Source organism: Arachis hypogaea, chromosome 3, assembly GCF_003086295.3.
Source record: "Arachis hypogaea cultivar Tifrunner chromosome 3, arahy.Tifrunner.gnm2.J5K5, whole genome shotgun sequence".
Lineage (NCBI taxonomy): Eukaryota > Viridiplantae > Streptophyta > Magnoliopsida > Fabales > Fabaceae > Arachis > Arachis hypogaea.
Genome location: NC_092038.1, coordinates 135,434,138 through 135,506,226, shown reverse-complemented (window position 1 = coordinate 135,506,226; position 72,089 = coordinate 135,434,138). Strand labels below are relative to the sequence as shown.

Sequence of the window (72,089 nt, the reverse complement as noted above, 5' to 3'; positions counted from 1 at the left end):
TTGGAAGGCATAAAAGGAAAGCATCATAAAAGTGCAAGAATAATAAATCTACAACTACCAATTGCAAGAAATTAACAATAACAATTAAGAAAAACACATTAGACATGAAATACCTCAAATTGCATTAAAGAAAATCCAAATCCAACAAGAATTCATCAACATAAAAGAGGCATGAAAAGGGAAATTAACAAGAGAACTAAGAAAAACAAAGATGTAAGAACAAGAAATTGTAAAAAAAACTAGATGAAAACAAGAATTAAACCCAAGATCTAAGAGAAATTAACCTAATTCTAACCTAATTCTAGAGAGAAGAGGGAGCTTCTCTCTCTAGAAACTACCTAAAGCATGATCATAAACTAATCTAATTGCCCCCTTGTCCAATCTTGAATTCTGCATCAAATAGTCTCAAAAATAAGTTGGATTTGGGCCTGGGAAGCTCAGAAATCGCCCCCAGCGTATTCACTTTAATGAGGTCACGTGATCAGCGTCACGTCTGTGCGTGGTCGACGCATGCGCGTCACCTTGCAAATGCCTCTTCATGCGTGCGCGTGGCTGGCTGATTTCCTCCTCATGCATACGCGTGGATGACGCGTGGCCTTCAATTCAGCAAATCCTCATTTCCTCATAAATTCTCCACTTGCATGCTTTTCTCTTCACTTATTCCATCCAACACTTGCCTTATGAACCGGAAATCACTCAACAAACACATCAAGGCATCGAATGGAATTGAAGTGAATTAAATTTGGCTATTTAAAGGCCTAAAAAGTATGTTTTCACTCTTAAGCACAAATTAGGAGAAATTCACAAAACCATGCTATTTCATTGAATAAATGTGAGATAAGTTGATAAAAATCCCTAAATTAAGCACAAGATAAACCACAAAATTGGGGTTTATCAAGAAGACTTTATACTATTCAAATGAGTGAGTCCACGTCGGCAACGAATCACATCAACAATCTAAATATGCTATTTTTCCAACTCTCATCATTGGAATATATCATAGTAGAAAACAAACGTACAAAGCTCTTACTTTAAAGTCTACCAAATTCATATGATCAGCTTATTATTAACTTAAGTAATAATATTTTGACTGATTATCGTTCTTTTGATGACATGGCTGCTGCGGTTTTTGAAGAAGAATCTAGGCGCAAGAATAAGGAAGATAGATTAAAGAACTCAAAACAAACAAAGGCTTTGTTGATGACAAGAGGAAGATCAATGGAGCCTAGTTCCAGTGAGAGTCAAAGTAGACCAAAATCACAAAGTAAGAAGCAGGTTAAATGCTACAATTGTGGTAAGAGAGGGCACTTCAAGAAAGATTGTTGGAATAAGAAGAGTATAGAGAAGGTTCCAGAAGGATCAAGTTCTCAAGGATGTGTTGCGAGCACCTCTGATAATGGAGAAATCCTGTATGGCGAAGGAACAATTGGTTCTAAAGGCAACAAACAACTCACTGATGTTTGGATTGTTGATTCAGGAGCAACATGGCACATGACTCCTCATCGTGATTGGTTTTGTACATATGAACCTGTCTTGGAAGGATCGGTGTTTATGGGAAACGATCATGCCTTAGAAATTGTTGGAATGGGTACTGTCACAATAAAAATGTTTGATGGTTCTATTCGTTCACTTCAAGGGGTAAGACACGTGAAAGGCTTGAAGAAGAATTTGTTGTCGATTGGGCAATTGGATGAACTTGGTTGCAAGACCCATATTGAAGGTGGGATCTTGAAAGTTGTTAAAGGAACTCTTATGATAATAAAAGTAGAAAAGATTGTAGCAAATCTATACATGCTTGTGGGAGATACTTTGCAAGAGGCAGAGGCATCAGTTGCTTCAGCAAGCCAAGAAGAAATGACGATGATATGACATCACAAACTGGGCCACATATCAGAATGAGGCTTGAAGATTCTTGTGGAACGTAATCTCATCCCCGGGCTCAAATTGGTCAACTTACCGTTTTGTAAGCACTGTGTTACAAGCAAGCAACATAGATTGACGTTTGGTAGATCAATTACTCGAGGCAAGCACATATTGGAGTTGATTCACTCTGATGTATGGGAGTCACCAGAGATGTCCCTAGGAGGAGCTAAATGTAACATCTCGTTACCCTAAACCTTACCTTTAGCCGTAAAGCAAAGAATAATAAAGTGTCACGACAGTTATAAAGCTTATAATATATAATATATGTCCAAAAATAGATATAACTAGAAGCCCGATGAAGGAATAAAGCTCAAAGTCGCGTAAAGCGGAATTGCAAAACGTGAAGTGTTCACACAACAGAGTTCAGGCCGGCTAGTCAAACTGAACACAACAGAGTTTTGAAGTTTTAAAATAGTTTATACAACTTATCTCTCAAAATCAAGTCTCTAAGGCTATAAAATCTAAAACAGAAAGAGTGAGAGAAAGTAGTACAACCAAAATAATCAAAATACCAAAAGTAGAACATAAGATCCTTCGCTCCATCACCATCTCGAAACTCACCGAGGTGGGTTACGACCTACATCTGAAAAAGCAACAACAACATATGGTATGAGAACCGGAGGTTCTCAGTATGGTAACAATGCCCAATATATAAGATGTAAGGTTCTGTGACGCCAAAGGCAATCCTAAAACTTCACATCGATACCGATATTCAAGCTTAACAATAAAAATAAATAAAGAACTTAAACCATAAACAGGGTTATCTAAACTTAAGGGATTTCTAACTAATACTAATCACACCGCTGTATTCCACAGCCTTCGCCAACCTAATCTCCGTGCGATCCCATCACCACCGCTACCAAGCCTCCTCAATCCCAGCAGAAGACACAGATAATGCATACAAGTAAAGCACAAGTAATATACATATACAGCAAGTAATTGAATAGCAAGTAGACATGTGATTCATTTAGGCATACTGAAGTTAAGCAAAGCAAACAAGCATATAGAAGATGAATATGATGAATGCCTGTCCTATTGGCTCGTGATATCACTTGTCGGTCTATAATTGCCAATCCGACGACATATCCTCTCGGATGTAGCCTTTTCTGCCATGCCAGAGATATAGTGCCCTGCACACTCATGCAGCAGAGAATCTGCTACGCCAGGGATATAGGCCCCGCACACTCTCATATAATCCATTGATTTCATCATTCCTTTCCAAGTTCTCAACTCCTCAAAACCTTCACCGGTTTCTAATTTCTCAAATCCATCACAAGCATTCTCATTTCTCAGTAATCTCTTCAACCATAAATTTCACAACTCAACATTCACCAGATCAAACTAGAAATTACACAAACCTTCCAAACCTATGTCACCAGCTCTAAACTCATACAAAAAAAAAAAATCACCAATCAAATTAACTAACCCATCTCTATTAATGTTAGGGCCTAATTACTAGATAGTACTGTTAAACAACATTTGGAGGAAGTTTGGAAAGTTAGAGAATCCTTAAAGCGAAAAAAAATTATTTTTCAGCAAAACAGAATGTATGCGTACGCATGCATTATGTATGCGTACGCATACTTACAATTTGGCATTTCGCGTACACATACAAGCATTCGCGTATGAATACGCATGCACTCCCAGACTTAGAAAATTTTACAAAGTTGAAGAAATCAGTTTTAAACCCAAAACTTTAAAAGTTTACAACTTCCTCTACAAAAATCCATTTTTTTAAAATTTATATCAATGTAAAGATCTTTGAATAAACTTTAATTTAAAAAAAATCAATAAATTTCAAAAACTGAGGCTCAAGTTATGATCTGTCAAAATTCACCAAAAACTGGTTTTTACAAAAAATTCACAAGGTTCTCAAACTTCCAATTCTTACAACCAAACCTAATTAAAACCACATTAAACTCTTATCCACATAAAAACTTACCCTTTTGCATCTCATTCCCCCACTTTTATCAAATTTTTGCTCACATTACATAATCCTCAACCCCAATTATCAAATATATCATACTAAAACTATTTCTCAACTAACATAAACATCAATCATCATTCTATCACTACCAATCATAATAATCAACCTCATAATCATTATTCATAATTCTCACCAATCCATTCAATTCATCAAACCTCCTTACTCATTCACTTTTAACATGGACCACAATAACCAACAATAAAAAATCATCATCAACATCCATTTTCAAACCTCAACACCCACCAACATAGCTCATCAATAATAATCATCTAACAACATATATGTCATCACATTCAAACTCATTCAACCTCCATTCAAACCATCATCAAGCATAGCATTTATATACAATTAATCATACAATCACATCATTCAAACCTATCTTAAGGTCAACTAGCCTAAGTTTCTAGAAACATTATATATTACATAGAAAAAACTGAAACCATACTTTGGACGATCTCCAATATGCGTAAAACACCAAAAGCTTGATTCCAACAATATCAACAAGCCTAACACCAACACCACTTCCAAGAATCAACACTATGGCTAACCAAAATATCAAACCACAAGAGTTTGAAGAGATTTACCTTAGCTAAAGAGATTAGAGATAAAACCCAACAATACTCCAATGCTAGATCACCCATAAACAAACAAAATCACAAAATCTACTCAAAAACCAAACAAAAAATGCATAATTATTAGGGCTAGAAAATGGAGCTTGAGTTTCGATTTCTTACCAACAAATCTAGATAGAAACGAAGAGCTCGACGAGAGTTTCGCGTGACCATAAACGGCTCGTCAATCGGAGCTCTGTAGCTCAAGTTATGGCTCCCGAAAAGTGACAATGAATAGTGTCACTCCCTTTCTTCTTCCTTCTCTCTTAATCCGCGCCTCTCTCTCTCTTTGTGATGAAAATGAGCTCAAAGCTCATTAGTTAGGGCATTTATATATTGAACATAGGCCCACTTGGGCCTGTCAAACCCGCTAAGTGTTTTTAGCTCGTTTGGCCCACTTTGGGCCAAAACATTTAAGATTAGCGTTCGATTTTTTATTCTAAAATATTTTTTGTTCTTTCAAAACAATAAATCAATTTTTAAAATCTTAATTTTCAGAACACGCAGTACTGAACAGACTATAGCTGGTATTGCCGGCTTAAGCGCCAGTACGCATTTTTACAAAATTTTTTCGAAAAGATACATTTTTCAACTCAGAAAAATTTGTTGAAATCAAATTTCACCTTTAAATTTTCAAATTAAAGCTTCTAAAGTTTGAATCTACTCTGGTCACTTAAAAATTATTATTTTATTAAAACAGTTTTACGTAAAAAACTCCGGGTCTTACACAAAATATCTTGTATCGTTTATTGATGATTACTCTAGGAGGCTATGGGTGTACCCAATCAAGAAGAAGTCAGACGTGTTTGCGATGTTCAAAGAGTTCAAAGCAAAGTTAGAACTTGAATCTTCAAAGAAGATCAAGTGTTTAAGGACAGATAATGGAGGAGAATATGTCGATGGTGATTTTCTAACATTTTGCAAGCAAGCAAGTATTCAACGACAATTAACAGTTGCATATACGCCTCAGCAAAATGGTGTAGTAGAGCGAATGAATAGGACTCTCCTAGAAAGAGCACGAGCTATGTTGCAAACTGCAGGTTTAGCCAAGTCTTTCTGGGCAGAAGCTGTTAAAACCGCATGTTATGTGATAAATTGGTCACCATCAACTGCAATTTGGTTGAAGACACCAATAGAGATATGGCAAAGTAAGCCACCTAATTATTCTTCTTTACATATATTTGGTTGTCCTATGTACGTGATGTACAATTCCCAGGAAAGAGCAAAGTTGGACCCAAAGTCTAGAAAATGTATATTCTTGGGTTATGCTGACGGAGTTAAGGGGTATTGCCTGTGGGATCCCACTGCCCGCAAGGTAGTTGTCAGCAGAGATGTGATATTTGCAGACGATGAATTGCAAAAAGAACAAGAAAATGACAGCACTGTTAAAGAGATAATCACTATTCAAATAGATGAAAAATGCAGAGAAAGTGATCTTTCTGAAGCAGAACCACAGCACAAAGAGCAAGAAGCAAAAGCCAATGACATAGAAGTTCGTCGATCTACTCGACAAAGAAGAACACCATCATGGCACTCAAATTATGTTTTGACAAGTCATGATGCATATTGTCTTTTGATAGAAGATGGAGAGCCAACAATTTTATAGAGGCTATGCGCAATCCAGACACTTCTATGTGGATGACAACAATGCAAGAAGAAATTGAGGCATTACATAGGAACCATATCTGGAAACTTGTTGAACTTCCAGCAGGTCGGAAAGCCATTGGTAACAAATAGGTTTACAAGATCAAACAGTAATGATCAGATGGAACGATATCGTGCAAGATTGGTTGTCAAGGGATATGCTCAGAAAGAAGGTGTTGACTTCAATAAAATATTTTTTCCAGTGGTGAGACTAACTACTATTAGAGTAGTTTTAGTTATGTGTGCTGTATTTGATTTACATCTAGAGCAATTAGATGTAAATGCTGCTTTTCTTCATGGAAAACTTGAAGAAGAGATATATATGCTCCAACTAGAAGGTTTTGAAGAACAAGGAAAAAAAATTTGGTTTGCAGGTTAACTAAATCTCTGTACGGTCTAAAGCAGGCACCAAGGTGTTAGTACAAGAGATTTGATTCTTTCATTATTAGCCTTGGATACAACAGACTTAGTTCAGATCATTGTACCTATTACAAGAAGTCTGGTGATAATGATTTCATCATTCTGCTGTTGTATATGGATGACATGTTGGTGGTAGGTCCCAACAAAGATCAAATCCAAGAATTGAAGGCACAGTTGGCTAGGGAGTTTATGAAAGACTTGGGACCAGCAAACAATATTTTAGGGATGCAAATTCACCGAGACAAAAAAAGATAGGAAGATTTGGCTATTGCAAAAGAATTATTTGAAGAAGATCTTGCAACGCTTCAACATGCAAGAATGTAAGCCAATTTCAACCCCACTTCCTATGAATTTTAAATTATCCTCAAGTATGTGCCCTAGTAGTGAAGCAGAGAGGATGGAAATGTCTCGAGTACCGTATGCATCAGCAGTGGGAAGCCTTATGTATGCTATGATCTGTACAAGGCCAGATATTGCTTAAGCAGTTGCGGTGGTAAGTCGATTTATGGCTGATCCGAGTAAAGAACATTGGAATGTTGTTAAGAGGATCTTGAGATATATCAAAAGGACTTCGAATGTTGCATTATGTTTTGGAGGATCGGAATTCATTGTCAATGGATATGTCAACTCAGACTTTGCAGGTGTTCTTGATAAACGAAAATCTACTACAGGCTATGTGTTTACACTTACAAGAGAAGTTGTGAGCTGACTAAGTTTTAGACTGTTGTAGCTTTATCTACTATAAAAACTGAATATATGACAGCTACACAAGCATGCAAGAAAGCTATTTGAATTCAAAGATTGATAGAAGAATTCGGGTATAAATAATATAAGATTTTTGTGTATTGTGACCGTTAGAGTGTCTTGTACATTGCAAAAAATTCTGTCTTTCATTCAAAAATAAAACACATTGGAGTATAATATCATTTTGTTCAAAAAGTAGTAGAAGAATAAAATATTGATATGCAGAAGCAATTGATTAATAACAATTGTATTTTTATACGAATGTAATTATGTAAATAGCGTTTAGAATATGAATGACATTTTTCATTGGATTCCGGTAAAAAATATCGACTAGCAAAGATGATTAAAAAATTTCCAGGTCCAATGAGTAGTCCACGCTGATGCATTCCTACTCGTTCGAACAATGCACAATTGCACATTGCTATCTCCAAACCAACTTAATTTAAACATGAAATTTTAGAAATTAATTTGAGCATTTATTAGTTTAATATTTATAACACTTTTTTAAGGTATTTTAATTATTAAAAAATATGTTGATTTTGCTGAAATAGAGACTATGAAACTTTTTTTTTCTCAGGTAATGAAGTATTTTTTAAGAATTTATTATATAGTATTAGATAAAATAAAAAAAAAAAACTTTTTTTCAATCAAGTTTTAAAAAAATTGAAAACGGGGTCTCGGAGGAGTGGGGGACTCTTCCAAGTTCCAAGTGAGGTCCTAAAAACCTAATGCTTATTAAACCGGTAGAATTAAAAGTTAGAAGATTCAATTAAAATCAAATTAGATATAATAAAATAATATATTTTTATATAAATATATAAAAATATTTAAGACAAATTAATCATTGAAACTACACTAATTTTTGTCAAATAATTTTTATTTTAAAATAAATCGATCCAGGGACCGATTTACGGTTAACGAGATGAAACCAGGCAGCGATTCTCGTAACACTGCTTCTAAGGACTGAAAAAAAGAAGAGGGAAACACTGAAATAAACACAGTAGCAGCAATCAAAGATTCAAACTTTAGAAGTTTCAAAGACAAAACACAAAAACACAATTACAATTCGATCCTCATGGACCAATCCACTACCTCCTCTTTCTGCAACTTAGGGATTCTCGATTCCCTCTCCAACGATTCCATATGCGAAATCCTCCGCTCCTACAATGGTTTCTGTGCCGCCACCCAAACCCTCCTCGCCGCCGTGGACGACCTATCCGCCCGCCGCGACTTCGTTGCCCATGTTCACTCCCTCTGCAAACATGGCCTCGATTCCCTCGTCCGAGACCACTTTCTTCGCGTTTTGGAGGTACCTCACTACCACTTATCTATTTATTTTCCTAGTAATGCTGGAAAGTTCGCTTCTTTTTTTGTTTTTTCAAAATGTTTTTTATTTTATTTTGTTTCTGGTCGTAGGAAACGTTTGAGAGAAATGGGGCGTCGAGGTTTTGGCGCCATTTTGAGCCTTACAGTAATGTTACGGGTTTGAACAAGAATGATGATCTTGAGGTGAGTATTTCTAAAATGGCAATGTTTTTTTATTATTACTATTATCGGGATTGATTTGGGTATTGCTGTGTAATGCTTGTTATTTGTTTATATATGTATCATAAATATGTGACATTTTATTGAGTGTGGTAACTAGTAAGTAAGAAACAGATTTTGACAACTTACCTTAGGTACTAGTATCATTGTTTGTCCTTGGGAAAAAAGGGAAAAGAAAAACGGGTAATTGTTGAGTGGATTATACTTAGTTGCTAGTGTTGATGCTAGAAACAATTTTAAACAGATTGATGAGGACGAGATTCTGAGTGTGTTGCATAGTGCTTTGGAAGAAATCTATTTGGAGAAAGGGTATCAGGAGAAGTGCTTGTTAATGTTGGTCCATGCTTTCCAATCATACAAGAAGCAGGTGTCGGGGGACACTCATGATCTTGATGCAGAGAGGAATCACCTTACCACTAAATATCAATGGATTGTCTCCTCTGTACTTACGGCTACGCTTCCTAGGAATTTCCGTGGTGTGTAACCTGTTTATTATTATCTTGATATTAAATGATGACATGCCATTTCATACTATAGGTGAACAATAGATCTTGCCTTTTGTTATTATCAATCACTTCTTGATTTCTTTGTTTCTACTTTATGGAATATTTACAGATAGTCTCTTCATTTTCACCATCTGCTAATTTTTGCCATGAAAATGTAGTATCTTTATCTCCGCTATACAAGTACTATAGATTAGTTCCAAGTGCAATAATTTCAGGCTTTCAGCTCGTGGTATCTTTTACATTAATAAAACATTATAGTTGCATGTATGAAAGTATTACATATTAGACATAGCTTGTACCTTGACTTTGCTATTTTCCTAGATAAGCTTATTATCATTTCTTTTATTTGTCTTGGCCACACATTTTTACTTTTTGCTACGTTTAGTTATACTGCATTGGTATTTTAAAAGAACATTGGAGGAGTTAAGTACAAGGATGGATGAGGAGTTGCAAGATCATGAATCTCAAAGCAAGGATGGCATGGATTTAGACGAAAAAGGAAAAATAAGCAACAAGGTTGGCGAAATGGATGTTGATGAATGCTATAATGACAGCAGGTACTCAGAAAACAATAAACTTGTGAATAGCATTGGAAAAGTTGTTCTTCATCTGAGAAGTCTTGGATTTACTTCTATGGCAGAAGATGCTTATGCCTCTGCTATATTTTTACTTCTAAAGGTGAGAATGTTCTTGAAATCCTTAATTTTGCTTGCAGATTTGCTTTCACCATTTTGCTGAATTTGTTTCATTTGTTTGGACGGCAGGCAAAAGTATATGATTTAGCTGGTGATGATTTTAGGAGTTCTGTTCTACAGTCTATTCAAAGCTGGATACAGGTTTGTAGTGCTTATCTATCTGTTTGCAAAGAAGGATCAAGGTGACATGTATTACAAGATCCAGTATATCAGGAACATACCACATTAAGTATTCTTTAATGTCGGTCCATTACTTCACAAATTAACCATTTTGTTGCAAACTGACAGTAGGAACTTGTTCTTATGCTATTACTAATTATGTTCAAATTTCAACTTATTTTTAAAAAAACTATATTGAATGATGATTTTGACTCATATTGGAAGATGTGAATTTGGCTCAGATTCTGGTAATAACTTCGACTCATGTTGTGGTACTTCTTACCATTCAGTTTACATGGATTCAATTAAATAAGACTTTTTAAAAATTGTTTATTTGGCGAATTATATGTTTTCCAAGAAACCAAATGCCTGGACCTAAGTTTCCTGTTGTATCACATTATAGTGGTTGTACAAAGTAACTACTAAGTGTTGTGGCAAAAGTATCTGAGTCACTAGTTCCAATGTTGTTAATGAAAATACTTTTTCTGCCACTGTGGATTCTATCTAAAATATATTATTTGTGCATGCAGACCTGTGTAGAAAATCAAATGCTTTAACAATGCTAACACATGATGTTTTCTTGGAGACATTCAGGCTGTACCTCTCAAGTTTCTGCATGCCCTTCTTGTCTATCTTGGAGATTCTGTTAGTTATGAGAGTTCTTCTTCAGGTCTCAAATCACCTTTAGCATCACAACCATCCTCATTCTGTCCTGGAATCGATTCTCCTTCTGAAGGGCTTGTTAGATGGAAGCTGCGGCTGGAATATTTTGCTTATGAAACACTGCAAGATTTAAGAATTTCCAAATTATTTGAGATTATCGTTGATTATCCTGAGAGGTAGTTTGTTAATTATAATTCTCTGCTTTCCTTCTGGGTTTTGTTTTCTAAATTAGCTATCCTGTAATGTCATTAAATTGAATCACAAGGTCAACACCAGAGTTTTGTTGACTGAAAGAAGAGGTTGTCATTATCCTGAAATGTATGGTTGTGGCTGGCTGCATGAAATGAAAGTTGAAACTTGATTTTGAATTGTAAACTCTTGCTTCAGTTAGTTCCATGCTTTAATGCTGTTTTTGAATTAATTTTAAACTTCAATAATAAGCACTAGTGCGAAATGCATATTGTGACCTGTCATGACAATTTTTTATTAACTCATTGCTAGATCATAACTCTCATTGTTTGTATAAAGTCTTTTGAGCACTTATTTTCCCTTCTCTCTGCTGATATTTGAAGCTCTCCTGCAATTGAAGACTTAAAATTGTGTCTTGAATACACTGGACAACATTCAAAGCTGGTCGACTCATTTATTTCTTCACTTCGTTATCGCTTGCTCACTGCAGGCGCATCAACCAATGATATATTGCACCAATATGTTTCAACCATTAAAGCCCTGAGGACAATAGACCCTGCAGGTGTTTTCCTTGAGGCTGTTGGTGAACCAATAAGGGATTATTTAAGAGGAAGGAGAGATACCATAAAATGCATAGTGACCATGTTGACAGATGGGACTGGTGGGAATTCTAGTGCATCTGGAAATCCTGGAGATAGCCTTCTTGAAGAGCTGAACAGAGATGAAGAAATTCAAGAGGATGTTGGTATTGACGATGATTTTAACACTGATGATAGGCAAGCATGGATTAATGCTGCACGGTATGTTTATGTTATAGAAGGCGAAAAGCTCTTATTTTTATCATTCTTGCTGATGCATATATATAATAATAATAGTATATCTTTTCTGCTGCCATCTTAATAGATTTGATGTTTCTTTTTATTATCATTTTCAACAGCTGGCAGCCTGACCCTGTGGAAGCAGATCCACTAAAAGGAAGCAGAAACCAAAGGAAAGTTGACATACTTGGAATGATTGTTGGCATTATTGGTTCAAAAGATCAATTAGTTCATGAATATCGAACTATGCTTGCTGAGAAACTTCTAAATAAATCTGATTATGATATTGACTCAGAGATTCGGACTTTAGAACTCCTCAAGGTACTTATTTAAGCATAAAGTCAGGATGGCTATTTGACTGGCTGGGAAATTGATTTTTTATAATTGCTTTGTGTATATTCATTCTTGGTTTTAGTATTTCATTATAAACATGTATTTAATGCATTGCTTCTGCAGATACACTTTGGAGAGAGTAGCCTACAAAAATGTGAGATTATGCTCAATGATTTACTTGGCTCAAAGAGAACTAATACAAACATCAAAGCTACCATAAGTCAACCATCTCAGACAAGTAAATTCTCATATCCAATATTGTTTCTGACAATGTTAACTGTTATTTGTGTTAAAATCCTTTTGATGGAAGTTTGGTGATGTCCTCTCAGGTGGAGAAAATGCAATATCCATGGATACGATTTCTGCCACTATCATATCTTCTAATTTTTGGCCTCCAATACAGGTGCACAAACAATCTTTTATTCGACTATTAGATAAATATGAAAGAGTATTTTATTTATATTATATTCATGGAAAAAATGAGTAAATAGCCAAAATCGTCCTGAAAGATACCCCGATCTCCATTTTGGTCCTCGAAAGATAAAGTTAATCAAAATCGTCTCCGAAAGATACACGATTGGTCACGTTAGTCCTTCTGTCGGTTAGATGATGACGTGGAGGGCTAATGCCACGTGTCACAAGATGATTGGTTGACGTGTCAGATCAGTGACACCTGGCATGCCACGTGGCATTTGACATATAAAAAAGTTATTTATAATCAAAATAGTCTTTGAAAGTTCAGATGTAAGTCATTTTCATCACTAAAATTTTAAAAATTAATCAAATTAGTTCTTATATAATTATTTTTTATTTTTTCTTGATAATATTAAATTTAAAAAATTTTTTGATACTACTAATTTTAATAGAAATGTAATTGACAATAAAAAAATTAGTAATTGTATCTTTTCTTCTTAAAAATTTTTTCAATAAAATTATCTCTCTCCTTTAATTCTTATCAAAATCTCTCTTATTTTTTTCTATTCTAAAACCTTTTTCTTATATTATTACATTTTGCTGAAATATATATATATATACACACTCAAAATTGAAATGTATGTATTTGTTAACCTAAACAAAGTTATATGCTCAAAATTAAAATTTATGTATGTTAACCTAAACAAAGTTAATAAAAACTTATACATCTTTTTTTTTTCATTACGGTATTACTTTCATTTAGGTTAACATACATAAATTTTGATTTTGAGCATATAACTTTGTTTAGGTTAACAAATACCTACATTTCAATTTTGAGTATATATATATATATGTTCCAGCAAAATGTAATAATGTAAGAAAAATATTTTAGAATAAAAAAAAATAAGAGAGATTTTGACAAGAATTACAGGAGATATATTTTTATTGAAAAAATTTTTAAGAAGAAAATATACAATTACTAATTTTTTTTATTGTCAATTACATTTCTATTAAAATTAGTAGTATCAAAAAATATTTTAAATTTAATATTATCAAGAAAAAATAAAAAAAATTATATAAGGACTAATTTGATTAATTTTTAAAATTTTAGGGATGAAAATGACTTACGTCTAAACTTTTAAGGACTATTTTGATTATAAATAACTTTTTTACATGTCAAGTGCCACGTGTCACTGACCTGACACGTGGCATGCCAAGTGTCACTGATCTGACACGTCAACCAATCATCTTGTGACACGTGGCATTAGCCATCCACGTGGCACTTAACGTGACACGTCATTATCCAATTGACGGAAGGAGTAACGTAACCAATCGTGTATCTTTCGGGGACGATTTTGATTAACTTTATCTTTCAAGGACCAAAATGGAGATTGGGGTATCTTTCAGGGACGATTTTGGCTATTTACTCTGGAAAAAATTGTCAGTATATATTGTATGTCTGTTATTCTGTTAACCATCTAGCAGCATCCTATTTACTCACTTTCTAGTACTCGTTGTTTAATAAGAAATCAGAAAGGTGATGATCAGCCCCCTTGCTCTTTTTATTCTTATTCATCTTAAGTTAATATAACTTTAAATTTGAGCGAACTTTTCCTTTCCTATACCCATCTTTATACTGATATTTCTCATATATTTCGTTGTTGTCATGGTCATGCTTGTGCTGAGTATATTTCTAAAAGATACTATCCACCTTCACACATGCAAAATGTTGATGCGGCTGCCAAAATGTCAAGATTTCTTTCCAGAAGAATAATGAAAGTACATCAAGTCTGCTCATAGATTTGCATTGGGTCTTTTTGAGCAGATTAAATTAAATAATTTCAAAGTTTTTTCTTTTTGGGGAAAAAGGGGATCGAAGTTCATTGTTGTTCTGTTCCACTGTTATTTCATGTAAAATTGCGGAGAGTTTCTTCAAATTTCAAACTAGTACATGTATTAACATTTTTTTCTGATCAGTTTTATTGAGTAAATCTCAACTAGAAGCATACATAAAACCAAGCATAACATAATAATTTAGTAGCCCTTTAACACATCTTTAAAGAATTTCATTGTGGTCCAACAAAAAGCGTCAACTTTCTATTATTAACTTTGAAGAGAATTCCAGGATGAGCCGGTTAACCTGCCAGAATCTGTCGACCAGCTCCTTACTGAGTATGCAACGAGATTTCATGAAACAAAAACCCCTCGTAAGCTACAGTGGAAAAAAAGTCTTGGGACTGTCAAGGTCGGTTTCTCTGTATATTTTTGTTTTGCTTTTTCTTGCTTCAGATATTTAGTGCAGGTTTTTCGACCTTTTACTTGTATACTTTCTCCTGACTATGTATCCTATGGTTTAGTTGGAGTTGCAGTTTGATGATAGGATAATGCAGTTCACAGTGGCCCCTGTACATGCATCAATCATTATGCAATTTCAAGATCAAAAGAGGTATGCCAACAATTTATGCATGACTCTAGTGTTCTGTTTTGGATGTGCAATAATACTAAATTTTCTATTTTCAGTTGGACTTCTAAAAACCTTGCGGCTGCTATTGGAATCCCAGTGGATGCACTGAGTAGGAGAATACATTTTTGGATAAGCAAGGTAGGTCCAATACAGGCTACATATGCTGCTAATTTACCTTTTTTTTTTTGTCCTGGTGCTAGTAAACACTTATTTTGCATATGGATTAATTTAGGATTATCTTCCTCTTCATTTGTTGTTTAACTTCTGATCACTTTTCATGCTTTTGAAGCTGATGCTTATTTATGTATGATCCTTCCTTTCTTTATAGCATGACTTAACCCTAGAAGATGAATTAAAAATGATTTCATTTTAATCCATAAATTTTAGTTGTAGAAGTGAAGATGAAACTAACAGCTAATGGCTTTCTCGTTTTGTGCCAGGGGATCATTTCAGAGTCGGCTGGGGTAGATACCTCAGATCATGTATACACCATTATGGAAAGCATGGCTGAGACAAGTAAGAATGGAGCTGGTAGTAGTGGTATCCAGGAACTTCTAGGGGGCGATGAGGAAGAAGAAAGATCCGTCTCCTCTGTGGAGAATCAACTTCTTAAGGAGATGACTGTATATGAGGTATGTGAAGTAGAACTGATTCTTATTCTTTGAATGGTATAAATGATTAGTCAATACACAAATCATCAATCAATAATTGATGATAAGAAAAACAGAAATAGATTGGCAATGCATCCAAGTGGGAAATCTAACCAGTGTATTTTCATGGCAGAAATTTATCATGGGCATGCTCACAAACTTTGGTAGCATGGCACTAGATCGAATTCACAATACACTCAAGGTAAAAAAAAGTGCTTTAATGTCTATATCATTATTTGGACTTTGATAACTTTATTACTTAGATTAATTATATGATTTTTTTACTGCAGATGTTTTGTATTGCTGATCCCCCATATGACAAGTCACTCCAACAGTTACAAAGCTTTTTATCAGGTCTAGTCTCTGAGGAGAAATTAGAGCTTAGGGATGGAATGTACTTTCTAAAGAAGTAACATGCTTACACATTATGGGATTGCAATCATCCCTTGCTTCGTGAATTTTGACAAAAGTGAAATTGTAAACTGTTTCTCATCCTCACGTGTGTTACAAAATATTGTGTTTGATTTTTTTTTTTTTTGTCAATAGATTGGACAACCCTCAATTTTAGGTACACAACACACTTACACACTCTTCATACACTTACTAAATTTTTTTCCTCAATTGCAATCAATAGAATTTGAGCTTGAGACCATTAAGGTGGGGAGGGGGAGATATGTCATGTGAGCTAAGGCTTATTGGTCGTATTTGATTTTTCAAACACAAGGTAGGTAAGTTGCTTTTTTTTTTTCATATGGTTTTGGCAATTAGAAAATAGGATGAGTCCCCCCAAAATAAAAGAAAGCCCAAAACATAAAGTTGTGATTAGTTGTTAAGAAACACTAAGGTAGCGTTTGTCTTGAGCGTTTGTCTTGAGGTATTAAGATTGAGATTGGGGGATTGAGACTCAATATCATGTTTGTTGGGTGAAGAGATTCATGAAGCATAAAATTCCAGTTTCTTCAGTATTTTCAAAATATAAAACACAAGAAATTAAAATAATTTTTAGGAATTGGGACTAAAATTTAAATAATAATTTTTGCTTAAAATATCCTCATTCCAAATTATTAATTACAAGTTTACTCTTTTGTAAAATCAAATTAGGGCTCATTTTAGACCAAATACAAGCATGGAAGATACCCAGTTGGGAGCTGTTACTCCACCACCGCTAGGACCACCACCTTCTCGTCACCATGGTAGCCACTGTGAGTTAGGTGAGTCGCTGAGGAGATAGACGGGAAAGAGAGAGAGAGAGGAACGAGATATAGAGAGAAAACACAATGAACAGAGAGAGGAGGGGTTGTTTACGCGCTGACGAGCTTCCATCGTCGCCGCTGATGCTGACAAGGGTTGGCATTGTCGCTGGGTTTGCTCAGGGAGAGCTTGAGAGAGAGAGCTCGAGCTCGACAGGCATGACAGAGGAGGAGGGAAAAGCTGCTGTTGTCACCGAAAAAGGTTACAATGTTTGCGTCCCATGCTCAGCCACCATCTCCTCGTCCTTGTCCTTGAACTTACTTTGTCTGTGTTCTATTTGGTTGTCTCTACCTTTGCCACACTTTTGCATGCTGGAATCTCTGTTGGTATTGCTATGCTACCGCCTTGTTCTGCACATTTTTATACCAAATATAGTACTGAAATTTATTTCAGTTTTTGTTTCTCAGTTTCAGTCTCACTTCCAAATGCCAAGAAAGTAAGAAATATTTTATTGATTTTAAATTTCCTTCAATTCTGTTTTGGGTGAAAAAATTTTCCCTTTTCTTTTGATTGTTGTAATACTCTTTTTTTTAAATATATAAATAAATGGATCCAGTTCAAACCATTAAATTTGAGGTTTAACCCATTTTTACATGGATAAGTGTTCAGGGGCTTACCTAGAACCGGATGATTGGGCTTGTTTGTGAGGTCCAAGCGTTCAACGAAGGTGGTCACCAACTTGTCCTGCGTTAAGGAGCCGCCGTCCTTGTTGTATGTTTTGAGGAATGTGGGGTGGTACCTGCAAAGACACTCTGATGCCTAGGTTAGCAAGAGGGTAAGTAGGTTTAGAATATATCGAAACTTAGGTTTACCTGAGTGTGTTAGTGTATTTATAGGTGACGATCCAATAACCACCGTTGGTGTAGTTTCACTTCTAAAGGTGGATAACCATTCCTTTATCTTAGGATTGTTGAGATATCTCTTCTAGAAGTGGGTGAGAGATTTTTCGGGGGCAGTTGTTTATTTGAATAAGTGACATTTGCCAGCTCATGTCGAATCCGACCTCTTTAAGGAGGTCGGGAAAATCGGTAATAACCCTCTTTTGGATTGGGCATTTTTAGCTTACTTGGTCCTGGACCATAGTATTGGACCAGGGTGTGAACAGTGCCCCTACTCGAGTCTGATCTCTTAGTTATGAGTTGGATTCGAGTATTAGTTGAACTCGGGTACATTCAAGTCGGAAAATCGATGTGATTTTAGTTTTAAAACCGACGTGATTTTGAATTTCTCAACCGTCGCATCTCAAACGTCGCGTCTGTTCGGGTCTTGCATTTACATGTGGGGGAGCAATTACATTGGTAACGGCGCGTTTCTTTAATGATAGCGTCGTTTTACTGTTATACCCCTAGTATGTTATAAATACTTTTCCCTCTCCTTTCTTTGTTTTCTTTTGTCTTCTCTTCGAAGTTTTCCTTCTTCTGTTTCCTTGTTCCCTTATTCAGACTCTTGGATTTTCTTTGGCGTTCTGTGACACCGCATTTGGGAATTCTGCCTCACTTTCTCTTGAAGGTTAGTTCTTTGCGCCCTCTTTTTAGTCTCATGGTGTTTTTTCGTCTCTGTTTGATATACTGTACGTCGGAGAGAGAGCGCGATGCCTTTGATGCGTTTCCATTATTCGTAGGGACTTTGAGGTTTTCGTACTTTACAAAAGATTATTTCTTTTGGCTATTTTACTTATTTTAGAAAACTGTTTTATCTCCAAGGGTTCTATTTTTTGATGGTTTATTTTTTCTTTGTAGGTTTTGTCGCTTTTGTATACGCTTTCTTATTACTGAAAAATGTCTTCCCGTATTCCCGAAACCCTCTTGCGATGGGTGGATACCCCTGTGCTTTCTGAGAATCCCTTAGTGGATACTATCTTTATTACTGAACTCCGCAAGCACCATAGAATCTGTAGTCTTGACGCCGATGAACCAAAATACGCACTAGTGGCCCCAGACCCTGAGGACCGGGTTTGCTGTGGGAGGATTAATGATTTTAACCCCCACTTCTTTTTTATGTACGACTATCTTTTCACCCGCTTGGGATTTTCTTTTCCTTTTTCCAATTTTGAAATGGAAGTTTTGTCCCACTGCCGAGTCGCTCCTACCCAACTCCACCCCAATTCCTAGGATTTTATGAAGATTTACCAACTTGTTAGCCAAGAGCTTGATTTCCAGATTTTTTTCAAAATCTTTTTCTATCTCTTCCACTTGACCAAGCCTTTTAGTGCTTCAAATAAACAAAACAAATAGCAGTGGGTGTCTTTTCGTGCTATTCAAGGTCGAAAAGCCTTTTCCATATTTGATGAATCCTTCCATGACTTCAAAAACTTTTTCTTTAAGGTCCAGGCTGTAGAAGGCCATCATCCTTTTTTCTTAAATGAGAACAACGAACCCTGATTTCCTCTGTACTGGTTGGAGACCTCCCCCGTTGATAAATATAGCCTAGATGAGTTGGATGAGGTAGAGGAGGCCATTGTTGGTTTTTTTCGAGAGGCTTGGGGGCGGGCTCCAAACTTGGATACTAAGAAATTCCTTCTTGGCTCTCCGAGTTTCATGCAAACCGAGCTAGGTAGTATTTCTTTTGTTTGTAGCTATTGCTTGTAACTTCTAGTTTATGTGCCTATTTCCGACTTGCATAATAATGAACTTTCTATCTCTTTTTTAGAAATGGTGAAAAGCGGATCAAGAGCGGCCTACCAGAAGGTGCAGGAAGCAAAGAGGAATGTCCACGCCCGAGCTGCTGCACAGGAAGTCGGAGCTTCTTCTACTCCTCCTCTTCATAGGTCTAGTTCGGGGACTTCTTCAGCCAGACCGATTTTGGTAAATCATGTTCCTCCTCCTCCTCCTTCTCCTCCTACTTCTACCCCCTTAGTTCAACCTTCCCCCGAGCCTGAGAGGAAGAAACGTAAGACCTCGGAAACCTGTTCCTCCCAACTTGGGGATGCTAGTTTCGATGGTACCAAGTTTACTTGGAAGCACATTCTTCCATACACACATTGCTATGGATGATGCTGCTATCCGAAATCATCTCAATATCTTAATCTGGGGGGAAATTTGAACTGCTGGGGTTTGCACCTCCCTTCTTGATATTTTGGACAAAACTCTCTTGAGTTATTCTCAAAAATCCATAGAGGACCTTCAGGGGAGGATTGTCCTGTATCAGGAAGAGGAGAAGAAGCTGCAGGAAGAGAATATCTGGCTCAAAGATGAGCTTGCTCAATTCAAAGAGAGGGAGAAAAAATTAATGGCCCAATGTGCTTTGGCTGAGGGGATGAAGAGTAAGGCTGAGGAAAATTATGTGAGGGTTTTTTTGATAATATTGATTTGAAGAAGCAACTGGAGTTGAATCGGGAGGCCTATCAGGACCGGGAGGATTCCATTATTGAGAGCTCTAAAGAGACGTGGAGGGTGTTCAAGGAACAAGTCGGAGTCATCGGTCCTGACTTGGATCTCTCATCCTTCTATCCCGACAAAGTGGTCGTTAATGGGGAGATTGTCTCTCCTCCTCGCCCTGAGACCGATTCCGAGTTGAAGACGTGGACAGCGTATTATTGAATCTCCTTCACGCGAGGTTGAACAAATGGAATGGTTCCTGCCGAGCTCTTCTTCTCAACTTGGCGAAGCTCCAACCTCTGCCGCCGAAGGGACCCTTCCAACCCCTCCGACTCCTGTGGCCGAAGTTCAGACCTCCCTTCCTGGTGACGACTCTATTCCCGCTCCTGATCCTGAAAAAGCTATTTAAGGCCCGGCTTGTGAGTCCTTTTTGAACAATTTATTTTTATGTGTTTGTTTGGTGGTTCTTTGACTCCTGATCCTGTTTACTAGGATCATTAACAACTCTTCATTTTTTGGTGATCCTTTTAAATAGGGCCTTTTAACGAAGTAGTTTGTTTATTATCTACGTCATTGATGCTTTTGTCTGATAGAATTTCATAGCATGGTTAAGGCTTTTTGTGAAAAAACCCTTTACTGCTTTCCTGATAGAATTTCGTAGGATGGTTACTGGTTTTTGCATCCCTTTGTTTTTCCATTACTCTGTCCTTGTACATTCAAATTTTCTTTGTTTTATTGAATTGCTTTCGTAACTTAGGCTATTTTTGCGATTTATTTCATTTTACTCGGGCTTTCCGACTTATAAGTCATAAGCTATTTGGTTTCTGAGTTATCATGATCTTTTTGTAGCCTCTTTACTCCAATTTGTACCTCGTCGCTTTATCTCGCCAACCATGTAGGTTGGTCATCAGATTTTTGCATTTTTTTTAGCTTAAATCGGAGCGTATCATAGAATAATAATGGAATTTGTAATAAGAGATGAATACTTATTATTGAAGAGAAGAAAGTAACTTTACAAGGTTGCTTTAGTTACTAGAGGATTTGAGATTTCTAACCCCTAGCCTTCGCTTTGATGCCTCGTTAAAACCCCCTTCAGAAAAATCCTATTTGGGAAAAAACCATGAAGTTGGAAAAAAGAGTACATCAGGGAGAAAAGTTCACTTTTAGCTATAATATCTTCTCATATTACAAGCATGCCATGATCTGGGGAGCTCAACTCTATTTAGATCAGACACTTTGTAATATCCCTTTCCTAAGACTTCAATGACCTTGTAAGGCCTTTTCCAATTTGCAGCAAGCTTTCCCTGGCCTGACTTGTTTACTCCGATATCATGTCGAGTTAGGATCAAGTCATCCAAAGCGAAGTTTCTTCTAATGACTTTCTTGTTGTATCTGTTTGTCATTCTTTGCTTTAGTGCTGCTTCTCTTATCCGAGCTTGTTCTTGAACTTCTGGGAGTAGTTCTAGTTCCTCTTTGTGCGTTTGAACGTTACTGATTTCATCGTAGAATCTTACCCTTGTACTTTGCATGTTGACTTCAACTGGGATCATGGCTTCTACGCCATAAGCAAGTCGGAAGGGTGTTTCGCTAGTGGCAGACTAAGGTGTAGTCCGGTATGCCCATAAAACTTGAGGAAGCTCTTCAGCCCAAGCTCCCTTTGCCTCTTGAAGTCTCTACTTTAATCTTGCCAGTGTGACTTTCTTGGCTGCCTCTGCTTGCCCATTTGCCTATGGGTGCTCACCGAGGTGAACTGATGCTTGATCTTCATATTGGCTACCAGATTTCTGAACGTAGAGTCGGTAAATTGGGTACCATTGTCGGTGGTAATGGAGTGGGAAACTCCAAACCTTGCAATGATATTCTTGTAAGGGAACTTCCAACTCCTTTGCGCTGTAATAGTGGCCAAGGATTCTGCTTCGATCCACTTCGTGAAATAGTCCACTCTCACTATGAGATATTTTACCTGTCCAGGGGCCTGGGGAAAAGGTCCGAGTAGGTCCAATCCCCATTTTGTAAAAGGCCATGGAGAGGTGACACTAACAAGCTCTTCAGGGGGAGTGACATGGAAATTTGCGTGCATTTGGAAGCCGACACTTCTTGACGAAGTTGGTGGCGTCTTTCTGTAAGGTCGGCCAAAAGAACCCAGCTCGGATAACTTTTCTGGCTAAAGACCTTGCTCCCAGATGATTTCTGCAGATGCCATTATGTACTTCATCTAGGACTTCTTCCATCTTAGAAATCAGGACGCACTTCAGCAATGGTGTTGATATTCCCCTTTTATAGAGGATATTTTTCATCAAAGTATAATTTTGTACTTCTCTTCGGATTTTTTTTGCCTCTTTTTGCTCCTTAGATAGGATGTCGAATTTTAGGTATTCGACCAGGGGAGCCATCCATCCGAGGTATAGGCCGAAAACTTCTAAGATGTCTTGTCTGATTTCAATCTTCACAACTGAGGGCTCTTAGAGAGTTTCTTAAATCATACTTTTATTGTTCCCTCCCGGCTTAGTACTTGCTATCTTGGAAAGGGCGTCTGCTCTGCTATTAAGCTCCTGAGGTATATATCGGACCTCAATTTCTAGGAAGCGCTTGAGATGTTCCATGATTTTTCCTAAGTACCTTTTCATATTTGGATGTTTCGCCTGATACTTTCCATTGATTTGGGAGGTCACTACTTGAGAGTCACTAAAGACTGCAACTTTGGTTGCGCCGACTTCTTTAGCTAGCTTCAGCCCGACAATCAAGGGTTCGTATTCTGCCTGATTATTGGAGGCCGAAAACTCAAACTTCAGAGAGACCTCTATTTGGGTTTCTTCCTAATTGGCCAATATGATTCCCGCACCGCTTCCGACTTTATTGGATGAGCCGTCCACATACAACTCCCAATATGTAGATGTTTTCTCTTGGTCTCCTGTGTATTCTGCCGCGAAGTTGGTGAGGCATTGAGCTTTAATTGCTATCCGAGTTTCGTATCTCAGGTCGAACTCGAACAAATCTATAGCCCATTGAACCATTCTTCCTGCAATATCCGTTTTTTGAAGGATTTGCCTCATGGGTTGGTTCGTTCGTACCTTTATAGTATGAGCTTTGAAATAAGGCTGAAGTCTTCTGGACGCCACTATTAAGGCATACGCAAACTTCTCGAGCTTTTGATACCTTAACTCGGGGCGTTGTAAAACTTTGCTGGTAAAGTAAATAGGATGCTGCCCGTCCTCGTCTTCTCGTATGAGTGCTGATGCCGCAGCCTTCTCGGGGACAGCCAAGTACAAGACAAGTTCCTCTCTGATTTTGGGTCGGATAAGAACAGGGGGTTGGCCTAAAAACCTTTTGAACTCCTGAAAAGCTTCTTCGCATTCAGGAGTCCATTCAAACTGGCATCCTTTCCTTAGTAGAGGAAACAGTGGTAGGGATCTCAACGCTGATCCCGTTAGGAATATAGACAAAGCTGCAAGTCGGCCATTCAACTGCTGGACTTCCTTTAAACAAGTCGGGCTTTTCATTTCTAGGATCACTTTACACTTGTCGGGGTTAGCCTCTATTCCCCTTTGTGTTAACATGAATCCCATAAATTTTCCAACCTCTACTGCAAAGGTGCACTTTGCGGGATTCAATCTCATCCCATGCGCCCTTATGGTGTTGAAGACTGGTGAGAGGTCGGTCAGGAGGTTGGCCTCATCCTTGGTTTTTATTAACATGTTGTCCACATATACTTCCATTAAACTCCCCAGGCGAGGTGCAAACACCTTGTTCATCAACCTTTGGTATGTGACTCCTGCATTTTTTAACCCGAAGGGCATGACCACATAGCAGTAATTCGCCCTAGGTGTGATGAAAGATGTCTTCTCCTGGTCTGGTTTGTACATCGGGATTTGATTATATCCTGAGTATGCATCCATGAACGACAAGTATTGATACGACAAGCTGAAATCTACTAGGGTATCAATATTCGGAAGAGGATATGGGTCTTTTGGGCATGCTTTGTTGAGGTCGGTGTAATTGACACACATCCTCCACTTGCCGTTTTGTTTCTTGACTAGCACCACATTTGCTAGCCAGGCCAGGTACTTGACTTCTTTGATAAAACCTGCCTATATGAGGGCTTGCACTTGTTCTTCGACCACTTGAGCCTGTTCGGGACCAAGTTTTCGTCTTCTTTGTTGGACAGGTCGGGACCCCTGGCATGTCGGAAGCTTTCCAGGCGAAAAGGTCGGAATTTTCTTGTAGGAGCTTTGTCGGCTTCTGCTTCAAATCTTCTGCTAAATTGGCTCCTATGTTTTTTTCGTCTTCTTGCCCTATCTGAACTTCTTCAGTTTTCCCTCCGAGCTGTGTTCGCAATTCTTCTTTAGCTCGGACTCTTCCGAGTTCAATAGTGTTAACTTCTTTGCCTTTTCCTCTTAGGTTCAGGCTTTCGTTGTAATACTTTCTCGCCAGCTTCTGATCTCCTCTGATGGTGGCGATCTCCTCTGGCGTTGAAAACTTCATGCAAAGATAGGGGGTAGAAACCACTGCTCCAAGCCGATTTAGGGTTGTCCTGCCTATCAAGGCATTATAGGCAGAACCCACATCGACGACAATAAAGTCGATGCTTAGAGTCTTGGATCTCCCTCCCCTTCCAAAAGTTGTATGTAGGGGGATGAAACCTAATGGCTTAATTGGAGTATCCCCCAATCCGAAGAGAGTATCCGGGTAAGCCATTAACTCCTTCCCATCCAATCCCAGCTTGTCAAACGCTGGTTTGAACAGGATGTCTATCGAGCTCCCTTGGTCCACCAGAATTCTGTGTACATGAGCGTTGGCAAAAATTATTGTGATTACTACTGGGTCGTCATGCCCAGACGCAATACCTTCTCAGTCTTCCTTAGTGAATAAAATAGTGGGTTGGTCGGGACCTTGATTCCCGACTTGGTAAACTTCTTTCAAATGCCTTTTTCGAGATGACTTCGTCACTCTTCCTCCTGCGAAGCCTCCCGATATCATATGAATGTGACGTTTGGGGGTTTGCGGGAGCGGACTTCTTTGTCCGTGACTCTCGTTATCTCTTTTCCTTTTTCCACGATTGTCCGACCTTTTCATGAGATATCTGTCCAACCGACCTTCCATGGCTAGCTTTTCTATCATATTTTTTAGGTCGTAACAATCATTGGTGGAGTGCCCATACAGCTTATGGTACTCACAGTATTTGCTACGACTTTCCCCCTTTTATTCTTGATGGGTCGAGGGGGAGGTAGCTTTTCGGTGTGGTAAATTTCTCTGTATACGTCGACTAGGAAAACTCGCAGAGGAGTATATGAATGATATCTCTTGGGCCTTTCAGACCCGACTTCTTCTTTTTTTTCTTGGGCTCCCTCTCCTTTTCCTTTGATGGGTGAAAGTGCCCCGATCGCCAGCTTAGTTCCCACAATCTGGCATTTTTCTCCATGTTGATGTATTTTTCAGCTCTTTCTTGTACATCGCTCAAAAAGGTCGGATGTCTCTTAGAGATTGACTGAGAGAAAGGTCCTTCTCGAAGTCCATTGACAAGTCCCATTATTACTGCTTCAGTGGACAGGTTCTGAATTTCTAGGTACGCCTTGTTGAACCTTTCCATGTAGTCTCTCAGGGGTTCTCTGACTTCCTGTTTTACTCCCAGTACGCTAGCGCGTGCTTTACTTTGTCCTTCTGGATTGAAAACCTCATAAGGAACTTACACGAGAGGTCATCGAAGCTGGTGACCGACCTGGGAGGAAGGCTATCGAACCACTTCATCACTGCCTTTGTCAAAGTCGTTGGAAAGGCTTTGCAGCAGGTAACATCAGAGGCGTCGGCTAGATACATCCAACTTTTGAAGTTGCTGAGGTGGTACTTAGGGTTAGTAGTCCCGTCGTATAGATTCATGTCAGGGCTTTTAAAGTTTCTGGGTACTTTAGCCCTCATGATATCTTCGCTAAATGGATCCTCTCCCCCTAATGGGGTGTCCTCTCGGTCAGTATGATAGCCCCTATCTCGGAAGGTGGATTCCAGTCTTAAGAGATTTTTTTCGAGCTCTTTTCCTCGCTCGGCTTCCCTTCTGAGATGTCTCTCTACCTCGCGTTGTCGTTCCAACTCCTGCTCTAGTTGTTCCAGCCGTCTTTGGTGGCCATGTAGTAGTCCTATTAGGTCAGCAGAGTGTGGTGGCCCATCCTTTCCGAGCTGATGAACTTTAGAGGAAATCCTCTTTGATCCCTGGGTATTGGAGGGGCCTTCACCCTGCTGTCCCTCCGCTCCTTGTAGGGATATTATTGCTCTCTCGTTGTTGATCGCATCTTGATGCTCTTACTCAGACTCCGATGCGGTGTGTCCATCTTCTTGTTGGTCGTCTACCATCGCTGGTTGATCTTCTAGGTCCTCGACAACGGCGCCAATGCTCCCGGGCTTACCTAGAACCGGATGATTGGGCTTGTTTGTGAGGCCCAAGCATTCAAGGAAGGTGGTCACCGACTTGTCCTGCGTCAGAGAGCTACCGTCCTTGTTGTATGTTTTGAGAAATGGGGGGTGGTACCTGCAAAGACATTTCGATGCCTAAGTCAATGAGGGGGTAAGCAAGTTTAGAATATATCGGAACTTAGGTTTACATGAGTGTGTCAGTGTATTTATAGGTGATGATCTAATAACTACCGTTAGTGTAATTCCACTATTGAAGGTGGATAACCGTCCCTTTATCTTGGGGTTGTTGAGATATCTCTTCTAGAAGTCGGTGAAAGATTTTAGAGGGCAGTTGTTTATTTGAATAAGTGACCTCTGCCAGCTCATGTCGAATCCGACCTCTTTAAGAAGGTCGGAAAAATCAGTAATGACCCTTTTTTAGATTGGGCCTTTTTGACTTACTTAGTTCTGGACTATAGTATTGGACCAGAATATGAACAGGCTTAAGTTAAAAAAGGAAGACAAAATTTTAATTTTTTTCATAATAACCTTAAAATTTAAATTTTAATTGATGTTTAACCTCATTTAAAAATATAATTTATAGTAACCAAATACTAATTAATTAAGTAATAATAGAATTTACTAATTTTAAAATTAATCAAATCAAACTAAATTACTTAATGATAAAAAGTTTTCTACTAATTACAAAAGTTTAACTACTAAAAACATCAACAATATAATTGAGGTCAGGAATAAAAAACGATTTAAGAATAGAGGTACCAACAATTGTAAAAAGGTTGGGGGATGCAATCTCCAGACTATTTTTTTTTTATTAGGCACGGGGCTAAGGGCCCAAAACAAAAAAAAAATCCAGTTAACGAAGCAAATTGCTGAACCTTCCTAAAGTTGACAAAAGTTAACGAAAATATCCAGTTTTACTAACTATAATAAAAGAATTATTAATAAAGGAAAATATAGTTGTAATAATTATTTTGCTTCCTCTCAGCATGTTACAAATCTGTACAACATTGTCAAATAATGGCTATAAACATAATTCTTCTAAGCATTTTGAAGAATGCCTAGTTGCACTGTTATGCAAACTAAAAATTAAGCAATATATAAATAAAAATTTACTTATAATTATTTTTATGTAAAGTTAATAGTAAAAAATTATAAGATATTTTAATAAATTTGTCTAATTATCATAGATCAGTTATTGACTATTAATTTATATGAAAATTACAGGTGAATTGTAAAAAATTCAACCTATTTTTCTATTAGTCATGAACATATATACATATATATATATAATTTTTGATATAAAACTATATCAAATATTTTCTATCTTAAAAAGTATAATTTACAATTCTAACAAATTAGACTATCCTAATAAAAATATATATGAAAGTATTCTTGGAGTATCGTATTTATACTTAAATTATAAAAATATTGTTAATATAATATTTTTATATATATTTAAATTATCCATTCATACGAGTCTTCACCTATATTTTATTTAAATAAATAAAAAAAATTGATGAGAAGGAAAAAAAAAAAGGCCACAAGATATAATTTAAAATAAATAATGCGACCGTTACACAAACTTTTGAAATTGGAAAAAAGAAGCTCCATTTGAGAAGAGGTCAAAGACAACACAAAGGCAGAGCAAGAAATGGCGGAAGAGGAGTACATTCAGCAACTGAGGTCCAAAGCAGCAGAGCTTTTCCTCAGAGAAGAATGGAATGACTCCATTGACGTCTACTCCAACCTCATCTCTCACTGCACCCACCACCAACAACAACTCTCTCTTCATCATCCAAATCACCTCCAAAAGCTTCACAAATCACTCTGCATTGCCCTCTGCAACCGCGCCGAAGCCAGGTCTCGCCTTCGCGACTTCCATTGCGCCTTGCAAGACTGCGATCGCGCATTGCAGATCGATGCATCGCATTTCAAGACCCTGCTATGCAAAGGTAAGATCCTGCTCTGCCTCAATAGGTACTCGATGGCGCTTGAATGTTTTAAAGCAGCTTTGCTTGATTCCCAAGCTGCTGGGAACTCCGAAACCCTAATTGGGTATGTTGACAAGTGCAAAAAGTTTGAGTTTTTAGCCAGGACAGGGTCCTTGGACCTCTCCGATTGGGTTTCGAATGGGTTTCACGGGAAGCCTCCGGAGCTTGCAGAGTACATTGGTGCGGTGGAGATCAGGAAATCAGATATCAGCGGCCGCGGCCTTTTCGCAACCAAGAACATTGATGCAGGGTCGTTGATCTTGGTCACCAGGGCAATTGTAATGGAGAGGAGTATATTGGCAGGTAAGGATTTAAGCGAGGATGCGCAGTTAGCAATGTGGAAGAATTTCATTCAAAAAGTTTCTGAATTTGCAAGGAAATGTTACAAAACCCGGGATTTGATTGGTATGTTGTCAATTGGGGAAGATGAGGAAGAACTTGAGATTCCTGATATAGATTTGTTTAGGCCTGAGAATGTTGGGAACATGGATTCATGTGAAATGATTGATATGGAGAAGTTGCTGGCCATTTTGGATGTGAATTCACTCACAGAGGATGCTGTTTCGGCCAATGTGTTGAGGAAGAACAATGATTCCTATGGTGTTGGATTGTGGCTATTACCTTCCTTCATCAACCATTCATGCTGTCCAAATTCGCGGCGACTGCATGTTGGGGACTACTTAATAGTTCATGCTTCTAAGGATATGAAGGCCGGAGAAGAGATCACTTTTGCCTATTTAGATCCGCTTAGTCCTCTGAGCAAGCGAAGGGAGATGTCGATGACTTGGGGGATTCAATGCAAGTGTAAGAGGTGTAGATTTGAAAACGAGGTTTTCGCCAAACAAGAGATTAAAGAGATTGAGATTGGACTTGAAAGAGGGATGGATGTTGGTGGTGTGGTTTATAAATTGGAGGAACACATGAAGAGATTGAAGGTTAGGGGAAAAGAGAAGGCCTATTTGAGAGCTTCATTTTGGTCTGCTTATTGTGAGGCTTATAGGTCTGATAGGTCTATGAAGAGGTGGGGAAGGCGCATTCCAGCCATGGATGCCGTGGTGGATAGCGTGGTTGATGTGGTGGGAGGTGATCATAGGCTGCTTAAGATCATGGTGGAGGAGTTGAAGAAAAATGGTGGCGGTGGCAGCGGCCTTGTGGGGATGGAAAAAGCTTTAAAGCTAGCAAGAGATGTGTATGGGAAGGTAGTGAAAAAGCAAGCAATGAAGACACTTGTTGAGTTTTGCATTGGTGATTGAACTGGGATGAATACATTTTCTATGTCAGCTACCAGTTGCTATAGATTTTCTCTATTTGTTTTCTTTCTCATGGTTTTGGTGGTTGTTTATAATCATGAGCAACTTAAGTTGTCATGGCTAATACCAATGTTATGAAACTACGAATTTCAATTTTATTCAAAACTCTTGATCTTGTTTCTGCTCGTGTAATAGGTTTTGTATTCTCATTACTATGAAATTTGTCATTTGATTAGCATAATAGCATTATATGTTATTTTTTATTTTGTTCACTGGTTCTATACAATATACACTATACACAGAGGGATGATATTTTCAAGGTGTGGCCTGTCATATAAAAGTTATGTTTGATCAGGTGTTGACATTGGTTTATTTGTAACTTGCTTATCATGTAGATTGAAGGTTTGTTTTTGATACAATGTTAACCTTTCTTTCCCCTCACACCTATATTAGTGATCTGAAGAAAGAGAAGTGGTCAGAGATTGTGTGTTGTGGTGCATATGTATTGGTAGGGTGCATATTTATTTTCTATTCACATGTTTTAAATATAATATATAATTGATTAATATTTAAACTTTGTCTTTAAAAAATTATGCATTTTAATTTAATTTTTAAAAGATAATAACGTAAGTCAAAAAATTTTTTTATTAATTTTTCCTCATATTATGGTTAAAGTGTTACTTAATATGTTAAGAATATGATATAGGATACGTTTCAGGTATTTCAGTGTATTTTATTGGAGTACTGGTATGTCATGTATGAAATGTAGCTTAAAAAGATTTATCTACACTTGATTACAAAAATTAATTATAACTAATATTGTTTTAAATCTTATTGTTTAACTTAGTTAAACTTTGTTCCTAAAAAAATTTAGATGTGTAACATTACTCATAATAAAATATTATAATCTAAAAAATATAATTAAAAAAATATTTATTTTGTGCTCTTAAACACATATTAATTAAGATTATAAAATTAAAATTTTTATATTAAAAATATAAAAAATTTAAGTTTTTAATGTATTTATTTTATATTTATGAAATAAAAATATTTAAAATTTTTTACTAATAATAAATTTATTATGTGTCTTTATAACACGTATTAACTAAACCCATAAATAAAATATATTATTTTAGTACGTCTAATTTAGTAACTCCACTTCTTTTTTCATGTCATTCTCTATTTCTAATAATTTTATATTTTTTTATAATTTCTGAAATTAAAATTATTTGACATTATTTTTTCTTACAATTAATATATTTTTCAAAAAAAATATTATTACTACTCTTAACTTGTTTTACTTATAGTCTCTTAGATATTAAAATTAATATTTATTTTTCTCAATAAATACAATTTCTATTTTGAATTCATGTTAGTAGAATCACTAAATTTTATAATTATTAATATTCATTCTATTATATTTATTTTTCTAATTTCTTACAGAAATACACAAAAAATAAATATCTTTTTTTGTTCTTAATTACTGTATATTTAACTGCTTTTTTTTTAAATTTTGGTCTACTTCGACAAAAAGAGTATAAACCATAATTGTCAGAACCGAATCGATGATCGAATCGATCAGGCTATTGGGTCACTGGGTCACTGGTTCAACCGATGAGTCACTGGTTGAATCGGTTAACCCGGTCATATGTAAATAAAAAAATAGTAAAAAATTTAAAATTAAAATCTAAAATATATATTTTCACTAATATTTGAAGAATATCTAGCTATTTTAAAATAATATAAAACAGAAACGATAAATATTTTGTTAATTTTACTCTATCATAAATATTTTATTTTATTTTTATATTAAAATAACTATTATTTTTAAATTTTAATAATTCATTAATTAATTAATATCTATTATACTATTATGTACTACAAATATTTATTAAAAAATAATATTAATAGATATTATATAATTATAAAAAGAAAAATTAAGTGAGTTTAAAATATTTTACACTGTCAATACATTAAAATAAAATTTTATGTTAATATTTAAAATATTTTATATTTATTTTAATAATTGTATAAATTTTGAAAAAATTATAAATTAAAAAAAATTATAAAACTAAAGTTAAATTATATAAATATAAATATAAAATAATTAAAATAGTAACTAATTAAAGAACGGACAGCCTGGTTGCATATAATGCAACTCTCTTGTTAGATGGCATGAGTTTGAACCATCTTGCATGCATTTTTTCATATTATCCAATATTCACCTAAGGACCTACAGAATGGTGGGAGCACCGTAGGACCCGGCCGGTTCACCGATTTGTATTGAACTGACCGATTTTGGTTGGTTTGTGACGAACCGGCCGATTTTTAACGGTTTAATTGCGTATACGATCTAAACGTCTAATCAAATTGTCCAGATTATTAATTTTTCGGTCGAACCGACCGGTCCGGTCCGGTCCGGTTTTGACAACATTGGTATAAACTAACAACTTTAGTTGATCAATTAAACAACTCTTTTAAAAAAATATTCTCAAACTAATAATATATTTTATTGATCTCAACTTAATTCGCAAAATAATTTTATTCTTATATTATATTTGTAAATTTTTACTATGATATAATAATTAATAATATATACCTTATGCCCATTATAGACTATCTTAAGAATACTTTGAGTTCTTTTCTCTTTGTATGGGCCAGCAAAATGCATTCTCAATAGATAATGTTATTGGCTGGCTCATCCCTTTAAAGCCACACATGCACATTATGTCAATCTATCAGACAAAGGATCACAATGGAATGCTTACCTCTACCAAAACCTACTACATCACGGTGCCGTTACAACTCTTCCATGCAACTCCTTTTGTGTATATCAGTATATCCACATAATGCATATTCCCCTATATTTAAACTGATAACTTTTTTATATTAAATCTGAATGACTCTAAACCATAGCATTTCAAATTTCTAAAAAAGAACAGGGTATACTTAAAATACCCGAAATGCTTCCTATAATATATAGAATAATAGATTTTATTCCATCTATCAAATATATATATATATTAAAATTAAAAAATAAAATTTTATCAAAATTAATAAATTAATTATTTACATTGATATTTTTATGGGGACCAAATTAAATTATACGTAATTTTTTAGAAATTGTTTTTATCAATCCAATATACAATAGATGATATGACTGAGATATATGATTAGTTAGTTAAGAAATCATGTGCTTTATTGGATACATCTAAGCTTATTTTACAAAATTCAAGTTCAACTGGATTTTTCCAGTCCTTGTTATCCATACCCGTTACAATAATGAGAAGACAAATCTTAATGCATGATTGTTGAACGTTCATTATATGTACATCTTATCTACTACGAGAAGAAGAAGATAGATGACATATAATAAAAAGGTAATCCAATCCTTGATCATTAGAGGATGATAATAATCTAATCCTAGCTAGGTCTAAATCCCAATCATGTGATGATGAGGTCAAGGGGTTTGACGTCCGGTCTTTAATTTAAACATGCGCTGTGGGGCAACTTAATGACTTATGTATCGCTACCTGGTTTGTTGGTGTTCATGTCAATCCAAAACTGGAAAGAATATTCCATCCAAATTTTCAAAGCAAATTCAGACACGAGATAAAGAATATGTTTTTCGGGCAATGCTACTAGTTTGGATCATTGACTTTCAAAGTTATTGTGGGATACGCTTTATTTAATGCGTTTTTGGGGATTGAAAGAAGTCTGAAGAATATTTTATTTTTTAATATGTAATTGTTTAAATTTTATTTAAACATTTATTGTTAAGATTTTTTATTTAAATAAATAAATTAATTATAATAATTATCGAAATAAATAATTTAAAAAATATTTACCCAAATAAATATTTCTCTCTTATTTCGTTTACACCGTAAACGAGTTAATTTTGCATGTATTTAAAATAGATAGACGCAAAAAGTGTATATCTCATTTATACGATATATGTATTTTTTTTTAAATTAAAAATAATAAAAAATATTAATATTATCAATAATATAAACTTTTAGCATGCAATCAATACATAAAAAGATTGATAGAAGAAATTAAAATAGATATATTTGATCAATTAATACTTAAAAAGGTTGATAGAATAGTGAGAAAAGAATGAAAACAGTTATCTCTCACTTTATCTCCCACTATTAAGAGATAATCGTTTCAATTATCTCTCACTATCCCATCAATATCTCCTACTAATTGACTAACGATTATTTTTATTTTTTAAATTTAAATCAATCCAATTGAATCATAATTTAATTTTATTTTTTTTAAATGAATATAACGGAAGAAATTGATAACCCTTTTCATAATTTAATTTAAATTTTTATAACCGTTTAAAATAGATATATCATATAATGGAGAGAATGATAAATTTTCATAACAGAAAGAGAAGGGTGGCAGAGAGTAAACGGTTATGAAAATATAAACGGTTATCAATTTATCAATCTCTCCCATTATATCCATTTTAAATGGTTATGAAAATTTTAAATTAAATTATAAAAACGGTTATCAATCTCTCCCATCATATCCATTTTAAAAAAATTTAAATTAAATTATAATCCAATTGAATTGATTTAAATTTAAAAAATAAAAATAATTATTTGTTAATTGGGAGGAGACATTGGTAGAATAGCGAAGAAGAATTAAAACGGTTATCTCTCATGTGAATAGTGGGAGATAATGTGAGAGATAACCGTTTCTATTCTTTTCGCAATATCCTATCAACCTTTTTAAGTAGGTGGAAACTCAAGTGCATTCGACTTCACGTGAAGTTGATAACTGAAAGCCATTAAATGAAAATTTAGTCAAATCAGTCAAATCATCTAACAACTTTCAGCTATTAACTTCACGTGACTTGAGTTTCCACATTTTAAATATCAATCGATCAAACATATCTATTTTGACTTCTTCTATCAACCTTTTTATATATTAATTACATGCTAAAAATTTGGATTATTGATAATATTAATATTTTTTATTATTTTTAATTTTGTTTAAAAAGATACATGTTGTAAACGAGATATACATATTTCGCGTCAACCCGTTTTATCTCGTTTATACTATAAATGAGATACATGTAAAATTATCTCATTTACAGTGTAAACAGAAAGAGATATTTATTTCGGTATAAATTATTTATTTCGTTAATTATTATAATTTATTTATTTATTTAAATAAAAAATCCTTTATTGTTAACTGATGAGTTACTTTTTTTAATATGATATATTAATATGATACAACATTTCGCATAAACAAATATCAAATAACAATGAGAGAAATAATAACAACAATTATTACATTAATTATGATATATAAAAAATAAATTAATTTAAAATTTCATATTAATATATTAGTAATATAAAATAATTATATATATATTTAATTATATATCGTTATGTCATAAAAATAATTATTTTTTATAATTAATATATAATTTGTCATCTAAAATAATAAACATAATTAAATTACGTTATAAAATTATTTATATATATTATAGTGTATCGAGATTAAATTCATTAATTTGTTTATGCCTCTCAAAAACAAGTCACAGTGAGTGTAAATTGAACAGAATACATTTTTATAGTTAACTAATCAACCGAAAATAAAATATCTAAAGAATAAAAGAAAATGGATTGTAAAATAGATATGTATAGAGTCTGATCGGGATAGAGTTGATATAAGACAAATAAAAAATAGACATTTATTAATACGGAAAAAAGTATAGGTAAACAATAAAAATATTAAATAATATAAACAATAGATATATCGGATGTTCATTTTACTAATGTACGGATTGTTATTTTAATATTAAAATTTAAAAATTTAATTTAAAAGTGTAGTGTGTTTTTATTTCATTAGTGTTTGTTTATGTTGTTCAACAAAATTATTGCCCCTGTCATTTCCCATTAATACGTCATGCATTGGATTTATTCAAAACTTAAAACTAAAAAGATTGAATTTTACTATTATTTTGATTGAAAACATGGGGTTAATCTATCTTTATTTTAAATAGTTAGTGTTTCAATAATAAATAATCATCGTAGATGATTCACTTAATTAGTCACCAAAAAAAAAAAAAGATGATTCACTTAATTAGAAAAAACATTATTTTGGTTTGGACAAATAAAAACAAAAAACCAAATCCCTATCTGATTTAACAATTTAACATCGCTAATAATGTAGCACTTAACTGCTAGCTTATTAGCATGTTAATGTGTCACGTGAACAACTTTCATTAGTCTTTGATGGACAACATCATGAAAAGATTGGTACTGCATTGCCTCATCGCCACAACAGAAATCATGGAACAATTTATCTCTTTATTTTGATTAAAAAAAATTGCACTTTTTTTTTTTATAAAGGGACATGAATCAAATTAAACTTCTACTCCACAAATAAATAGGAACATGGTCACTTAAATTGTTAGAAACTCAAAATATATCTCCCCCTAATAAGGTCTCCATATAGAACCTTTTTCGTTGCAGACTTGCAGCAAATATTATATATATATAACAAAAATATATATTATTATTTCTATTTTAATAATAACATACAATAAAAAAATAAAAGTATCATTACTATTCCTGTATAATGCATTACTCCATATTGGGAATTATTTATTTTTGGTAGTGATGGTTATATTTTTCTTTGTTTAATAATTTTAGTGCTTATCCTTAGTACAAAAGTGCGTCGCTCATGTCTATCTACTTCCGCTTCATTCCCTCTCAATAACTATGTTTAACTAATTGGTGATATCCAAATAGAGTTTTGATTTACGTGATCGTTGCCTTTTTTAGTAAATATATCATTGATATTTTTATATATATAAAACTATAAGTCTATAACAATTAGTCAAAAGATGTTGGTCTTTGAACATCACTGATCAAGTTACATATAATATGAGATTTTTTTTTAATTAATCAACATCAGCCATAAACAGAGAAGAAGAGAAAGAAACAAAGAAAGAAAGAAAGAAAGAAATTAATTAACATGCATGAAGCTATTTGTCCGATGTCTTATTGATTTGAGTTGTGTATGCTCCTAAAATATCCAAAACGAAAAATAGACCTCCTGACGGTCCTGACGGTTAGAAATAAGAGACTGAGAAAGTAATTTAAAAAGTGTATTATTGAGTTGTGTTAGAAGGTATAATATACAAAAAGTATTTATAGGTGATAAATGAATTAGAGCAATAAAATCATAGAATTCTACAATTAATATACAGATATACTAGACGATATTAATTGATCTAAATTGATTTTAATGATTCTCAAATATCCCCCCTCAAACTCAAGTGGGAGCTAAGGATACCAACTTGAGTTTGGATAACAAAATCCGGAAACGAGTCGGGTGATGAGCTTTCGTGAAGATATCAGCAGTCTGATCTAGTGTTCCAACAGCAATGAGACGAACAGCATCAATAAGGATACGTTGCCGAACAAAGTGACAATCAATCTCAATGTGTTTGGTGTGTTCATGAAACACATCATTATGGGCGATCTGAATAGTACTGCGGTTATCACAAAAAATATCAGTAGGGGACGACTGAGGAGCACCCAAATCTTCGAGAAGCCAACGAATCGAGATAACTTAAGCAGTGGTGTCAGCGAGGGCACGGTACTCAACTTCTGTGCTTGAGCAAGCGGTGAACGTTTGCTTCTTAGCACGCCAATAAATGAGAGCGTCGCCAAGAAATAAACAGTAACCAGTAGTAAAACGACGATCAGTAGGATCACCAGCCCAATCAGCATTGGAGTAAGCCTGAAGAGACAAAGAGGAATGTGCAGAAAAATAAAGGCCATGAAATAGAGTGCCTTTGATGTAGCGAAGAATGCGAAAAACTGCCGCATAGTGAGTAGTACGAGGAGCTGGCAAGAACTGGCTAAGTACATGAACGGGATAGGCGATGTCTGGTCGGGTGACAGTCAAGTAGACGAGACCGCCAACTAATTGTCGATAGAGAGTCGAATTATCCAAAACAGTGCCATCCATAGGGGTAAATTAAACATTAGGCTCAAGAGAAGTAGACTCAGTGCGACTATCTGTAATCCTAGCGCGAGCAAGAAGATCTGAAGCATACTTAGCCTGAGAGAGATAGATGCCATCATCGGTGGAGATGACCTCGAGACCAAGAAAATAGCTGAGAGAATCAAGATCTTTCATCTCAAAGGTACGGTGAAGTGAGGCCTTGAGATCAGAGATACCATCAACATCATCCCAGTAATGATCATGTCATCAACATACAAGAGTAGAAGAACAACTCCACGTTCGCTCTTACGAATGAAGAGGGCATTCTCATGAGGGCTAGAAGTAAAACCAAGACTGCATACGGTAGTGCTGAACTTGTCAAACCATTCACGAGGAGTTTGCTTAAATCCATAAAGTGCCTTGCAAAGGAGATAAACCTTATTAGAAGGACAAGGATATCCCGGAGGTGGTTTCATATAGACTTTCTTTTTCAAATCCCCATTAAGAAATGCATTCTTCACATCCATCTGACTGAGAGACCATTTTTTAACTGCGGCAATGGCAAGAAGAGCTCTAACAGACGTAAGACGAGCGACGGGGGCAAAAGTCTCTTCATAATCAATACCATACTCTTGCGTACAACCTTGTGCAACCAAGCGGGCCTTATAACGATCAATAGAGTCATCAGAGCGAGTCTTGATCTTGTATACTCATCTACTGCCCACAACTTCCTGATCAGAAGGAGGATCAACCAAATCCCAAGTGTGTGCTTTTTCAAGTGTCTGTATTTCTTCTTGCATTGCTTGTTGCCAATTTGGGTTTGAGGAGGATTCTCTGAATGTCTTAGGTTCATGTTGATGAAGAATAGTAGAAAAGCAATGGTAATCAAGAAGATGAGGAGGTGGATTCCTTACCCTAGAAGAACGAGCGGGAGGAGGAGGCATGACGGTAGGAGCAGGATCATCGTCCGGTCTGGAATCATCAGGAGATGGAGAAGGCGGAAGAACAGGAGGCTATGGAGGGTCACTCGATATAGAATCTGTAGAATCATCACTAGAAAAAAGATCAACATTGGGGTTAGTAAACAAAGGCGACTGAGTAGTAGGAATGGACTCAAAAGATGAGAATCGAGAAAACATGTGGTGCTCTCAGAAGACAATATGACGAGATATACGAATACGTTTAGAGAGAGGATCCCAACAATGATAACCCTTGTGTTCAGTGCCATAACCAAGAAAACAACACATACGAGCCCGAGGTTCAAGTTTACTATGTTCATGAGGCTGAAGAAGAACAAAACATACACAACCGAAAACTCGAAGAGAACTATAATATGGGGAGGTATGATAAAGACGCTCAAAGGGAGTAACATTACCAAGAACAGAAGAAGGGAGTCTATTGATAACATGAACAGCAGTAAGAACAGCTTCACCCCAAGTACGCTCAGGACACGAAGAAGAAAGGAGCATTTCACGGACGGAGTCAAGAATGTGACGGTATTTGCGTTCAGCTCTACCATTTTGTTGAGATGTACCAGGACAAGAAAACTCAGACAAAGTACCCTGTTCTGCAAGAAAGGCTAAGAGTTTGGAATCACGGTATTCCATAGCATTATCACGTCGGAAAACCTTAACGACCTTGAAAAACTGAGTTTTAATCATAGTAGCAAAGTTGATATAGATCTGAGGTAACTCATGGCGATTAGTCATCAAATAAACCCAAGTAAAACGGGAATAATCATCAATGAAAACGATAAAGTATTGAGCTCCGCCCATAGAGGCAGTGGGAGCAGGGCCCCAAACATCAGAGTGAATGAGATCAAAAGGAGAGCAAGCAAGAGATGAATTATTGTGAAAAGATAAAGCAGGTTGTTTGGCAGTTAGCAAGAAATGCAATCAAAAGATTCATTTGGAACCTAACCTAAAACACCCTGAGACACAAGAGGACGCAGTTTTCCTAAGGAGGTGTGGGCAAGACGCTGATGCCATAAGTGAAGGGTAGAGGGAGAAGAAGCAGCACAGAGATTTGGTACATGAGGAATATGAAGATTCTCGAGTTCAAACAACCTTCCGACCCTAGGTCCATTCCCGATGATTTGTCCCGTCCGAGGATCCTGTACACGACAACCAAAAACAGAAAAAGTGACTTCAAAACCCAGATTAACAAGTTGACCAACAAAAATAAGATTGAAGTTTAATTTGGGAATATAATAAGTATCAGGAAGATTAAGAGTTGACTAGGATATAGAACCCTTGTGTGTTGCGTGCAAGAGGGATCCATTTGCAGTATTGACAGAAGGTCCATTTGTAGTGGTAGACATGGACGAGAAAATATTATGCAACGGAGACATGTGATTAAAGCAACACGAGTCAAAGTACCATTTAGAATTACTTGGAGGGGTGGAAAAAGCAGCAGGGGTATTACCAGAAACAGAGAGAAGACGCTGAAGAAGAGATGCAATATCAGAAAGAGAGACAGGAGATGAGTTGAGTGGACTAGGACGTGGTGGGCGAGTAGGACATGCAGTAATTAAATGTCCCGAGAGCTTGCAGTAACGGCAGAACAGCCGTGAACAATGGTAGCTAATATGACCTTTCTGGTGGCATGTGTGACATTCAACAGAAGGACAGTTGGGAAAAAAGTGCCCAGAACGGTTACAGTTTCGACAGAATTTACCCTTTCTTTCGGTGACAGCAAAAACACCTGGCTTTTCCATGATAGTAGTCACAAAGATCAAAGAGAGGATAGAAAACGACAATTTTGGAGCAGAAAATAAGAAATCAGAGTGCAGAATTGGAAAGAGCTCACCAAAAAATCTTAGGGAGGGTCCCACTTGTCTGCCACGTCAGCGCCACGTCAGCAAATGATGACACGTGGCGTCAACTGAGAGGAGCAAGAAGACAGCGTGGCGATGAGGTGGCACGTGGGTCGACGGCGGGGCGGGTCGGGTCGGCCGCGGGTCAGTGGATACCAATGATGCCTTGCGCGACGACACGTGGAAGTGCCAGGAGCGTCTGATCGCGTCCAAGATCCAACGGCTGCTGAAGCTTCTGGAAGGCAAAACAATAGAGGTGGCCAGCAAGGTTCCGGCGGCACGTGACGGCGCGTCTGGAGGCGTCTGGTGGCGATGCGGCGGCGTTGGAAAGCTGGTCGTGGCAGTGTCTTTTGGCGGCGCGTGGAGGCGCGTCTGGCGGCGGTTCTGGTTGCGTTGGAATCACGGCGACAAGACGGATAAGATGGTTACGGGGGTGACGAACCAAAGCGTCGAAAAGGGAGCGAAAAAAGAGGCCAAAGTACACTGCCGGAAAGGAAAAAATAATGGGGCTATGAACTAATATTCATTGAAAAAAAAAAGACCTAAGCTCTTGATACCATGTTAGAAACAAGAGACTGAGAGAGTAATCTGAAAAGTGTATTATTGAGTTGTGTTGGAAGGTACAATATACAAGGGGTATTTATAGGTAGTAAATGAATCAGAGCAATAAATGCATAGAATCCTATAATTAATATACAGATATACTAGACGATACTAATTGATCTAAATTGATTCTAATGATTCTCTAACACTGACATAATTTCATCACTACACAATTTTATATTCGCTTCAAACGAATTCAGTTTTTTCAATTTAAATCGATTTAAATATGTTCATTTAATTTAATTTAAATAAAAAACTAATTAAAAATGTATTAATTTATATTTGATTGGATTTTATTTTTAACAAATCATGTAGATTGGATCGAATTTCGAATCTACTTTTTAAAACTAATTTAATCTAATTCAAATTGTATTGCTATTATTAAAATATTATCAAAGTTATTAGTAGTTATTAAGAGTTAAGTTAGTAATAACTAGTAGTTAGTAAATAGAATATTAATAAAGTTAGTTGGTAATATTCTTATAAATAAAATGACTTTTGTATCATGTAACAACAACTTCAACACAACAACATCACATATAATATTATATTTTTATTCTGCTCTTCTCCCAAAAATTTAATAGGGTATCAGAGTTATAGTATCCTTCTCGAAGAAGATAGGATATCATTTTTTCGATAAATCATTGTGTTTTCTTTCACAAAATTCTTTCTCATCTATATTGTTCTTCTTTATTTTTCTTTTGGCACATGTTTTTGATGTTTTTTCACTTTAACAATAAGTTCATATTTTCAGTCAAAAATCACTCGCCCAACGCTCATCCACGCGCTCTCTGAAGATCATTGTTTGCTTTCTCTCCCTCAAGTGCAACATCTCCTTCTCTTTCTTCTTCCTCTGCTCATCGAAGGCAGCCCTAGCTCCGCTGTCACTATCCTCTTTTCCCTTTTCTTCCTTTGCGTTATCGGCGCCACATGCATTGTCTCTTCTGCGTCATCGCACGCCACTTACGTCTTCCCCTAACCAAAGCAGAAGTCATCATCCTCCTTTCCGTCATGACCAGAATTGTGGCACACGCTGCGCCTTTCTCTTCCTTTGTCTTCCTCTGCGTTTCGCGCCACACGCCTCTTCTTCTGCGTTACCGCGTCGCATGCCTCTTCCTCAACCATTTCATCGAAATTTATCCAAGTTGAGAATTATTGACATCTTCCATCCACTAACTTGTTGAGGCATATTAAAATATTATCAGAGTTGTTAGTAGTTGGGAGTTAAGTTAGTAGTGGCCAGTAGTTAGTAGATAGAATATTTACGACGTTAGTTGGTAATATCCCTATGAATATGGTGACTCTTGTATCATATAACAACAATTTCAATACAACAACTTCACATATAATATTATCTTCTTATTCTCTCTTCTTCCAGAAATTTAACATAATATTATTAGACTAATGCTACACATTCAAACCTTTTTGATAACCAAGTCCAACAAAAATCAGCTTCATTATTATCGCATGTGAACATGCTACCTTTTCAGTTTTCATATCCCGTACTCTTTCTTTGTGTTATTCTTTTTTTTTTTTTTTTTTTTGTGTGTTCCTTCTTCTTCTTTAAATATTTGTTTGTCATGATTTTTTTTATTACTTTGCTATTGCTGTATTTTTTTCTTTTTCTTTTTGGTAATTTTTGCAACATTATATATGTCGTCTTCAATTCTTCTTTGTTTGATTTTTTTTAATCTTCTTTTGCTTTTATTCTTGTTATAAGGGTAAAATAAAAAAAATTACGAGAAGTTAAAATAAAAAAATAAGAAAAAGAAGATGATGATAATGAAGAAGAATAAGGGGAGGAAAAGTTTTAAGTTATGTATAATTTATCAGAAAATAACACCAAAATTTTTTTATCGTAACAATAAATTTTTTGAGTTACACTTATTGGATTGAATTCTTATCATAAACAAAAATAGCATCGAAATTTCATAATTTTAACATTGAAATTTTATTACAAAAGGCATAAATTTCTTTTTTAATGTTGCATTTTTTTCTTTTTATTTTTCTTTCTTTCTTTCTTTTCTTTTGTTCTTACATATTCTTTTAGGAGTATTACTTTTCATATTAGACTTGAATGAACATGTGTTGCAATATTATTTACTTGAATGAATGTAGATTCGCATTTATTAGATTGAATTCTTACTAGAAACAAAAATAACACCGAAATTTGTTTAAAGTGACACCGAAACTAAGATATCTATATGTTATTAGTAAGAAATTTTAGTGTTATCTTTTTGATAATTTCTGTATAATTCAAAATTCTTCTTCTTTTTCCTCTTTATCTTCTGCTGCTTCTTTTTTTATTTTTTTATTTATCTTTTCTTTTATTTTATTTTTTGATAATTATTTTTGTTTCATTTTCTAATGATAACGATAATAATGATGATGATAATAATGATGGAGGAGGAAAAAGAAAGAGGAGAAGAAATTCAAATAAAAAGGAAGAAGAAGGAAAATGAGGAGAAGGTAGCGACGACAACGACAGTGGTAATGGTCATGACAATTATAACAACAAAAGAGAAAGATTAAAAAAAAAGAAAAAGAAGAAGAACTAACAGTGTACAGAAAAAGAGAACAAAAAATACAGGTAAATATAAAAAACGGTCATACAAGTTGGTTGGATTTGATTAGATAAATCATTTAATTATAAAATATTTTTAATATTATTATTCTATATATATATATATATATATATTTCTAAAAATAGGAAGACTCAAACCCACCATCTCTTAGACGAGTATGGAGAGATTATGCTATTTAATTTGAGTTATAACTAATTGGCTATTCTATTATTATATTTAAAATTTAATTCTTTAAAAAAAGATGAAAACTCAGGTGCAGTCGACTTCACGTGAAGTTGATAATTGAGCGTCGTTATATAATTTGACTGATTTGACAAAATCTTCATCTAATTGAGCGTCATTAGATAATTTGATTGATTTGACAAAATCTTCATCTAATAACTTTTAGCTATCAATTTACGTAAATACCTGAGTTTTCATCTTAAAAAAATCATTCCACCTAAATTATATCGCAAATAAAAATTTTTAATTCAAAACCAATTTAAATTACACGGCGAACACGCCTAGTTTTCTGCAAAGCGAGATAGAAGGAGAGTATATATATGTTCACACCAAACTATAGCTAATAAAGATATGTTTGAACCACGTTTAAAACTTGTAACTCCTTTAGAAGATGATGATCCAAAAGAATGCTACTGCATAGCGTAGGAATTTGAATCCTCTAAAATTTGAATTTTACTTTAAAAAATAAAGTGTGATATTCTTCCCTTAAATAATTTTTATTTCATATTTATTTTTAGTCTCCACCTATAAAATATATAACGAGAGATCACATTTTATACTTTAAAATAAAATTTAAATTTTAGAAGATCAAAATCCAATGGCCAGTGGGTAACTCAATTTTGTACATTATTATTTTGCTTTGGTTTTATGCGGTGGTCCCCACTCACACCACACGTAGAAATAAAAGGAAATACTTTCGTCATTGCTGAGTTCATACATTCATTTACACAACACAGCACCGCTTATTATTGTATATATTTAAAACTTTGTTCTTTTAAGATTATTTCGTGGACTACAATGATTTTGTTGTTATTGGTTCGGCCAAATCATTCTCAATACAACAACTTGAGAGATCCAAGGATTCAGAAAATGATCCGCTGACTGCTGCATGCACAATAATATTTACATATGCCAATAATATTCCAGAGTGGGTGGAACTGGAACTAGTTGAATTGAATGGAAATGAAACCCAATATGGATAAAGACGTGCTTTGTTTAGATTCAAAGAATCAGAGATAATCATATAATGTACAAGAATATCACGTGGCCAATAACCGTTGATTCCAATTATTCTTAAATTTTATGATTAAAATTAAACGTCAAAATTATTAAATAAAACACAAATTAAATATATCTTGTAATGGTCCCCTTCCCCAAATGGATAACGGCAAGGCATTGCCAGATGACTAGGTATAACAATAACAAAGTGTTGTCTATCAATCAATTAAATCCATGCAACTTCACAAAACGACAAAGAGACCCTCACATAAAAGGAACACACATCTCATTGCAAACAGTTCAAACTCCTTAGCTTGTTCATCAAACCAACTTCAATTTCACATAACAATATAATGGAAGGAAGTAGTAAAAGTTGTGAACTACTACCACCAGGGTTTAGATTCCACCCAACAGATGAGGAGCTAATTGTGTATTACCTTTGTAACCAAGCAACATCAAAGCCCTGCCCTGCTTCCATCATCCCTGAAGTTGACATCTACAAATTTGATCCATGGGAATTGCCAGGGAAGGCTGAGTTTGGGGAGAAAGAATGGTACTTCTTTAGCCCAAGGGAAAGGAAGTATCCCAATGGGGTTCGGCCTAACCGCGCAACAGTTTCTGGGTATTGGAAGGCCACAGGGACAGACAAGGCTATTTACAGCAAGTGTAAGCATGTTGGTGTCAAGAAGGCCTTGGTTTTCTACAGGGGTAGACCTCCAAAGGGGATCAAGACTGATTGGATCATGCACGAATATCGTCTTCTTCAACAATCTAATCACAACAGCAGGATCACTGGTTCTATGAGAGTAAGACTTCCAATCTTTTAACTATATGTTTCAATTGTTATGTTCAATTTGTAACTGATATTTGTGTCATCAGCTGGATGACTGCGTCTTGTGTAGGATATATAAGAAAAAACATGCTGCTAAAGCATTGGATCAAGGACAGGAATACCCAACAACAGTTCAAATTAATCTAAATGCATCAACCAACAATGATGATGAGAAGGAGTTGATGATGATGAAGAATCTTCCAAGGACTTGTTCCCTTACTTATCTTTTGGACATGAATTACTTTGGTCCAATCTCACAGCTATTGTCTGATGGATCCTACAACAAGTCATCAACCTTTGAAATATTTCAACATAGCAATAGTGTTGACAACATTGGAATAGTGGATCCTCTTGTCAAAACTCAAATGGTTGAAATGGATGATAGCTATTATGCTCAAGATTCAGGCAAGTCCCAAGTGATGAAGCAAGGGAATGATTTAAGAGGATATTACTAATTAATTATTAACAAAAGAGAAAAGAAAAAATGTTATATTGTTTAGATTAGACATGATGAATTATGATAAGAGTCTTCTGTAAGATAATCATGAAGATTTTAAATATGTCAAATGTGTCCTATCACAGATATGAAATTTTCAAATAGAATTTAGTATTCTAGTTCACGTTGACATTGTTCACCTTAATTATCTGTACATAATAAGGACAAGACTATTACTGGTTCTTAATTGAATTTTCAGACTTATGAAAATAGTTTAAAAGATGCTCGGATCACGCTTTCTTAAGAATAATTTTTTTTTTTTTGTCATAATAAGAATTTTGAAGTTGTAGGCAATCATGATCACGTCTAGTATATATCTATGCAACATTTTAAAGTAAAAGTAATATAAAATGCAGAAATTGTGTAATGACACTGCCGAATTCTATGTCAAAATAAAATATTGTTATTGAAATCTCATAAATCATAACCACACATAGATTTTACACTTGTTAAGTTTCATACATGAGAGCATGCATGCCTAGCTAGGCAAACACATTGATATTCATATCAGAACTCTTAAAACAAACCAATTTCACAACTACTCTTAATATATAGATATAGAAATCAGTGCTTGCTTATAGATATTGATGACATGAGAATAAGAATCATGAACAGAACCACTGCGAAGAAAGAGCCGATCACTGAACCGGAAATTCGCTTGCAGAAGTAGTTGTATTGCTGGCAGATAGGGAACCAGTTGGCACTTGGATTGCCACGGTGGGCTAGGAATACTATAGCCGCCGCTGCCGCGGCTCCGGCTGTGAGAAGGCCATACATAATCTTCACAAGTTGGATAACAAAACTACTTCAGTCTTAATAAGCTTTTTAGGATAAATTCAGTGAAATTTTCTAAAATCACACACAAGAAATCAACATAGGAAGTTAGAACACTCAATTCAATGTGTTTTACCGTGTCAAGAAGCACCATGAGAATCCTATTTTTCACTGCAGTACTTCTCAGTATGTGGAAGAATGACAGGGCAAGTGAAAGAACCAAGTAGGCACATACAATAGAGTTGGACATCACAAAGAACCTGAAATCACAAATCCTCATTATATTATTCTCAAGTCTCAACACTTGTTTGATTTGTTTAAACAAAAGAATTGCATTTTAGAAAGAAATGACTACTTACGTAAAGGTGGGAAGGTCTTCAAATACTGCTCTGAACTTAACAAACTGAGTCCTAAATGGAAGTGTTTCCCTTGCTGTTCCCATACTCAATGCACTTCCAAGTGCGGAAATGGCTGCAACAATTCTCAGAATGAAATCTATTACTGACATCACTCTCTTCACCCTTTTGCTTGGGGAAACAACACTTTTTGGTACTTCACCAGCCTCAATTGAACTCACCTTCATTCTTTTTTGTTGTTCAACTTATTGAGAGTGATGCTTAATTCGACTATGTTATAGTATCAAGGAAGTTGCACACTTTATATACTTGAAGGAAGCACAAAACATTGAACACTGATGATGTTAGTGTAATGTTACATTAATTATATCATAAGGGAAATGCTATAGTGGATTAGTTAGCGAAGATTCTAGTGAATGATGCTGCTTACATGATCTTCTGGGGTGGAACATTTTCACCTTAAAACAATAATTATCTATTTGCTGTAGTATTCGAGATATATAATTGAAGCCAAGAATGACGTTTTCTTTCAACTCTAGAATACAGAGCCATACATCACTTTGATTAAACAATGGTCTAAGACTCTAAGCTGTTTAATTTGTGTCACATGCCACTGGAGAATAAGAAACAGGATATGCTAAATTAAAATATTTCTAAGCTTGTTTTCATGAGAAATGTTTGTACGAGTGAGAATCGTGTTTTGCACTCATACTTTGAACTTAGAGTCACTTGGTCATAAAATACTGAAGTTCAAAAGAGTTAAAAAAACAAAAATACGTACTTTCATGCCAAATAGGAATTTAATAACTAGAATAATAGTAGCACTAGAGACACAATTAATAATTTTAAGTAATTAATATTTACGATTATATATTTATTATATCTAAAATTATTCAATTATTCTAACGATAAAATAAAAATTTAATATAAAATAAGATAATTTTATACCGTTTTAGATTAATTTTTTTATTCTCTGTTAAATATATTTTTGTTAGAATAATATTTTTTGGAACCCTAAATTAACGAGTATTAGTTTATCTACTAACACTTAAATTTTGTGTTATTTAATATATGTTTGGCCCTCTTAAATTAGGGTAACATTTTTGCATTATCTATAGATTTCTTACCTTGTTTTCTATTATTGTGCACTGGAGAATATACTTCTATATATAATGCGATATGAAAGAGAGTTGATGATCTTAAAATATTTTATTATATATATATATAATTTATTTAAAAAAATATTTTGTAAGAAAAGCATGCTTGTGAAGGAAAAATAAATATATGTGTAGTACGAATGAGGTTAGCATTTAAGCAAATTAATCTCTAGTGGTTTTGGTAAAGGCTAAAGTATGATCATTATTGTGACAATAACCCGGGACTAGATTAGCATTCCCTGCTACATGACAAGTAACATGATCTCACACTTGAAGCTATATGGAATCAAATATGTCGGCATCGGATTAGGATTATAATAGAAAAATAGCACAATTTTGTGTGGTAATTTGCACGTTAAAACAATTTTAAATGACTACATAAGGCAAGCACATTGTTTGTGCTTTGTCATAATGATATTTCTTAAAGTTAAGAATAGTACTTTCATTCTGGCATCTGAGGTTAAGGGCTTGGTATAGTAGAAGAACTCTACCACTTCAGTTCATATAGACTAAGTGTGTTGCTATCTCGTAAACACATTATTTCTTTACATAAATTCATCACATAATGGGTTAACATATTTAATGTCATTGACATATTAAAACTTTTTTAAATAATTTTTTTTATTCTTAATGAAGGTCTTCTAATGGTTGAAATAGATGATAGCTATTATGCTTAAGATCAAGCAAGTCCCAATTGATGAAGCAAGGGGATGATCTAAGAAGATATTACTAATTAATTTTTATACAAAAAATGTTATATTGTTTAAAGTATATGGGATGGATTGATGATAAGTGTCATCTATAAGATAAGAAAGGGTTTTGTTAGGTAGACAATTATTTTTGTGAATAATATGAATAATGAGCTCTAAAATTGGTTCAATAAAGTAAAAAAATACTCCACTCTCAAATTATCTCCTAAACCCTAATATTAGGATAACCATCTGCACACCTAATGAATTGAACATTCACTCATTATTAACTGTGCATGAGTAAACCAAATCAAAAGAAATAACCATCCAATTAAAAATAATGAACATAATTATCTGCATACATATTAAATTGAACATCCGATATATCCATTATTCACATTATTTAGTATTCTTATTGTCTACCTATACTTTTCCCAAAAAAATTTCAGTAACCAATACCTCTTCCTGCCAATATTTAATAAATCAGCAAGTAAACTATTATTTCTACTCATGAAAGTTGAAAACGCTGACATATCTACCCATAGAAGATAAAAATTACTATTTGTACCCATAAAAGATTGACTTCACAAGTAAAATTACCCAACCCTAAATAATTACATAAAATTTCCAAACTACCCTTGGTGAGTCTCATTCTCTTCAATTCTTCATATATAGCCATGAACCACTATTGCCACAGTACCATCCCCCTTTCCCCTCTCTCTCTCTCTCTCTCTCTCTCTCTCTCTCTCTCTCTCTCTCTCTCTCTCTCTCTCTCTCATTCACTCACCAGCTGTGTTCCTTCTCCTCCATCTTATTCAATCGTCCTCTCGCTCTTTCTCTCCCCTCCATCTTTGCACTTTTCTCCTTCCTCTTCTCTTCCTATTGATGTTTCTCTCTTCTCTGTCGTTCTTCTCTCTTCTGTGCATCAATGGTGGCTCCTCCTTTTGCCGCTGTGAGCTCCATATTCTCCTCCTCTCTCTTTCTTCGGGAGGTTTCTGACTTCAGGAAGTAGCAATTTTGAGTCCTCCATTTTCTGCAATCACAGCTTCTTCAGCGATGAGTCCCTTCTTCTTCCAAACGTGGTATCTTCGTCTTCTCCTTCTCTCGGTGTCACTGCCCTCTTTTTCTCCTCCTGGCAATGCGTCTTTGTCATCTTCTCCTCCCAGTGCCGCCGGAATCAAATTAGGGTTTGGCCGAAGAAGGTTCTAAGAAATTAGAGTTTTATTTTGAATTTATGCATGTTCTATTCTTCAATTTTATTTATGTTTGTTCCTTTTTGTGATTTTGAAGAGGATAGTGGCTGGATTATATTGATGTTCAAGAGGTGAAAGAAGCAAAGTGAGTGAGTGAGAAAGAGAAAGAGAGAGAGTAGGAAGGAGAATGGTGTTGCGGCATTGGTAGTTCACGGCTCACAGAGGTGCTGCAGATAGTGAGTGAGTGAGTGAGTGAGTTAGATGGTGAGTGAAGAGAAGGGGGAAGGAGGAGTTGTGACAGAGGGAGAGAGCTCTAGACGAAGAATTGAAAAAGATGAGACTCATCAAGGGTAATTTGAGAATTTTATGTAATTATTTAGGGTTTGGGTAATTTTACTTGCAAAGCCAATCTTACATGGGTACAAATGGTAATTTCTATCTTCTATGGACAGATATATCAGCGTTTTCAACTTTATAGGTAGAAATGGTAGTTTACTCTAAATCAGCTAATTCTTCGCAAAGTCCTGATTTTACATTAACAAAACGCTAATTTAACACTGATTTACCATTAAAATATGCTTTGATTATGCTCCACTTTGCGTTCCTTTACTGATCATCAACTTAAAAACACCATGCACCTCCTTGTTGCAACCAATTCTGCAGCGTTTTGGTATCTTCTTTACTGCTGTTAATTATGTAAAATTGTGTGCAACTGATTGCCAATTCTGCAGCATCGTGCGCCTCCCTGATGCCGTTTACAACGTTTTGTGTGTCTCTCTTGCAGCCGTTAATTCTACAGCATTGGGCGCCTCCTTAGTGTCGTTTCTCCTTCTGATTGCAGTAGTCCTCGTGGTGGTAACCATAGTAGCCTTGCGTGTTAGATCTTTGGATATTTTTTGTGATGTTTTGGATATTTTTTTGTTAGATTTTGACGATTTTTTTTAATTTTGGATATTTCTTTTTATTAAGTTTTAGATGGCTTTCTTGTGATGTTTTGGATGTTTTTTACCTAAAAATATTTTGGATATTTTCTTTTTATATGTTTTAGATGTTCCTTTCTCTATATTATGGATGTTTCTTTCTGCATGTTTCAGAACAATGATAGTTAGAGCTAGGACCGACAACAAAAAGCAACCTGGAGGTGGAACGTGAAGACAGCGATGGAGGGACGGAGGTCGTGGCAGTGACGATGTTCTCCGGCGCGATGTCAACAGTACTGTAACTTCTCTGACACATAAAGGACAATTCTATAGTGCATTTTGTTTGGTGTCTAACTTTTGTCTAAATTACCTTTTATAGTAATTTTAAAATATTTAATTTTTATATTTTTAAATTTAAAATTAATTATTTAACCTATTTTAATAATTAGGTATTATCTTTTAGGCATCATAGCAAATACCTAACGTAAAAGTAACTTTTGGAATGAATTGAAATTTTTTATGTTTTTTTATTTTTTTTAGCCAATTAATTAGTTGTAATGCTATTTTGTCACGTGTCGAATTATGCCACGTGTCACAATGTTATTTGTCCACGTATTATCCACTACGTCATCATTACATATGCACCAAATTGGTCTCTTACTTTGCATCAAATGACTCATTTTAGTCCCTGAAATTGAACGTCGAGTACCAAATTAGTCCCTTCATCAGTTTGTTCTCTTTTTTTATAAATTCAAAATTTTTAATATCTTTGAATACACTAATGGTGCAATTTTTACAAATGGATCTTTAGTGACACGTATCACCTCATGGTTTCTCCAGGTCAGCGCGTCATTAATGAAAAATGGGTCAGGGACTAATATGGTGCAATTTTTCAATCTCAAAGACGTAATTAATGCAATTGAAATCTTAGAGATGATTTTAGTGTACGGTGTCAATCTCAAAGACCACTTAAAAAATTTAATCGTAAAAGTGACTTTGGAACAGAAATTATTTTCTATATGGAGAAAGCAATGGTGTTTTCTTCAAATATTGGGGTTTGGGGTGATTTTTCGAATTGTGGAGCCGTCATAAATGCTAGCCAACATGCAGATCCCGTGTTGTTCACCATGCAGCTTGTGTGCTGACGTGTCATCCATGCAAGAGGCAAGAGACAAGAGGCAAGAGGCAACCATACATACAAGAGGCAACCATACATACTCAACTCATGAAGCGAATGTGCCTTCATCCAAGCAGCACGCAGGCTGCGTGTTGGTGGCGCTCCGCCATGTGTCCACCATGTAGCAGCATGTGGGACGCGTGTTGCCCCGTGTCGGCATACAGGAGGCAGGCCCCCCTCCGGGAACAAGCGTCATTAATCGTGAGAGGGGAGGTTGGTAGCGCGCCCGGCTACATTAAGAGGGTGGCGGAGCTCATTTCTCATGTATTGTTGAGAGGTGGTGGGGTTGGAGGTTTATGGTTGCCTTCCATTGTTGAGGGAGATGAGGGTGGGGTTTTCACTCATTGAGACTTAGGATTTTGAATTAGTTTTAAGGTTGAGAGTGAGATTAGAATACTCAAAATGGTACGTAATTATACGTCTCCTGAAGATCATGTAGTCAATTATTTGGGACATCCTAATTATGTAAATTTGTTATTTTTGTTTAATTTATTAGTATTTACTTGGTTAGCATTAATTTAGTAGTTTATTATTATTTATTTAGGTATTACTATTCTAAGTGTAATGTTAAATATTAATATAAATTATAATTAATGTTAATTTTTTTCGAAATTAATATATATATTTTATTATTTATTAGAATATGGTATTTTATATTTTATAAACCTATATTTTGCTAGCCAATAATATATAATTATATGTTACAGTGAAACTAACAAAGAATATAGATGTGAGTAATAAGAAATTTGAATTTTTGTAATTGTTATTTATTTTATTTTCTGTTAAAAGAAGTTATCAATTTATTCGTATTGCTATTTATTAAACTAATTCCTTTTGTGGTTGAACTTTATCAGGTTAATAGGAATCTTTTGCTCCGTAAGCTTGACCAACCAGAGACATGGCATTCGAATGTTAAGCAAGCCTTACGGACCACCGGATTTTATCAGCTCTCGAGAGTTGGATGTTAGCGCAGCACGCAATAACATGGCGACATGGAAGTCGCTCCACCTGAAAATGCTCACAGTCACACCTCTGTCGCGCAAGATCAACAACTAACACTTTTCCACTAGACATTTCGCGCACCTCAAACACCTCATTTCTTCTATCAAACCGGTTCACAACGATGTTACCAGCGCACTGCATGTTTGCCTCTATTTTCTGAGTGGAAAACTTAGAGAAAGTAAATCCAGCACGCTTGCACTGTTAAGCCTCGGTACTCTTCCGCGTAAACAACTCGTTCAACCGATAACATGTTTCTCGGACTAGCGCCAATATAGGAAGATTTCAAGCACCCTTCAACACCGAATTAATGCACTTAACAAGGTTCTTCGTCATGTAACCCCATCGATGTCCCTCATCAAATGCCAACACCCACTGGGGAAGATCGATGTTGTCGCACCAACGAACATATGTCTCGCCTCGTTCTTGCAACTTCCTGTAGTTGGCGTTGTACTCCTCCACTGTCCTTGAATACCCAATCTTGACCACAAGCTTTTGCAAGTGCGGAACCTTGAATTCTCTCAAGAAGTTGCTTCCAATGTGCCGAATACAAAACATCCACTATACTCTTAGAGGTTTCCAATTACCTCCACTACGATTTACTGCGGTCCAGATTGACTCATGACGATCGGAGATTATCCCCACGCCGTCTTTTCTTACAACGTGTTCATAAATTACTGAGAAAAAAGTGTCACGCATTAGCAGTCTCACCCTCTACAATGGCAAAAGCAATTGATATAATGTTTTTATTCCCATATTGCGCAACTGCAACCAAAAGACAACCTTTATATTTTCCGTATAAGTGAGTCCCGTCAACCTGAACCAGCGGCTTGCAATATTTGAAAGCTCTTATGCATGGATTGAAACTCCAGAATACCCGATGAAGTATCCTAATATCGTCTACCTCTTGACTCCCGTTATACAGTAGTCGTGTTTCTATTTGGACTTGTGAACCAGGCATCTTTTGAACCATCGCCAAGAACCACAACGGTAAAGCTTGGTAAGATTCTTCCCATCCACCAAAAATCTTGGCTATCGACTTCTGCTTTGTCAGCCAAGCCTTCCGGTAACTAATAGTGTAGTTGAATCTTGCCTGGACCTCCACAATTATAGATTTGACCTTTATGGATGGGTCAGATTCAACCAATGGCTTCATATCCTCAACAATCGTGTCCGAGTCTAACTTGGAGTGATCCTGTGAGATCGTTCCCATGGAACACGTGTGCCTCCCGTTGTATCTCTGAATCTCCCAACAGGCTTTCTTTTGTATCAAGCTGGCTCGGATAAGCCAGTCGCACCTACGTCCATAAGTCTTGCACTTTGCATAGAACATCTGTGACTCAGATTCATAAACAACGTAATCGACTCCTCTGGAGATAGTATAACTCCGAATTGCTGCAATGATTGATTTTCTTAAACCGTATTCCATTCCGATCCTAAACTCCCCATCCTCAGGATCAGCAACACCTATAAGAAAACAAATTTGTCGTTCATTGATCCGCTAAAACAAAATCAAGTAAGCATATTACCCACTGCTCACGTACCTATGTTTGCATATTCGGGAAACTCCGGTGCATGCATGGCGTCAAGATCCAAGCTACGCATAAAGGGTGGAATGCCCATCGGTTGACTAACTGCGGATGGAACCACTAAAGTTTTCGCCACAACCTCACCTCCCCCATCGTCGTCCTCGTCCTCATCACCAGCTTCGTACGTAGCTTCGAACTCCTTATCGTTATCATCGTTCATTCCCAAGTACGCCTCAACTCTGTCATCTTGTACATTTGGGTCATGTTGAACCTCATCTGCAATAATATGCTCAAACTCAACGTACAACTCAATCCTCGGGTGTTGCACCTGAGTTTGCTGGTGAATACGAAACATCCGCTAAATACTTGTTTCTCGACTATTGGCATAACCTCAAACTGTATCAGGCCGCCAAAAACGACAACCGGACTTTTGTAGAGACTGTTGGTCACCCTCTTTACAATATCAGCCTCTATGCTTTGACAAAGCCTGTACTGTAATTCCACGAACGTTATAGTGCATGGAACGACAAACAAAAACATATTCTCACACGCAAAGCTCACACCCTCATACGTATTTCGTATGACCTCACTGTTGTGGTAAATCACTATATTTGCTGTGCCCTCCATCGTACCGACCTTTGAGGAAAACACTTATCTCAGAATGAAGCAAAATGGTTACGAGCATTGCTTTTTATAGGCAGAAGACTCACCTCGCAGGTTACGTGTTGCTAAATCATCCAACCAACGTCCGCCACGCGTGCAACATGCAACCTGCGAGTTGCCTGCCACGTAGGAATCACGCATCATGCGTGTTGATGGATGACCGCCATGTGTCAACACAGAGCTTGCGTGTTGCTTCAGATTTTGGACACATGTTCAGCACGTGAGCTGCGTGCTGAGTCAGCACGTTACCTGCGTGTTGGACCTGCACCTCTGCAACGTCCACCTACCTATATATACACCAAAAACATCCATTTTCAGAAAAAACACACATCTTTATTCCATATTTAAATTCTTTAGCCAATTTGGAATGAATTTAAATTTTTATTTTATTTTTTATAGTTTTTTTTTTTGGCAGCCAACTAATAATTAGTTGTAATTGAATCATACCCTAATTGGTTACCAAATATAATTGGATAAGATATTCCTGATTCTAAATGTGTCAAACCTATTATATTACAGATACGAAATTTACAAATAGAATTTAATGTTGTAGTTTCCATTGACATATTTAAAGCTAAAGAACTTAAATTACATGTTAAGTTTGTCAAATAATTTTTTTTATAAAAATATAAAATTTAATTTTTAATATATGTTTAGTTAAATTAAAATAATAAAATTTTCACTAATAATAACTTTAATATATGTTTAGCTAAATCCTTAAAAGTTTTTTTCCTTAACAAAAAATACTCTTAAATTTGTGAGCTAAATCCTTTTAAGCAAAACTGATACTAATACGTATAAAATAAAAATTATTACAAGAAATTTGAAAAGTGACAAACTTGTGTGAGGAAGAAATCTAGGCGACGAAGAATAATTATTAGATTGGGAAATGCCATTGTCACCTAAAATCAAGGTTTAAAGTATAAGCTTCAAAGTCAGATAAAGTTTAAGTGGGGTTCTGGTGGTGGAAACGGTGCGTTTTAAAGTTGATGAAGAAGTAGGAGAGAGAGGTGGGTGGGTTCCAGCTGTGAGACTTAGGGAGTAGTAGTTGGTACTTCCGCCACCGCCGTCTCCTTTCTCCGTCGAACCCCTTTCTCCCTTCCACCACTTAATTAGGGTTTCGTCTTTTCTTCGCTCTTTCACCTTACCAATCTGTTCCGCACACAATCGCTGCCACAAGGTACCATACCATGTCATATGCTTCTCTTGCTAACATTTCAGCTACTTTCTTTTCTTCCTCTTCTCGAAAGATTTTTTCTTAAGGAAAAAAGCTTCCTGCTTTTGTTTTTGTTTGCTCTGTTGGTAGTTGATTTTATTTGAATTTACTCTTTTACACGCGGTTTTTTTTTTTTTTTTTTTTGGTTTTGTTACTGATCATTTCTTTAGCAGTTCCTACATAGGGTTGTTTTCCATGATTTCAGGGTCTGTATGATTTATTGTTTATTTGTATATTTTATTGTTTGTAATTTTGATGTTATTAGCTATTAAGTTGTTGGCTTAAAATGACAATTTGTTTAGATGAAATAGCTCTACTTTTGTATGCTGTTTCTTGTAAATGCATTTCTCTAGTCAGTTATGTTGAATGCCATCGATTTCTATTTCTGTAATGCAGGTTTTTTATTTTGGCCTTCCTACACATGTTGAAGATGAAATCTTTTTTTTTTTTTTTTTTTTTTGTGTTAACTTATGATTGGTAAGCTGGCAGCTTGCACCATGACAAATTGCAGCATAGTTTCGAAATTTTATGTTCCTGGCATGTAATTAGCGAGTTGAATGCTAAGGATAGCTTTGGTGTTGGGAGCATTCAGCATTGGCTTATAGTGATATTCTGAAAAGATAGTTAAGACGGGGTCGCTTTGTTGTGTGGCTTCAAGGCCACATGGATCAAATGCAGCCAGTAGGGACTGGTCTGTGGGCCCACATGAGCCGTACTGGCGGACGAATACAAGCTATTCACCGCCTCCATCTAGGTGGGATTTCAGATTCCAGTCCGAAGGGCTTTCATACGGTTTGCATGATGGTATTCAGCTCTATGGCTCTTCTACGTCGTCAAATGGGAAAGACAGTAGGGCGTGGGTTAGCGGCAACCACCTATATGATCTTCATTATTCCGCTTCCGATGGTACCGGGGCTTTCCTTAGTAGTCCATCTGACCTCTCTCAGGGTCCTCAGTGGACACCTCCAGCAATACAGGAAATAAGCATTAATGATTATGAAACTCCAACTAGCAGAGGTAATGCTGAAATCTCCACATTAGTTTGTTGTTTAAGTGTGCTTCTGTAAAGTTTAATGGTGGACTTGTTCTGCCATACTACACAGCTAGCGTTTTTCCCTATACATTATGCATCTAGGTATATACTTTAAAATGTTTTGTATGTCTTGTTTCATTTGCAATTTTACTATATTGAATAAATTATGTTTGAAAAATATATCTATACTCTATGTGAACATATAGTTTTTATTTTGATTATGTCTCCACGTGTCATAACCTATCTATTTTATCCTGATTTTTCCATTAGGGATTCATTTAATCATCAGAGGCCTTTTCTTTTCTTGTAAATTATGTTGTATATGAGTTTGTCGTCCTTCAAAAAATGTCATGCTTGTCTCTTGGTTCACACTCAAAGTTTCTTGGTGAAAAAATTTGTCCTGCCAGATGAACTTATGCTGTTTCACTAGTTGCTGTGAAACTTTTGAAGAGTACAATTTTTGGAACTTGTAATATTTCTTTCTGGTTGCCTTGTGGATTGTGTCTTTTGGTGACTGAACTGCTTCCTTCTCATTGGCATTCAATAGGTCCTTCACTGACCCAGATATCTTTTACACAAAACGAGGTAATTTCTTTTAATTGACGAGTGTCTGCTTAACAGTTTGTTGTCTTCTGAGAAATAGGCTAATAGGCAAAGATATATACAGGGAACTTCTGAAGATCCAGATAGTGTTGGCTCAACCTCAGCCCAGTCAGAGAGTAGTGAGTCTGAATCAACTACCAAATCACGATTGTTACAGAGGAACTTCTCTAAACACTGTTCCTTCATCTCCAAACCCATCTATCCTTTCTCGTTTCCTGACATTACTCCTGCTAGGGAAGCTTTTGATCCTGCAGTTGCAAGTTCTTCTGAGTTTGATGCTTCTAATCCACTCAGAGATGTCCAGGGATGGAGTAGTGCTAGCAGTACTCTGGATCTTTCTGAGGTTTCTGAGTTATTTGAATCCGAAACATGTAGTCGCCGGCATATCCCTTCGGATAGATCAAGGTGCAGCTTGTGTGAAAGACTTCTATCACATAGATCACCTTGGAGTACCCGACGCATTGTGAGAAGTGGAGACATGCCTACAACCGGAGTTCTTCCTTGTTGTCACGTGTTTCATGCCGAGTGTTTGGAGCAAGCAACTCCAAAGACACAGAAAAGTGATCCTCCTTGCCCTCTCTGTGTCCGATTGCCGGGTAATGGTTTTCCAAGGCTTAGACCATTTGATGAGGATGGACCCTCAAGGCCTTGGGGCTGTGTCCAGGGGGTTAATAGTGTTGAAGGGCTTGGGCATGCACCCCCACGAAACACGATGTTCTTACTCAATCGAAATTTCAGTAAAAAGAATCTTTCTTTGAAGGGGAATGTAACCAAGTAGAAAGCATATTTATTTGAAGGGAAATTCATCTGAGGAAGTAAGTGGGCTATGTTCATCACATCTTTTTGGTGGAAATTCCAGCAGAATAGGCAGCACTTGGTTGCTCAAAGGCATTTCCATTTTACTAAACCAAGTCTAGACTTGGTGGAAGCATGAAATTTTATAGGGATAAAAATGGGGTGAACCTTTTTATTGATGAGTTTGTGTAAAATTATATAGAGCTCATCTATGAAAATTTTCACCTTATTAGTACCTCGAACCAAACATAATCTGAATGTGAAACCTTCCCTAAAATTCAGAAGCTGATTGTCCCACTTTAGTCAACCGGAAATTCATGACAGATTCTTAAGCTGAGGTTTTTTGTATAGATTGATATGTTGTATCCTTTCTCCCTTGAAATTCTGATGTTGTATCTTATGTGTATTGAAATTTCAAAGTCAACTTGATATGCATATATTGCATTGTTTTCGGGGATACATTGTTGTATCTTTGAGGGCTGAGAATGGATTGATAAATACTTTATTGGTTGTTATTTTCTGATAAATATTTGGAACTTCTAATTTAAATAACTATAAACCAAAATGTAGCAAGTTACCCGTTGTGCTTTGATGCCCATTAAAATAAATGGGAAGGGTAATCCTCTTGATTATGTTCTGCATTATTAGATTTAGAATGATTCATGTTCATGTTCTCTGTTTAGTATTCAACCTTCGTTTTTCTACCATTGAAGGTTAGAAATAAGAGAAATGTTAGGGTTTATATTTTTTATTGATATTCACTGACAGTTTGAGTTAATATTTTAATTTTATGCTATTATGATTTCGGATTTAGAATTTAGTATAAAAATATTTTTATTGGTTCAGGGTTGATCAAAATAATAAATTTTGTTGCGTATATAACATTGTTTTAGAAATAAATTAGGATATGATGATTTTTAACCATCGTGTGACTTCAAAATTAGGTTACAGATTTAAATGGTGGAATCAGTTATTAATCTAATTATCTTTATATTACATTCTTAGGGTGCTTTTTTTCCCTTCCCGGAATCCTGCATTACTGGGCTGCCTTTATGCCAAATAAAGCATCATGTCTTTTTATTTTGAATAGAAGAGTTATGAGGAAAACATTGGGTTTATCAAGCTGCAGTACTTGTTTTTTGGTCTTGAGCCGAAGTACATTATTTGTGAACCAATTTGTGTACCTTGCTCAATGGGCCTTTTATTGATTGAAACTTTGAGAGGGATGGTTCTAAATTTCTAATTATAATTTATATTTATATTTTTATTTTTTCCTCCGACAAATGCACGTAATATTTTGTGTGTGTTTTTTTTAAATAAATAAAATGAAGATAACAATTATGTATAGACAAGATCTAAGAAAATTACTTTTTTTTTTCTATATTATTTATCTCGTTGAGTACTAACAAAATAAGTAAGAAATTATTAAAAAGATATTTTGTTTGCACATGAGATAAGTAGAGTATTTTGAGCTAAACATATTTAGGAGGTTTAAAATTATGCTCCTGCTATGTTTAGTCATTATCTAAAACCACAAAGAAGAGACACCAATGTCAATAAAAAGCAGCATCCAAATTATTTAAAAGTAGAGTTTTTCACAGAAAAAAAAAAAGTAAAATAGTGTAAATGTTACACCAAATTGGCATGTTAGTAATCAATGGAGGTCAATAAGTAGAATGAAACTGACCTCAGAAAAAGTGGAACCTTACACATTTATATATGTTTTCAACTAATAAATTGCCCCTTTGTTAAAAGAATCTAATAAATAAATTTATTATTATTTTTGTCTGAAAAATACAAAAAATTATAGTACAATATTATTGTGTAATTAATAATAATTATTATTTTATTTTATTTTATTTTTAGACGGAGGACTATTATATCTAATAAAGAGAAACATTGGGAATTGATTTGTACATTAATTTTTTTTAGGACTAAAATGTATGTTTTTAAAATCTTTGGGGACTGATCTGAGTAATTATTCTGTCGAAAAATGAATTGGGGACTGATTTGTCTGTCAGAGTAAAACCTTGGGATTGATCTGTGTATTAATTTTTCTTGGAGACTAAAATGTTAACTTTTAAAATTTTTAGAGACTGATTTGGGTAATTACTCATCTTAATATTTTAATATAGTTTTTTTTAAATAACTACTATATTTATTTAAAATAACTTCTTTTAAGGATTAATATAACTAAAAAAATTATTTGAAGACTAATTTAAAAAATAAATGATCTTTTAGGAACGAATTTGACTATTAACTCCTAAATTAATCCACTTCTTTTCTATTTTTCTTTCTCCCACTATCTTTTTTCCACTTTATTTCAAACAAACAAAGCCAACATATGCTCTAGGGATGCAAAATCTTCTCTAAATTAGGTCAGTTAGTTGGAGAAAAAAAAAGGGAGAAAATAAAAAGAAAAGAGATAAAAGTATGTTATTTCAAATTCAAAATTGGTAAACTTTAACCGGCGGCAACCGTAAAAGTTTGAATTGAAAAAAGATATATGTATAATTTATATAAAAAGTGTGTGACACACAATTTTATTATTCTAATTTCAAGTTGTCTAATAATTTTGAGGGGCTAAAATTACTCTGAATTCAGAGTATCTAATGGCAACTTAGTTTTACTATTTTTCTAATTTAAAGTTATCCAACAATGTTGAGGAGTTAAAATTAATCTAAAGATACAGCTTCCTTTCCTTTTTTCAAAGTAAATCCTACTTTTCAATGCAAAGGCTTCATATGCATGCATATTTAACCAACATTATATTTTACTCCCTCTCACATGCTATCAAATGCTCTCCCACATTGTAGGAATAATTAAGGTATATTTGTTCACGCGCACTGAGCAACCCATTAGGCCAAGCTTTGAAAGTTGGTATGTGTTTTGGTCGTGCATGCCCAATGCCTTTATGTGAATTGTGTGGGACTCGTAAAGTAAAGCTGCTCTTCCATAAAGAAATCTGTTTTGCCATTCAATCTTATCTACCTACGAAGGATTTTCTTGCGGTTCCATTTTTTCTTTCTTTTAACTAGTGAGGAAAACCCATTTTTTTAAGAAACGTGCCACTCAATAGAATATTCACGATAGTTACTCTTTAAGTTTGAATGCTAGTAAAAGCTATGCTTTGGGAAAATTGAAATTGGAGGGAAATGCTTAATGATTTTGTTCCTTTTAGTGATCACAAGAGTCACCCCAAGATATGATTATGCGATAATCAGTTAATCACTTTAAACAACATCCCACATGGGCGTGGAAAAAACAGGGGCTGATACTTTCCTTCAGTTATTTAATTTATAATAAGTTTGTGAATTGTGATAACCCATTATATAATTATGCTAGTAATATATCAAAATTAGTTAGTATATACAATCATGCTATATATATATATATATATATATATATATTAAAATCGATCACTAAAATTAGTCGTAAGTATAAAATATATATTAGAATATAAATATACACTGAAAATAAATTAAATTACATATGTATTTATACATAAATATATTATGACTAATTTTAGTGACTAATTTTAATGTATAAATAATATTTTTACAATACCTAATACACTTTAAAATACAAAATACACATTAAAAATGAGTTAAACTACATATATAAATATAAATATATAATGACTAATTTTAATGTACAAATAACAATTTTATCTATTATATTATTGGTGTCAAATTCTTGCCTCTGACTGTATTCCTATAACTATCATCATTAATTAGTGCTTTTGATAAAATCATGCAGCTTAAACACTATACTGAATGGCCAATGAGTTATAACTCAAATGACATAGTCTCTCCATACTCACCTAAAATGTTGCAGGTTCGAGCCTCCCTATATTTGTTAAAAAAAAAAAAAACACTATACCAAATGGTTCAAATCTTAATCTCTTTGATTAATGATATATTAACCAGAAGGGTAATTCTTCTTCGTGGATAACTTGATTATATATGTACCACAAAGGTTGTGAGGGTGAAATGAAAACATACATATATAGTGTAGCTGATCAATGTTTGATAATCTCTTTGTATAATTCATTTTCAAAGAAAATTGTTGTTGCCAGCTAGCTATAATTAACGTCAATTTTGGTTACATTAGAGAGAGATATATTTAATTAAGAATAACACATGAAGATGAAGTTCATAAAATACACCTAACAATTAAATGAGAATTTGACATAGACAGAAAAAAAAAATGGGAATTCGATATAAAGATTAGATACACACCTAATCCTAAGCTGGAAAGCACAAGAAATTTGACTATTTGCTGTTTGCACAACTTGTCATTGCTGAGCTAGCTTTAAATTTTGAAGTGGATGGGTTCCATTGAAGTTGCGGCATAAGGGATTTTGTTACATGTGTAATCTTTTTTTTTTTAGGATTTTTTATTTTAATAAATAAAATAAATATAATAATTACTAAAATAAATAATTTTAAAATTTATTATCAAAATCTGTCACTTTCACTTATCTTGTTCACACTGTGAACGAGATAATTTTACACGTATTTCATTTAGACTGTAAACGAGATACGTGTAAAATTATCTCGTTCACCGTGGGATTTGGATCCTCTAAATTTTGAATTTCACTTTAGAGAATAAAGTCTGATCTCTAACTCTTGAATGATTTCTCTCTCATTTTTTTTGGTCCCACCTATGAAATAAATGGTGAGAAATCAAACTTTACTCTCTAAAGTGAAATTCAAAATTTAGAGGATCCAAATCCTTTACCGTGTAAACGAATTAATTACTAAATAAATTAATAAACAGTGGTTACCTCGCAGTCATAGGATACATATAGATAGCTCGCTCCGGTGGACATTACTGAGAAAATCTCTGGTATATACAGGACATCAACAGCAGAGTACAATCATCGATGTTCGTGACTACTCGGTGTGCCGCCAAGCACAGTGACTAGTACGTCCAGGCCAGCACGGCCGAGCTCCAAGACAACGCCCGACACCACCCAAAGTCCTCAAGAAGTGAGAGCCAACACAGGTGGACTAAGTTGTTCGACTTGTCCGTCATCATATATTCTCCGATCAGTAACATGATGTAGCATCTAGCGTACTGTTAGAGGGTCTCTGGGTCGTCCGTAAGGGGCATCTGCCAGACACGATCCCGCAGCCATACGAGTTTCAGCGTGAACGACTCCTTCCTTTGCACCGCTTGCTGTGGAGCCACCGGAGGCCTAGCACCCATCAGCCGCTCCATTAGCTGCCACATCTCTGTTTGGTACCACCTATCGAAGTCACAGAAGCACCCCCAATAGGGTCCCCGTGGGATAGACCTAGGTGGTACACTACGTCCTGCAGGGTGATAGTGACCTCACCCCACAGGAGATGAAATGTGTGTGTCTCCGGATGCCATCGCTCCACGAATGCCGTAATCAAGGCATTGTCGAATGTAAAATTCCTGAGAGGTACCGTGTCATCGAATCCAGCCTCCCTCAGATACGGGACGATGGCGTCGGGTGGAGGAAGGGTATGACTCACTCATCGGGACAATAGAAGGCGAGGCCTCTGAAAAAAAAAATGTTCACAATTATCAATAAGTAATTTTAAAACTTTTATTTGTTCTTTTAAGTTTAACTATCCTTATAATATCACTAAATTTTTAAATAGGTTTCTATATTTTTTCTATTAAATTTTTACACTGTTTTAAATTTTGTAATTAGATCTTTTCAGTATAAATTTTTTTTGTTAAATAAATGCTTTTTTAAAAATTATAGATTTTATAATTAAGAACATAATTAGATATTTAGTTACATATTTTTCAAAAAAAAATATCATTCTGTTAGTTTTAATATGTTTGACATAAAAAAATCTATTTATAAAATTAAAAGGAGTATAATAACTAAATTAAAAAATATAAAAAATTCAATTATAAATTTGATGAAATTAAAAGAAATAAAATAGAGTTCCAAATTAATAATTATGTAGTAACAACCTAACACAAGTGAAATAAAAGAGTTCCAAATTTTTATTAGTGACTTATTCCTAACTATACAAGCAATATTCTAATTCTTGATGACTACCCTAACCATGGCTATATACAGACATATATCTATATGGGATTGCATAAAATTTAACAAAACATAACTAACTGCAAAGTCGACTGCCCCGACATTGCGAAGTCTCGTTCAGCCTGTTGATGTCTCCGTCTTTATTAGCTGCGTGCGCCATCGTCGTATTTATTGATTATATGGTCAGAAAGGAGTAAAAGAGAGGAGAAAGTGGTTGAAAAGTTCAAACTGGTGCCCGGTCAAACGCTGTCAACGAGTTGTATATATAGCTGTCGCCCTCTCTTATCTCGTTTACACTGTAAACGAGATAAGAGAATGTCACAAATTTCAGTAATAAATTTTAAAATTATTTATTTTAACAATTATTACATTTATTTTATTTATTAAAATAAAAAATCCAATTTCTTTATATATATACCTTTGTTAATTCATACCTCAAGTTAACATGTTAAAAGAAAAAAGAGGCCAATATTATATATATATATATATATATATATATATATATATATATATATAAACAGTCATGTTACACATTCATATAATTTTTTATCCAAGTTCATTCAAGCTGGCCCAATATCAAAAAAATATAATATCATTAAATGAAATGTGACTCCACGCACCCAAACGCACGAAACGTTAACATATCCATTCGCGCCTTGAATATGAAACAACGTTCCTTCTTCAACATTGAAACCGCTACTTAAGAAATTCGAATCTGTCTTAAAATCTCTCAAACTTCACTCGTGTTCTCTGCGAAAATCGTTACTGGAGAAGAATCACGAGAAGATTTCGAAAGGAAGAAGAAAAAACGAACGAAAACAAGAACAGAGACTGCGAAAGGTATCATAAAAATTACTGTTCATTTAAAATCTTACAATCTCGCATTTCTCTTAGTTGTATTTTAGGTTTACTGAATTGAGTTACTTCGTTTAGTAGATTGACTTAGTCTGATTCTATTTTTTTGGCGTAACTAGGGCATAGGAATGGAAATATGTTCTTATTTTCTTTCTGTTTAGTGGAGTTGCTCATTTTCATTCATTTGATTGTTAGTGTGTTTAGTTGAGTCCTTTTGCATGCAGAAATAATTTACTTGATGATTGAATGTTTATCACGTTTTATTCTACACATGATTGGTATTCGGTTCATTGGTGTTTGTCATTTGATTCACCTGATTGTTAGTGCGTTCAGTTGAGTTCTTTTGCATGCAGAAATGATTTACTTGATGATTGAATGCTTATCACGTTATATTCAGCGCATGATTAGTATTCGGTTCATAAGTGTTTCTCATTTGATTCACCTGATTGTTAGTGCGTTCAGTTGAGTTCTTTTGCATGCAGAAATATTTTTCTTGCTGATTGAATGTTTATCAAGTTTTATTCAGAACATCAATGAAATTCAGTTCAGTAGAGTTGGTTATTTTAATTCATTTGATTATTAGTGTGTTTAATTGAGTCCTTTTGCATACAGAAATAATTTACTTGATGATTGAATGTTTATCACGTTTTATTCAGCACATGATTGGTGTTCAGTTCACTAGTGTTTGTCATTTGATTCACGTGATTGTTATGTGTTCAGTTAAGTTTTTTTGCATGCTGAAAAGTTTTTCTTGATGATTGAATGTTTATCACGTTTTATTCAGCACATGAATGGTGTTCGATTCAGTTGGGTTGGCCATTTTGATTCACTTGATTAAAATATGCATGATTGTGCTTGTCGGTGTATTGAGTGAAGTATTGACCAAATTTTGTTAGCTTCAGGCTCAAATATGGTCCAAATATTCTGTTGCACAAACTGAACAAAATTAGAGACCAAGTGATTCGGCCATCTGAAGAAATAAGACTCCCAAAGCCATTTACTGTCCTCTTCAGTCCTTATTGTAAATTCACATTTGGGAATATAGATAATAAATAGGATATACTTTGTTTGACTGGTTGTAATTAATATTATTTTGTTTAACTTGTTTAAAAAACTAAATAATGTATATATGTGAATATTAATGTAAATGTTATTGGAAATTTAATGTTAATGTATATATCTTATTCAAGATGGATTAGTCCTTGTCCTGTTGGTCTGAGATGTTAATATATATATCTGTTGAAACTGTTTGGTTGCTGTTTTGTTCTAGATTGACAGTGAACGGAATCAAGGTATTTATCAAACATTAAGAGCCCCAAAAAACAAATGAACCGAAATTAATACACAGGGTGAACCGAAAAAGTGCATATATCAATATAGCAGAGAGATAATTTTAAAAAAAATGTTGCTATCAGTATTCAGTTTCAGAAACTCTTAAACTCTTTGGAATAATTTTTTTGTAGGACTTTCCGGCTTCTTCTAGTGTCTTGAAAATCATCCCAACCTTTGGGACAAATTGTTCATCTACAACACACCTCGTTTGTAGAATAAACCGAACATGTTATTATAGTGAAACAATTATATAGTACTAAATGAATGGAACATTATTCATTATATAAATTCAAATTCAAACAGTTTTCTGCATAATGAACCGAACACGTCATTATGGTGAAACAATTGTATAGTACTAAATGAATGGAACATTATACATTGTATAAAATCAAATTCAAACAGCTTTATGCATAATAAACCGAATACGTTATTAAGGTGAAACAATTGTATAGTACTAAATGAATGGAACATTATCCATTATATAAAATCAAATTCAAACAGCTTTCTGCAGAATGAACCGAAGATGTTATTATGGTGAAACAATTGTATAATACTAAATGAACGAAACATTATCCATTATATAAATTCAAAACACCTGTGTCTACAATTGAGAGATTATCAATTCAATTCAGAACACATACGTACATTTAATTAAATTTAATTTAACAATTGTATTCCATTCAATTCGATTAAAAAAAGAAATCAAACCTCGTCCGCTTGATTCGTTTTAGAAGAATAATCCAAAATGCTCTTATTCAATTGATTTGAAGTTGAATCATTCATTGTTTTGATAGAATATTGAAATATGAAAACGAAGAAGATAAATCCACAAAATCGAAGAAGAAAAAGAAGAAGAATAGGAAGAAGAAGGACGAGCAGCAGAAAAGAACAACGAGCAGAAGAGAAAAAAAGAAGAATAATGACAATCAGCAAAGATTGCAGATCCCAAAATTACAATGCAAATCATTAACGTTGAAGAAGAGAAGAAGAAAAAGAAGAATGTTTACGTTGAAGAAAAAATTTACGTAAATCTGTTACATTGATAAAAAAGAGAGGGAAACACACGTGTATTTCACGTAATTTTGGAGGAGGGAGGAGCCACGTTAAAGAAAAAGTACTTTGATAGATTTTTTATATAAATGTAAAGCATTATTGATATACAAAACCGTGACACTTGGATGTCAAACTAGTTGTTTTCGCCTTCTTTTTTTTCTTTTCTATCACCGGAGAACTAATTATATATTAAGTATAACTTTAAAATAGAAGTTGAATATATTTAAGGAAAGTTTGAAGATTAATAACGGACTATCTTATTTAGTTTTTTGTTTTTTAATTTTTGTCTAAATAGATTTTTTTTAATTAGAAAATAAAATTTTGGACTCAAATGTTAATTTTGGATCCATTTTTTTTATATTTTTTAATAAGTTATTGGGTTAGAATTAGAAATATTGATTAGTGACAAATTCTTAAATAAAAGTTAGATCTACGATAAATTAATTTTTGACCTAGATTAAAAGATACTATTAAAAAAAACTCAAATTGAGTTTCAATAAATTTTATATCGAATACTTTAGTTTTCAATAATTTTTTATTCAGTATATTTTTTTATATTTATTCGCATCGAACATATTAGTTATGCTGTAGCTTTCAATCAAATTTTTATTATATATGTTGAATAAATAAATTCTTAACAAATTTTTTTATAAGAAAATTAAATTCCAAAAAATATTATTATAAGACAAATTAGTCTTCATTAATTTCAAAACGACTAAAACTCCAATTAGTCCAATAAAAATAATTCTTAAGGATTTATATAAAATAGAAATTTAATTCTGAAGAACCAATTAAATACGTCGTTTTCACGAGTCTATTTTAAAACCAAATATGTTCGTTTAAGATCGTTAAACGAGCCAACCCAACAAACTCGATGTATTTTCAGGGCTGCGTGGCATTGTTTAATAATTAATAAGAGCATGCTCCATGCATGTTTCCGGAAAAATAAAATAAACCATGCCTCAAAATTATGTACTTGCCACTCGCTATTGTGTGCATAGCATATGGCATCAACCAATAATGAAACAATACTAGAAATAAAGTAGCATGATCTCACAATGATGATCAACAAATAGAAAATGAATTTTAATTATTTAAATTATAAATAAATTAGTTAAAATAAATAATGAGAAATCAATCATTAATTATACCACTATGATTTGGTTATACACTATGAATAAACAATACATGATATATCACCATCAGCTAATTTTCTATCAATTAATTTAAATTAATAGAGTAATTAACTTACTCATTTGTTTAAACAAGTGTTAGAACTCGAATTTAAAATTTTATCTTGTTATACAGTAATTTAACAGATCTTCAAATAAAATAAACTATTTCACTGTATCTTTTAGACTTTTACATGTTAGTGGGATTAACCTCTTAATACATATTAGAAGACACATGTTTTTTATTCTTTTTAGTTTTTAAAAAAGATCAATGGTTTAATGTTCTTTCTTGTTGGTAAAGAAAGGTATTGAGAAATAGGCAGGGGAAACAGGGAATCAAATAAGTGGAGACAAACCACCAGCTCAACTACTTGTGTATATTTGAATTACAGTTTATAAATAAAAATTTGCATAAAATTAATTTTATAAACTTGAATTTGATGAAAAGTAAGTTTGTATTAAAATTATTTATGTTTAGCAATCTATATATCAAAATGGATTATAGTAAAATAAATGTTGTTTGGATTATACAACTCAAAATCACTTTTAAATAAAAAAATTACTAAAATAGACATTAATTTAAATAATTTTTGTATATTATCTTATCATTTTAATTTAAATATTTGAATAGATCTTATTAATTAATTTTATAATAAAATTAATATTTATATACTAAAATAAAAATAACATAAAAATTGATAAAATATATTTTTAATTAAAACTAACAAAATATAAATTTTAGAGAGTATTAAGAATAATAAAAAAAATTAAATATTTACTTTGACAGTGATTGAAATAAATAAAAAAAAATTTATGACATTTTTTATATAATATATTTTTAGTATTCTTAGTACTCTTTTTTAGTATGTTATAATTTATTATTATTATTATTTATGATTAATTTTTTGTTTAATTTACTTTACCTAATAGAATCAATAAATTATATTATAAAAAAATAATACAAAATAATACAAAAAAATCACAATTATAAAAATGTATAATATTAAACAAATAATTAACAAAAAATAAAAATAATAAATAATAAAAAAAAAGAGTTCATATAAACAGAAATAATAAGAATTTCATAAATAATACAATAATATGCATAAAGGATAAAATTAAAAAAATACAAATAAAAATTGAATATTAATGACTAAAAACTCGTTGGTAAAATGCAGAATCTCAAAATTGTTACTTCTTGTAAACATGACTTTGAATGTAAAATCACTTCTACGTTTATGAATAAAAAATTTGACAAACCAAAAATTAAAACTTTCAAAAAATATAAACTTACTTATTCTCTTTCAACTTGTTTTCTAAACATACCCTTAATAACATTACAAGGAAAACAGTACTTATCCCTGTGAAGTATACCGTAATTTGTTTTGTGTAATTAATTAAAGAGAAATGTTAGAGAGATAATGATTTTGTTGAACAATATAAACAACCATCAATCAAATAAAAATACATCGCACTTCTAAATTAACCCTCTAAATTTTAATATTAAAATAACTATTCGTATACTAATAAAATGAACATCCGATATATCTATTATTTATATTATTTAATATTTTCATTGTTATCTATACTTTTCCTTAATTAAATTGTTCCTTCTTTCAATTGTTTTCTCCATGCAATTACTAAGTTGATAGTTAGAGACTATTTGTTAAGAATGATTTAAAAAGTATAATATCAAAAATTTATTTAAATACAAGTTAGTCGTTTAAGTTAATCTAAAAATTATACTTTAAATTCGACTAAAAAATATTGATATCCTTCCTATAAATGCTTGTGTGAATGAGGATACGAAAACTACAAAAGAGTCCAACATAGGGTGGGCCACGGAGCAGAGACAGAGAAGTAAAGAAGATTAGGCAAGTGGGTTAGTCAAAGGAGAATGTGGAATAGGGGATTTGAATTCTTGAAAATGTGGCAGAAGAGAAGAAGAGTAATTAAAGAGCTTGGAAATGCAAGACAAGAAAATACAAACATGAATTTTCCTTGGCAAAAGTGAAAATAGCATCAAAAGGT

General features: G+C 34.4%; 5 protein-coding genes across 5 annotated transcripts; 3 read left to right on the top strand and 2 right to left on the bottom strand.

Annotated features, from left to right (window-relative positions):
- Positions 1–8,168: 8,168 nt before the first annotated feature.
- On the top strand, positions 8,169–16,259 carry LOC112734110 (anaphase-promoting complex subunit 2). The gene is made up of 16 exons (XM_025783316.3): positions 8,169–8,638; positions 8,746–8,838; positions 9,119–9,350; positions 9,766–10,058; positions 10,145–10,216; positions 10,829–11,073; positions 11,470–11,886; positions 12,024–12,225; positions 12,361–12,475; positions 12,567–12,640; positions 14,777–14,896; positions 15,009–15,097; positions 15,172–15,253; positions 15,556–15,747; positions 15,899–15,967; positions 16,056–16,259. Exons 1-16 carry the CDS (start codon positions 8,405–8,407, stop codon positions 16,176–16,178), a joined length of 2,652 nt encoding a protein of 883 aa, XP_025639101.1. The 5' UTR covers positions 8,169–8,404; the 3' UTR covers positions 16,179–16,259.
- A 5,237-nt stretch (positions 16,260–21,496) lies between these two features.
- On the bottom strand, positions 21,497–22,413 carry LOC140183639 (uncharacterized). The gene is made up of 2 exons (XM_072232103.1): positions 22,022–22,413; positions 21,497–21,920 (listed from the first exon to the last, which is right to left on the bottom strand). The coding sequence occupies exons 1-2, from the start codon at positions 22,411–22,413 to the stop codon at positions 21,497–21,499; spliced, it is 816 nt and encodes a 271-aa protein (XP_072088204.1).
- Positions 22,414–28,338: 5,925 nt separating this feature from the next.
- On the top strand, positions 28,339–30,217 carry LOC112734109 (methyltransferase FGSG_00040-like). The gene has a single exon (XM_025783315.3). It carries the CDS (start codon positions 28,387–28,389, stop codon positions 29,977–29,979), a length of 1,593 nt encoding a protein of 530 aa, XP_025639100.1. The 5' UTR covers positions 28,339–28,386; the 3' UTR covers positions 29,980–30,217.
- Positions 30,218–45,410: 15,193 nt separating this feature from the next.
- LOC112734106 (NAC domain-containing protein 2) lies at positions 45,411–46,629 on the top strand. The gene is made up of 2 exons (XM_025783311.3): positions 45,411–45,983; positions 46,057–46,629. Exons 1-2 carry the CDS (start codon positions 45,531–45,533, stop codon positions 46,462–46,464), a joined length of 861 nt encoding a protein of 286 aa, XP_025639096.1. The 5' UTR covers positions 45,411–45,530; the 3' UTR covers positions 46,465–46,629.
- A 256-nt stretch (positions 46,630–46,885) lies between these two features.
- On the bottom strand, positions 46,886–47,991 carry LOC112734107 (casparian strip membrane protein 2). The gene is made up of 3 exons (XM_025783312.3): positions 47,639–47,991; positions 47,416–47,539; positions 46,886–47,285 (listed from the first exon to the last, which is right to left on the bottom strand). The coding sequence occupies exons 1-3, from the start codon at positions 47,860–47,862 to the stop codon at positions 47,070–47,072; spliced, it is 564 nt and encodes a 187-aa protein (XP_025639097.1). The 5' UTR covers positions 47,863–47,991; the 3' UTR covers positions 46,886–47,069.
- Between the last annotated feature and the right edge of the window lie 24,098 nt (positions 47,992–72,089).

Coding starts and splice junctions, on each gene's coding strand:
- LOC140183639 (XM_072232103.1), bottom strand. CDS start 22,413: ATGCACGCAAATTTCCATGTCACTCCCCCTGAAGAGCTTGTTAGTGTC. Junction 21,921..22,021: donor CAGCCAAGAAAGTCACACTG/GCAAGATTAAAG, acceptor GTCTGCCACTAG/CGAAACACCCTTCCGACTTG.
- LOC112734107 (XM_025783312.3), bottom strand. CDS start 47,862: ATGAAGGTGAGTTCAATTGAGGCTGGTGAAGTACCAAAAAGTGTTGTT. Junction 47,540..47,638: donor GAAGACCTTCCCACCTTTAC/GTAAGTAGTCAT, acceptor TTGTGATTTCAG/GTTCTTTGTGATGTCCAACT. Junction 47,286..47,415: donor TCATGGTGCTTCTTGACACG/GTAAAACACATT, acceptor CAACTTGTGAAG/ATTATGTATGGCCTTCTCAC.
- LOC112734106 (XM_025783311.3), top strand. CDS start 45,531: ATGGAAGGAAGTAGTAAAAGTTGTGAACTACTACCACCAGGGTTTAGA. Junction 45,984..46,056: donor GGATCACTGGTTCTATGAGA/GTAAGACTTCCA, acceptor TTGTGTCATCAG/CTGGATGACTGCGTCTTGTG.
- LOC112734110 (XM_025783316.3), top strand. CDS start 8,405: ATGGACCAATCCACTACCTCCTCTTTCTGCAACTTAGGGATTCTCGAT. Junction 11,074..11,469: donor ATCGTTGATTATCCTGAGAG/GTAGTTTGTTAA, acceptor TGATATTTGAAG/CTCTCCTGCAATTGAAGACT. Junction 12,476..12,566: donor AAGTCAACCATCTCAGACAA/GTAAATTCTCAT, acceptor ATGTCCTCTCAG/GTGGAGAAAATGCAATATCC.
- LOC112734109 (XM_025783315.3), top strand. CDS start 28,387: ATGGCGGAAGAGGAGTACATTCAGCAACTGAGGTCCAAAGCAGCAGAG.